Raw genomic sequence first — 68,673 nt, forward strand, 5'->3', positions numbered from 1 at the left:
CCTCCCTTGGCCAGGCCCGGGACAGCGCGGAGTGACTCCGGCGCGGGGAGCGGATCCCCCCCGCCCAGGTAAGGGAGCGAGGAGCGCCGGCCCGCCCTGGTCTCCTGCCCTTCGATCCGAATCGTCCCGCTTCGCCCCGGCCCAGGCGCAGCCGAGGGGCGTCGAGCGGGCCCGGGGCGGCTGATTTACCCGCGCCCAGGCGCAGCGAGGCGGGCTCGGAAGCGCCCCGGCTCCGTGTCCCGGCTCGGGGGGCCGGGGGACGCGGCGATCCGGGGGCGGGGAGCGGCCCGACGGCCCGTGTGCACGGGGCGGTTCTCGCAGCTCCAGATGTTTGTCATTAGCTCCGCGCTCGGCCGGGACCCGCCGCTGCTTCGCTCTCGTTTGCCGCTGGCGGGGGGGGGCTTTTCTGTCCCGCCCCTCCCCGGGGCTTCACGGCTGGAGAGGCTGCGCTGGGGGGTGGGGGGCCCAGTTGGGGGGGCTGAGATCGAGGGGGGGGCGCGGCTGTCCCAAGAGAAGAGCCTGGCTTTGAGCGCCCTGGGCCTGCAGTTTAATTCCTGCCCCTCCCCCCAGTCCGGTTCTCAGATCACCCCCCCACCGCCCCCCCCCCATCCCTGGGGAGCAGAGTCACTTCGCTGGGCCCAGCCCGGCCCCCCCACAAGAGTCGCTTTGGGGCTAGCCCGGCTGCCCGGGGACGGGCGTCTGGGTGGCTGCTCCGCTCCCAGCTGGGCGCCAGGTGAGGGTGCCCAGGGGTCGGTGGGGGGTGTGGGGGGGTGTTTCCACCTCCTGTGGGGCCCCGGGCACGTCGCCCGGCTCTGGGCGGAGGCTGGATCCGCCGGGCGGGGGAGCGAAAGGGCTGCAGGGAACACGGGGCGGGCGGCTGGGGACGTGCATCTGGCCCAGGCCCCGGGACTGGGTCCCCAGCTGTGCCAGCGCCTGGCTGCGCGGGCCGGGGCCCATCCCTTCGCCTCTCCCGGGGCCACCGGCGGGCGAGGGTCCCTCACCGGTGAGACCTCAGGGGCTGTTTCTTAGTGTGGATCTGGGCAGCGCCTGACCTGGGCCGGGGTCTCTAGGTTTTATCAAGGAATGCCTCGCTTCCACTCCGGTCGCTGGAGGCCAGCTGCCAACCTAGACTCGCCCTCCCTGGTGGAGACCCCGGCGGGGGCAGCTATAACGCTGGGGTGCTTTAGGACGTGGGTGGCCGTAGCAGACTGGGCCCTGGTGCGCCGGGTGCTGCAGACACAGGGCGGGGCAGCCCGAGAACTCCCAGGCTTCCCCTCCCAGCTCTGCGCATACAAAAGTGGTGGCAGAATCGGGGCCCTAAATCACAAGAGCCTGGCTCCTGCATCGCCAGGAGCAGGAATGCAGCTGCCTCTGGGGTGGAGCGCAGCTGCCATTTGGGACGGGAAGTGAAGGAGACTCCCTGCGGGGGGGGGGGGGGGGGGCCAATTCAGGGGGTGGAATTTAAGGGGGAGGGACCAGTACTAAGTGCCGGAGGTGAAGGTCTGGATCGGGTAGCGTTTTGGTGGGTGACCCGGGGCCGGAGACGGGCCGTGCCGCCCACCCTGGCAGGATGGCTGGGCGCGGCCGCAGGCTGTGGGGGAGGTAACGGTTCTGGGAGCAGCTGAGGCTTGTGATGTCAGAAGGGAAGGATCCGAGCCGGATTAGCCGATTAGGGCTGATTAGCAATTAACTCCTACGGGGCCATGCCTGGGGGGCACGCGGTGAAGAGCTGCCTGGGGAGATGCCTCCTGCAACCGCTGGCTCCATTCTACTAACGCCCCCAGCTGGCCTCCGGGCCACCCCCCTCCCCCCCCCCCCCCCGTGTGCTCCCCCAGCCAAGATCAGCCCCCCCCATAGCGCCAGGCGCTGCGGGGCTCTGTAGCGAGAGGAAGCCCCGGCCCTGGAGAGCTCACAGTCTAAATAGACCTGGGAGAAACTGAGGCACGGAGCGGGGGAAGGGACTCACCCAGGGATCAGAGACCGGCAGGGAACCCAGGTGTCCGGGTTCCCCATCCACTGCTACAGCCACTAGGCCAGGCTGCCTCGAGGTCTCTCCCACCTGCACCTTGGCCTTCCCAGCTGGCGCTTTCAGGGGCTGCAGAGGCTCCTTGCTGGGGAGCCCAGGGGCTGCGGGCTGGGCTCCAATCCCCCCCGCCCTACCCCCCCGGTGGGACAAGCGGGCAGGAGCCCCCCCACCCCTCCCGAGACATTCTTGACTCTATCTCAAAAACAGCGCAAGAGGAAGGAATTTCTGTGCCCAGCCCAGCTGCAGCCCCCCCATCCCCGGCGGCGGGGGGGCCACGGGCAGCTGGGCCCGGAGCCCATCATGCTGGGAGACGAACTGGAGCTGGTTGAAAGGGCCCAGCGGGAAGGGGGGGCTTAGTCTGGGGGGGGGGGCAGCTGGACTTGTCCCATGGGAAGGGAGGAGGTTGGAGATTGAGTGGCACCAACCTGGGGGGGCTTAGGGATGAAGGCAGGGAGGAGAGATGGGGGGCAGAGGGTTTGGGGGGTCCTGGCCTGTGGAGTCAACGGGGGGGGGGCTGACCCACATCACAGCTCGAGGAGCCCCCCCCAGCCTGATTCCACCCCCAGTCCCTGTCCTGGGTCGTGGGGGGCTGCATGGCCCAGGCCTCTTTGGATTGGGGGTGTGGCTGCCACATCTGTGGCCAGGGAGGCTGGGGCTGCTCTGGGCAGAGGGGTGAGCTTCTTCCTGGGGGCTGCAGGAAGTGTGGGAGCCCGCCCAGTATCCTCGGTATCATCTCTGCCCCCCCACCCTCAGACCAGCCCCCCAGTATCTCCCATCTCCCACCCCTCGGACCAGCCCCCTGGTGTCCCGTCTGCTCCCCTCCTCCTGGACCAGCCGCTGTTCCTTGCTGCCCCAGATTGGGCCCAGCTGAGCCGCTCCTGTCTCCAGGCCCCTGCATTAGCAGCTGTTCCTTCCTGACCCCCTGTGGCTGCTGAAGCCCTGAAGCCTGCGACTGTTTGTTCCCCTTTGCAACCTCTTTGCTGCCGCCAGTCTCGGCCTTAGGGCCAGGAATGGGGTGGGGGAGCAGCGGGGTTGGGCTAGGTCCTGCCTTCTGGCGTGGGGTGGAGTCTGTCCCATGTGGGGGGGGGGGAGGATGGAGAGGGCCCCCCCCAACGCCCCCCATTCCAGAGTCTCCCCCACAACCTACAAGCCCCTTTAACCCCCTGCATCTCCAAGTCTGTAGAGCCCCAGTTCTGCTGGCCAGAAGGGGAGGATTCACACACAGCCCACCCCCATTTTGGGGGGCACCTCTCCCACGGTGGGGCCCTCCCCTTGGTCCCTCCTGTATGGGGAGCTCCAGAGGCTGAATGGCTCCGTTGTGCGAGTGGGGCATGGGCGGCGGGGGAAGGTCGGACAATCGCTGCTTTCATGCCAGGCCCAGACGGAAGTCAAAGGAAGTCCCTAAGGGGTGCGGGTGGGGCTTGTTGTGGGCGGGGGGAGTCCAGCTGGGATTGGGGGGGCTCAGTTTATTTCCTTTGCTCCTAGAGATTGTCCCAGGACAGGGGGAGGAGACCCCAAAATCTGTGGGGCTACCGCACGGACCCTCTGGGGGTCCTGCCCCCCCGCCAGGCCCTCAGCTGCCCTTTGACCCCTTCCCTGCTGGGGCGGCCCTTTTAGAAGGGGGAACGGGACATGGGGCCTTTCCCCTCGAGGGGCGCTGGCTGTGCCCTGTCCCCAGGCGGGGGGCGGGCTGGCTGGCTGGCTCAGTGGGGCAGGGAACGGGCCCTGGGGCCTGGATTGGGGTGGCCTGGGTGCCTCGCCCTGCGGGGTGTGTTTCGGGGTGTCCCGTCTGTGTCTGTGCCCCAGGGCAGGCTCTGAAGGTGGTGTGCGCGGCCCAGAGGCTGGGGGGCTGGGCACCCTGGAGGGGTCCCTGATCACAACGTCACCATGGGTGGGACCGTCCCAGCCAGACCCCGGGGCTGCCCAGGAATGGGCGCCTTGAGCCGCGGGTGTGTCTGCCCCCTTCCCACTGGGAGCTCCTGCTGTGGGGCGCCCCTCAGCTGTGGCCCCTGCGCTCTTTTTGGGCACTTTCTGCCCTGGCTACGGGGGGGGTCAGAGCCGGCCAGGGGGGCGCAGGCCATGGGGGCTGCTTGGGATCCAGGCCTGGACGCAGGCGTCTGAGCGAACCCAGCCCGTCTCAGTCAGGAGCACTCACGGGTTTCCAAATCACTGCCCTCCTCCTCCCCCCGCTTCTGAGGCAGTGCCCAGCCGACCTGCTCCACCCCTGGCACCAGCCCAGCCCGGGCGCCAGCACCCTCCGTCCCAGCCCTCCTAGAGGCCTCCCTTTCTCTCCCCGCCTCCGCCCAGCGCAGAAACGCAGCCGGGGTCCCGGTATAACCAGCCGTCACGCCCCACCCCAGAGTTGGCTGCATCTCAGCCCCCAGGGAGAGGACCCCGTGTAACCAGCCCCCCCCCGCCCCACCCCAGTTGTCTCTCCTAGCAGCAGGGCCAGGATCCCCTGCGCACAGCTCTGGGCATGAGCGGCCAGGGCTGAAATCCGACCCGTGTGAGCCCAGCCCGGCTAATTGGTTCCATGTGCGGCCTGGGGCCTCGGGCCTTGCGGCTGGGAGTGGATCTGCCTTAAAGGGGCCACGCTGCTCCGACTGAGGTCTGCGGAGGGGGGGAGATGGATGGGGGGGCAGCGTGTCCCCTCTGTGATCCTCACCCCTGAGCCGCAGCTGGGCACCAAGGTCCTGTACAGACTGGTCCATATGGGGCACCACCCTGAGCTCACCGAGGGGGTGATCTCTCCCTCACGGGGCCCACAACCGCTCCCCCACCCCCCAGCTGGTGGTGCATGCAGCAAGGTTGGGGGAGGACGGTCCCTGGATGACTCTGCCCCTGGGGGGGGGATCTGGGGGGAGTGGCCCATGGGGGCGGATCAGGGCAGAGAATCCAAACTCCGGCTCTGGCTTTGGGTTCACTGGATGCCAGGAGAGATCCTGCCCCAGCCCCCTGCCCCGCCCCACCCCATCCCGGTCCTGCTCCCACCCCAGCCTCTGCCAGGGGAGCAGCTCAGCGCTGCCAGGCCAGGCCGTGTGGGGAGGGGAGGAGAGTCTAGCGGTTAGATCTGGGTGGGGCGGAGAGCTGGGTTTTATTCCTGGCCGCTGTTTCCCTGAACGAGTGCCTTCCCCTCACCCTCATGCCTCAGTTTCCCCACTGGACATGGGGGCTGGGTGGTACCTGGAGGTTCCTGGCTAGGCAGAGGCATGTCAGCACCACGTGGGGGGGGGGATCCCAGCTGCGACGGCTGAGCTCCCCCCAGCAGCGCAGCCCCTGCCCCTCGGGATGCCTCGTCTCCCCCGGGGCAGCTCCTCTCCTGGGCCCAGCCCCTGACGGACTCCAGCGAGCCGGGGCAGGAGCCGCATGGGTGGAAGCGAAGGAGAACTGGGGGGGGGAGCCTGGGGGACGGGGTCAGGGAGCGGCTCTTCCAGCCGGAAACTTGCCAGCCCTTCGCTGGCTCCTTTCCCTGGCCCTATCCTGCTCGCTCGGCAGCCTGGTCTGTCTGGCCGCCTCCTTCCGTTTGTCCTGCCGCTCACTCCCGGTGGGCCTCTGGGCTGCCCTGCTGCCCCCCCCCCCCCCCCCCACTTTCTCTAGCCGCCCGTTCCCTTCCCTCTTCCAGATGTCCCCCAGGGCAGAGCCTGGCACGACGGGGCCCCGCTCTAGGCGCTGAATCTGATGGAGGGGGCCGCGGGGGGGGGATTTAACAATCGATGTTTTCCCCGAGTTCCCAGGCCCCCGCCCCTAGCCGGGTCTCCCCTGGGTGAGCCTGGGCCGAGCAGAACCCGGCCGCGGGGGGAGACGGGCAGCTGAGCTGGTTTTTCCTAAATGTTTGCCCTGCGCAGGCTGGGGAGGAACGGGGGTGGGGGGGCACTCCTGGGTTCTGTCCCCAGCTCTGGGAGGGGAGGGGGGTCTAGTGGGTAGAGCAGGGGGCTGGGAGCCAGGACTCCTGGGTTCTCCTCCATCCTTGGCCCGGCCAGGCGGTGGCAGATGCTGACCCTCGCTGCCTTTTGCTCCCCAGGGCCGCGGGCCGTGCAGGTGGCGCAGACGGGGGCGGGCGACGTGGCGGGGAGCAGCATGGTGCTGGGCGCAGGCAGAACGACCGGGCGGCGCTGCTGAGTGGGGTGAGAACGGGCCGCTGGCCGGGGGGAGGATGTCGAGGGGGTGTGAAGGGCAGAGCATCTCCCGGAGGGGAGGGGCCGGGGGAACCATGGGGGGATACGGACCCTCAGAGGAGGGGAGGGCGGGGGCTGGGCACCCAGCGGAGCCACCCAAAGCAGCCAGGTCTGGTTCGTTTCACCCCGTGGGGCTCCTCCGAGGACCCCAATACCCCCCGTGGTATTTGCTAAGGGCCAGATGGGGGGTGGGGGGAGGAAGGGACACCTCGCCCTGGGCAGGGGATTGGGCGAGCCTGGCGGGTGGGCTCCTGGCGGGAGGGCTGCCCCGGGGGGAAGGGTCCTGCCTGGGGGGGGAGGGAGCCTCCTTCCCCCCACTGCTGGCGGTCCCGGCACCGGCCCCGCTTCCCGGAGCAAGGCCCACGGCTACCTGCACACCTGGCCCCAGGGCCCTGCTCTGCACCCGGGGGGGGGACCTTCCCCCCACCTGGCCCCTTGGCTGAGCTGCTGGGGGGGACACGGGGGGGGCCGGGATCCTGGGAATCCCCCCCTGCCCCCACCCCAGAGCCGGCGCCCCCTAGAGGAAGGGCCTTGCGTTGCTTTTGCCTGGTTACCCTGGTACCCGCAGCCGGGGGGGCAGGGACGGGGGGACCGAGCCGGGCCCAGGCAGCAGGAAATTCTCACGTCGCAGCCTGCAAAACTGTTTATTTTTAGAGCAAGTCGCTGCCATATATGGAAAGGGCCAGGGCTGCGCGTGGCGGGGGCCCCCCCGCCCATCCCCCACTGCCCTTCCCCCCCAGGGCCCATCCCCCGCCACTGCGCTCCCCCCTCTGCCCATCCCCCACGCAGCCCATCTCACACTGCCCTTCACCCAGCCCCTGCCCTCCCACCGCCCCATCCCCCCACTTCCTTCCCTTCTCCACAGCCCCCTCCTCCCCCACTACCTCCTCCCTGCGCCCCCACCTCAGGCGCCCCCCTCCTGCCAGCTGGGCTATTAGAACCCCCCCGACCCCCCCAGGTTGTTTCTTTTGGTGACCAAACTTCTCCCTGGAAGGGAGGGCCCCGATCCGCAGTTTGGGCTGGGAAAGCGCTTTGTGCTGCGCTGAGGGGCTGGGGGAGCCCAGGGCAGGGCCGGCCGGGGGCTGTGGGTCGGGGTTGAGGGGCAGCCCCTGTCCACACGGGAAGGGAGCCCGGAGCCGGGGATCCCAGCTCTCGACAGCCTGGCCCTGGCTGGCCAGGATGGACGTGGCCCACGCTGGCTTCGCGGCTGCTCTGCCCCCCCCCCCGCCCCTCCCCCGGGGAGCTGGCCCCAGGCTGAGAACTGGGGGGTCTCCCTGCTTGGACCCGGGGTGGAGCCGCTCCGGCCCTGCCTGGCCGCGTGGGGCGCTGAGATGGGCCCCAGGACGGTCTGGCTGGGTCCGCCCCCCTCCCACGCGATTCAGAAACCTGCCGCCCTCCGTGCCCCGCCTGCCTGGCGGGCGAGACCCCGGCCCCGAATGCCGCTTCCTGGGTTTGTGCCTCAAAAGCAGAAGCCCCCCCCTCCTCCCCCCGGCCTCCCGCGGCTTCTGTTTTTGAACCGTTTGCTTTATTTTCCATCTCACGCTTTAGCCAGGGGAGCTGACGGGAAACCAGCCCCCCCGCTGCCCCCCAGCACCTCCCTTCCTGCCTCAGCCGCTTTATGGCCCCCCGCTGGGGCCTCCGGCACTGGGGCAGGCTGGGGCTGGGGGGGAGGATTGTGGGGGTCTCTCTGCTCCTGTGGGGGAGTAGTAGGGGAAGGGGATTGTGGGACGAGGATGGCCAGACCCTGCCTTGCCCTGGGGTAGGGGGTCTGGGCTGCCCCCATCAGAGCAGCTGGACAACAAAACGTCGATGCCGGCCCGATTCCCGCCTGTCCCCAGGGGTCTTATTGCTGCACTAACGGCTGGGCGGCAGGGATGGCCCCTTGGTCCTGTATGGGGCAGCACCCAGCACAGTGGGCTCCTGGCTCCCCAGCACTGCCGTAATTCACCTAATAAACAATGTACAGCACCTAGCACGGTGAGGTCCTGGTTGCTACTGTAATTCTCCCGCTAAATAATGTAAAACACCCAGCACAATGGGGGCTTGGTCCATGACTGGGGCGCCTGAGCAGCACCGTAATTCACCTAATAAATAATGTACAGCGCCTAGCACGGTGGGTTCCTGGGCGCTACTGTAATTCGCCCACTAAATGCTGTGCAGCACCCAGCACAGTGGGCTCCCAGGCGCAATCATCACGATACCAAGATAAGGCCAGCGGCACCGGGGTTTCTGGAGGCTGCGGCAGGACCCAGGACCTGGAAACGGCCCAGGCGGGGAGAGCGTCACTGACCGAGCCAGGTCAGACCAGCCGGGAAGGCTGGGTGCACCAGGGGGACCGGGGGAGGGATCATTAGCGGGTGTGGGGGGGTCAGAACAGGAGGGGCCAAGGACTCGGAGTCAAGGCCAGACTTTTGAAAGCACCCAGCGAACAGGCTAGAGGCCCAGCGGTTCCCAGCCCAGCCCGTGTAGCCGGCCCAGCGGTGCCCAGCGCTAGGTGGGTACAAACTCTCCTTTCTACACCGGGCGCTGCGCTGGTGCCGGCCTGACCTCACCCTTTGAGCTGTTGTCCTTCCACCACCGCCCGCCCGCCCTGGCCCCTCCCTGCCCGTGTGGCCCGATCTCAGCCTGCCGCAGCGCGGACCCAGCATCCTGGGTGATTTTGTTCTTTGCCAGTTGACTGCCGGGGGGGTTTGCCATGGGGAAGTACCCGCCTGCCCTAGATTAGACGGCCCCCCTCCCGCCCGGCTGTCCCCACACAGAGTACCAGGCACAGCTTTTGGACAAACATTTGCCCCGAAGCCAGACATCGCGGGGGGGTGTGTGTGTGTGTGTGTGGGGGGGGGGGGGGGGGGGTTGGCGCTGAAAGGCCAATCGACCCCGCACGGCGGGGTGGGAAACAGGCGGTGGAAAAATCAATGGGCGCCAGCCAAGCCACCACGTGCGTAAGTGGGTCGGGCTTTGCCGTGGGCAGGGGGGCCGAGGCAGACGTGCCATCTCTGGGAGGGGAGCGGGGTCTAGTGGGGAGAGCAGGGCCAGGACTCCTGGGTTCTCTCCTAGCTCTGGGTGGGGAGTGGGGTTTAGTTGTTGGAGATTGGGGAGAGGGGGCTGGGAGCCAGGACTCCTGGGTTCTGTTCCCAGCCCTGGGAGGGGAGTGGGGTCTAGTGGTTAGAGCTGGGGGGGGCGGCCGGGGGGGAAGGGGCGTTGGAAGCCAGGACTCCTGGGGTCTGTTCCCAGCCCTGGGAGGGAAGTGGGGATTTAGCGGTTTGAGTCAGGGCTCCTGGGCCAGACAGACAGACAGCCCCCTGTTCGGGGGGAGCGTGGGGCTAGATGGGCCCCCTTGGCCTTTCTCCTCCCCCGGCCACGCTCCCAGCCGCGTCGCTGCCTTTCCTTGCAGGCCGTGGGGCCGAGCCGCCCCTCGTTCTAAGAGCTCCCTGGGATTCTGGTGACCGGCTGAGGCTCAGACGAGGGCCGGGATGGCGCAGGTCCTGCACATGGAGCCCGGTTTCCCAGGTGGGTGCTTCTGCACAGGCCGCTGCTGGTGCAAAGACATCTGGCACCACTTTGCAGGGGTCAGGTCTGAACCCAGGAGTCCGGGCCAAATTCTGCCCTCCGTCTGGTGGCAGTAGAAGACAAGAAGTCTCACTGCCTGTCCAGTGCAGTATTGCAGTGGGGTGTAAATCACCTGCTGTGTGCTCCACCCCAGAGGCGGCTGCATCTCAGTGCTGGGCAAGTGATCTCTGTCTAAACTGGGGCTGTGCCCCGCCCCAGACATGGCTGCATTCTGTCCATGAGATAAGGAAGCCGCCTCTGCACCTTTAGATGGTAAATTAGTTTTCTAAGGACCTTTGGGTTCCTCCAGGGTGCATGGTGCTGGATAAACCTAGATTCCGTCAGCCTAACTGTATTAGTGCTGGATGGGGCCCATGAATAACAGATGCCCCCCATAGGACTCCTGGGTTCTGTCCCTGGTTCTGGGCGGGGAGTGGGGTTAGCATAGGGGGGCTGGGAGTGAGGACTCCTGGGTTCTGTCCCTGGTTCTGGGCGGGGAGTGGGAACTAGTGGTTAGAGCGGGGGGGGGGCTGGAAGCCAGGACTCCGGGGCTTTCCCCCCACCTCTGGGAGGGGAGTAGGGTCTAGTGCTTAGAGCTGGGGGGGTGGGAGCCAGGCCTCTTGGGGTCTGTTCACTGCATGAACCTAGTGGGAACTCATGTCGTGTCTCGTGCCTCAGTTTCTCTCTCTGCAAGTGGGGATGAACAGGGGCGGAGGGGGGTCAGCTATCATGTTTGCAGTGCCAAGCGTCTCTGGGTCCCCCACTGACCCCTCCCCCCCGGCTCCCAGGCAAACCCACCCCGACGTCCCCGGCCGTCTTCGGGGCCCCGGAGCCGCAGCCGCCCTACTCGGTGGAGACACCGTACGGCTACCGCCTCGACCTGGACTTCCTGAAGTACGTGGACGACATCGAGAAAGGCAACACCATCAAGCGCTTCCCGGTGCACCGCCGGCCCCGCTACAGCTCGCTGCCCCGGGGCACCAGCTCCTGGTGGAACTCCACCGAGTCGCTCTGCTCCAACGCCAGCCTGGACAGCCGCCACTCCTCCTACTCCTACTGCGGCCCCGGCTTCTACCCCCGGGACGGGACGGGCGCCTTCAACGCCCGCGTGGAGAAAACCCTGCTGGATGCCCGCAAGAAGCTGGAGGACCAGGCGGGCGCTGGCGACCGGCCGGGGGGCCTGGGAAGCCTGCACAGCAGCGTCTCGGGCTCCGCCAGCTCCCTGGTGGGCGGCCAGCCCTCGGCCAGACTGCCCCCTTCGCTGAACGGCTCGCAGGCGGGGGCCACCCCGCTGGGCTCCGGCCTGTCCACGCCCGTGTCCCCCACCCCGGGGCACCTGCAGCACGTGCGGGAGCAGATGGCCGTGGCCCTGAAGAAGCTGCGCCAGCTGGAGGAGCAGGTGAAGATGATCCCGGTGCTGCAGGTGAAGATCTCCGTGCTGCAGGAGGAGAAGCGCCAGCTCAGCGTCCAGCTGAAAAGCCACAAGTTCCTGGGGCACCCGGGCGGGTTTGGGAAGGGCAAAGCCAGGGGGGAGCTGTACATCGACATCCCGGAGGAGGAGGGGGCCGCCTCCCCGCTGAGGGGGGGCCAGAGGCCGGATTCGGGCTGCGGCGGGGAGGGCTCAGCCCTTCGGAGCCCCCGCCGGCGGCAGAGAGGAAGGCGGTGAGGTCGGTGGGGGTGGGGACGTCGGCAGGCTGGGGGGCGGCGAGGAGGAGCGTGGGGGTGGGGGTGAGAGAGCAGGAGCTGGCCCCGGAGGGGCAGCGCCAGGCCGGGTCCGCCCGGATCGCCGCGCTGGAGGAGCAGCTGCAGAAAGCCCTCCGGGAGCTGCAGGTCGCCCACCAGAAGCTGGCGCAGCAGGGCGCGGCCGCGGGCGGGCCGCCGGGCGAGGAGGAGGGGCGCCCCTGGAGGCAGCAGGACGTGCCCCTCAAGGCGGACACGGTCAAGGTGATCCAGCTGCAGCGGGAGCCGGAGATCGCGGCCAGCACGGCCACGGGGGTGGCCCACCGGCCCCAGCGGGCGCACAGCCTGGAGAGCAAGGAGCCCTACGCCAGCCTCCGGGCCCTGACGCTGGGGGAGCCCGAGAGCCCGGGGACGCCACCCCAGGCCGTGGTGGTGGAGACGGCCTTCCCCGTCCACGCCGCCGCGCCCCACGCCGCCCCCTTCCACGCCGTCAAGAAGATCAGCATCGTGGCGGCCGAGCCCCGCGGGGAGGAGACGGGCCCGGGCGGCAGAGCTTCACCAGGTAGGGCCCCAAGTTCGGGGGGAGACACCCTGGGGCCATCCTCCCTCGTCGGAGCTAATTGAAGGGGAAAGGCCCCGTGCCCCATTCCCTGCCCCCTAAGCCAGCCTATCCCTCTGCCCATCCAGCCCCCCCAGAGGGGAAAGGCCCCATGTCCCATTCCCCACTCCCATGAGTCAGCCAGTCCCCCCGCTTACCCAGCCCCCCCAGAGGGGAAAAGACCCCCATTTCCCACCACCCTGTCCCGATTCCATGGGGGCATAGCCCTAAACCTCTGGGGGGTACCGGGCATCCTCCACTCCGCCCCCCTCGTCCCAGCCCGGCCAGGCCAGAGAGCACGGCCGCCCAGCAGTAGGGGAGGGTCCCCGCGCCCCTCGGCTTTGGTGCGGCTGCCTGTCGGTCCCGGGATGGGGGCAGTGCTGAGTGCCTCGCTCTCCAGTTCCCCCGCCCCAGCCACCCCTGGCCCCAGGAACCTGCTAAATCCGTCCCGGGCCTGTCCCCTCCTGACAGAATGGCCCAGAACCCAGCCCTCGTCCGTCCGTCCGTCCGTCCGTCCCTCTCTAGCGGCTCCATGAGGAAGCTGCTCTTCTGGGCTGAGCTAAACCCAGCTGATCCCGGGACAGGAGCGTCCGCACACAGCCTGGCGCCAGGCGACCGAACTCGGGTGAAAGCCCCCACACGGCATGTCTGCAGGGCAGGAGCAGCCGGGGCCTCACCTGGTGTCTGCTCACGCGGGGGACAAGCAGGCCGCTGGGAGGTTTAACACTAGCCGACTCCGGGCGTCGGGGATTTAATGTTCTCTCGCCCTAACCCTGCCCCCGGGCGCTTAGGACCCGCACGTGGGCTCAGGGCGAGAACACGGCTTGTTTTCTACAGCGCCAAACACGCCCTCACTTCAGCGGTTCGCCGATTAGAAACCGGCCATCGCGGCTCATCGGAGCGGGCAGGCGTCACCGCAAGGGATGCGCCCCTGCGCGGTCGTTAGCGCTTGATTTCAGGCCATTTCGTTGGGAGAGTCCGGCCCGGGGCGGGGGGGGGGAGGAGGCGCCATTTGTGCTTGAACCCGCGGTCACCTTTTGAGTCACGCTGTCTGCGGGCCGGAGCAATGCCGAGCTGCCCCCGCCGGGAAACGCACATCCAGACAGTGCTGTGAGGCCAGCACGAGTGCAGCGGTGAACGTCTGAACCCATTCCCAGGAGAAAACGAAACCTCGAAATAAACCCGGCCTCAGCCAAGCCTCGCGGCGCAGCCCCCCGGGGTCACCTGCTGGGGTCTCCTGCGGAACCCAGGCCCTGGCACCGCCCGCATTCAGGGCGGGTCGAAGTGGTGCTGAGCTCGCCAGGAACCAGCCCCGCCTGAGTTCCCATGTCCAGCCTCGTTCCTGCTGGAACCCGAGCGGGATCCGGAGCCCCCCTGCAGTTAGATCAGGCCGACAGCTCCGGCCATAACCCCGCTGGCTGTTCCCCCACGTCTCGTCTTGGGGGGGTTGTTTGAAGAGGATGATTGAGGCCAGCTGTTTAGAGCTGGCGAGAGAGACTTTAAACAGCCTGCGGGGAGGAGGGGGGCTGGGAACCCAAGAGTGTTGTGTGGTCTGGTTTTTTTCAGACCTCTCCCGGAGGCCGGATGGAAAACTTGGCTCGTCCCCCGCGCCCTTTGCCTGTGAATCTGGGGCAACCCTGGTCTCGTTTCTCTGGGGCCCGGCTCTCCCCCCGTCCTTGGGAAGGGGGGGGGACTCCCTTAGCTCCCTCCCCTCCCCGCCAGCGTGCTCAGACCCAGGTGTCACTTAGAGCAGCCTTGGGGTGGCTCTAACTCACTCTGGCCGAGTAGCGAATACCCACAGTGCAGCGTGCGCTCCAGCCCCCCAGGGAGCAGTGGTCTCCGAAGGGCACATCCACCCCAGGGGGGCCCAAGTGTCATGAGAATTGGCCCCTCTGTGTTGAGTGAGAGATCTCCAGTCTCACCGGGGGAGGGGGGGGGGAACTGACGTGGGGGGCAGCTGGCCTAACCCTCAGAGCTGGAAGGGGAGATGGGGGTGGTTGGGGGGCAGGGTCTGGCAGGGACTCAGGGGCCAGGCTTGTGCAGGACTCCTGGTCCCCTCCCGGCTCCTCTGGGGGCTGTGGGAGGGGCCCTGGGCTGCCCGCACTGGAGCTGAGGCCGGTGTGTGAGATTCCATTAGTGGCCTCGTTAATCATCGTTGCCGGGAGCCTGCCACGGAGAAAGCTCCCCTGCCACCACCCCCCGCCACGGAGAAAGCTCTGTTAGCCCCACATGGGGGGGTGGGGGGGATGGGCTTCTGGGGGGGGCACTGGGCCCGCAGATGCAAGGGCTGCTGGGAAAGGGGGCATCTCTGGTCCCATCTCCCAACCAGCCCCCCCCAAACCTCTAAGATAGAGCCCTTCCCCCCACTCCACCATCCCCCCGCCCGCTGGACACCAGCCAGGGAGCTGGGCCAGGCCTACCTGGTCTCCCAGCACCTCCCCGCTCTGCTTGGCATGGGTCTGAGTCGCTAACGCTGCCCCCTTTCGCACCCCCCCAGAGCTCCCCGGAGCCCCCCAGAAGCCAGAAGCCCCAGCGGTCCTGGACCCCGGCCCGGCTCAGCCGGCTGCACCGTGTCTGAGCGAGGCGGAGGACCCAGGTAAGGGGCGCGGCAACCCAGGGGCTTTAGGAGCAGAAGGCCCCCGGGGCGGCCTCTGATCATGGCCTCTCTGCTCGTCTCCCCTCAGCCTCCGCTCCGGGGGGCATCAGACCCAGCGTGAAGAAGCCAGAGGCGGCCCCGGAGCCGGCGGGCGAGAAACGCCTCCAGTTTGTGGGTGTCAACGGCGGGTAAGGGGCACCGCGCAGGAAGCGCGCCGCTTGGCCGCTGGCAGGGGGGGGCGGTCCTGTCCCTCCAGCCCCACTGAGCATGGGAGGGGTGGGTCAATCGAGGTCTAGGGGGTTAGGCAGGAGGAGCTGCGGGGCCAGGACACCTGAGGTCTATCCCCAGCTCTGGGCAGGGAGTGGGGGCTAGTGGTTGGCGGTGGGGGGGGGGGGAATCCTGGGTTCTGGGAGGCGAGCGGGGCTGGTGCTGCCCTGCTCGGACAGAGCTCGCTGCCCACCCCAGGTACGAGTCGACGTCCTCGGGGGACTCCAGCACGGCCGAGAACTCCTCGGACACCGAGAGCACGGAGAGCGAGTACCACGAGGCCAGCGAGGGGCCCCCTGTGGGGCAGACCGCGACCCCCGGCCCTCCAGCGCCGGCCTCCCCCCGAGTCCCTGCCGAGGGCGACAAGGCGACAGCCGCGGAGCCCCCCCGCACGGCACAAGGCAGCGGCGCTGGGTAACTGTCGCGGGCTCTGTGCCCTGGGGCGAGGGGAGTGGGGTGCAGTGGTTAGAGCGGCGAGCCAGGACGCCTGGGTTCTCTCCCAGTGCGGGGGGCGAGAGGGGGGGGATGTTACTCCAGGTATTTGTCTGGACTCGAGCTGGGCTAATGTCGCCGGCACCTGGCTGGGCTCTGCTACGACTAACCCGGGCCCAGCCCGCAGCCCACGCCAGGATCGTGGCCTGAGCCGCCGGCCCTTGGCTTCCGTCTGTGCCACGCTGGGACCAGCCTCCCCTGCAGCATTGCTGCCCCCCCTCCCCCCCCAAGAGTCCTCGCCTCCCCACCGAGGGAGCTCCGCCCTGCATTAGGACGCCCCCCCCTCCTCCCCGCAGCAGGGAAGAGCCCACTAGCCCCGTCCCCCCATGTCGCTGCAGGCCGGGCCTCAGCCCGGAGCTGTCGGAGGCCTGTGAAATCCTGCGGACGTACCTGGAGAGCCCAGCCGCGCCCATGGACGAGCAGACGGTAGGGAGCGAACGGGGCAGCTGGGGGTGGGACAGCCCCCACCGCACCGCGCTCAGGACCTAGACCGACCCCCTGCTCACGGGGCAGCAAGATACCCTGTTGCAGGCTGTGGGTGCTGTCCGGACTCCTGGGTTCTCGCGGCTTCCTACGGACACGGGACAGGGGTACAAATGGGTTATAGGGCAGGCGCGCCTCGGCCCCGCACTCCTGGACCCGTGCGCCAGGCACTGTACAGCAGTAGAACCAGGCAAGGGATTTCATCCGCACGCAACCCCTCCCCCCCCAGCACCCTTCCAGCACCCTTCCAGCCAGGCTTCCTGGGAGGTGCAGGCCAGTGCCCTACCCATTAGGCAATGCTGCCTCCTCTAACGCTGCCCTTTTCTTGGCTAGCTGCAGGGAGTCAGACAGAGCTACAGCCAGGCACCCAGCGGCGTCCGCTCCCCATCGGGCCGGGGGTTGTCAGCCCAGCCAGAGGGGCCGGGGTCCGCAGAGGGGTTTAAACAACCAGGAACCGTCCCTGGCAAGAACCTGATGCTGCCCCAGAGTGAAATGAGGCACCAGGATCATTTCAGCTGAGAAATTGGGGGGGGATTTAAACCGAGCACAAGCGGGGTGGAGGGCTGCACAGACCCTGGCTGTGACGGGGGGGGGAGGGGGCAGTGGGTCAAGTAGGAGCCGCTAAGAAGCCCTGGGTTCTAGCCCAGCTCCAGGAGGAGAGTGGGGCCTAGTGGTCAGAGCTGGCGGAGGGGTGGGGGGGGGGGGTTGCGCGTGTCACTTCCTTCCCCGCGTGCAACAGCCCCTCTCCCCGTCTCGCCCCAGACGGCTGCCTACCGCCGGGTCCTGCAGGACTGGCTGCAGCTGTCCTGCCACAGGGAGGCGGCCCCTGAGGCGGTGGCGGGGCGCCTGGCCGCGTACCGCGCCCTCTCGCCCCGGCTGCTGGGGTTCGTCGTCAACGTGGCGGACGGGAACGGGAACACGGCGCTGCACTACGCCGTCTCACACGCCAACTTCCCCGTGGTCAAGCGCCTGCTGGAGAGCGGTGAGGGGCGCGGCAGGGAGCTCCCACCCTGGGCAGTGGGGGGGGGAGGGGTAGTGGTGGCTGGGGGGAGCCCGGACGCCTACGTTCTGTTCCAGTCCTGGGAGGTGGGGGGGCTAGTGGTTAGAGCAGGAGGCGTGGCTGGGAGGAGTCCGGACTCTTGGGTTCTGTTCCAGTCCTGGGGAGCAGGGGGCTAGTGGTTAGAGTGGGGGAGGGTGATTGGGGGGGGGGCACCGGGACTCCTGTGTTCTGTTCCAGCGCCGGGAGGGGAGTGTGGGCTGGTGGTTAGCGCAGGGGGGGGGAAGGGAGGGCTGGGCTCCCCTCCACTGACTCAGTTTCCCTCCCTAGGACTGTGTAACGTGGACAAGCAGAACAAGGCGGGCTACACGGCCATCATGTTGACGGCGCTGGCCGCCAGCCGCTCCGAGGAGGACATGGCCACCATCAGACAGCTGCTGCAGCTGGGCGACGTCAACGCCAAAGCCAGCCAGGTGTGGGCGGGGGGGGGAGGGGACAAGGACACAGTGGGGGAGGGGGCTGGCCGGGGGGGGGTCAGGGTGCTGGGTTTTGGGTCCTCCCCACCCATCCTGTCCCCTATGGACTCTTCCCCCCCATATATCGCTCCCCTCCTGCTGAATTCCTCCCAGCCCCAGAGCCCCACCCTGCCAATCACCCCCATGGATCAATCCTGCCCCCCCCCCCCCACAGCTCCCTTTCTCGCTGCCCAAAGGGGGTAGCAGGCATCGTCACCGAGATTCTCCCCAGCCCCTAACACCGCCCCACTCCCCCAGCTGCGCCTGACCCTGGGCTCCCCGCAGGCGGGGCAGACTGCGCTGATGCTGGCCGTGAGCCATGGGCGCCAGGACATGGTGCGGGCCCTGCTGGCCAGCGCGGCCGACGTCAACCTGCAGGACACGGACGGCTCCACGGCCCTGATGTGCGCCTGCGAGCACGGCCACGCCGAGATCGTCCGCCTGCTGCTGGCCGCGCCCGCCTGCCACGTGGGCCTGGCCGACCATGTGAGTGCCACGGCCCCCCCAGCTGGACAGAGTACCCCCGGGCCGGGTCGTGTTGGGGGGGGGGGGGGGGTGCAGATATTGTGGGGAGGGGGGGGGGCTATGCAAATGAGTCAATGCCCTGATTTACATATTTGACTCTGCCTCAGCCCATTGCGTGCCCAAGGCAGGCCCCTCGTGATGGGAGTTGGGGGGGTGAGATGCTTTGGGGGCAGCGCCTGTGCCCCCCTCCCCCAGGCAGCGAGAGGGGGCCGGGGGCTGACCCATGGTTCCCCAGAGGGTGCCACGCACAGGGGAATCGAGAGGCTGGGACAGGTCGCACCCAACGGGGAGTCTCCAGCCGGAGGGGTGCCCCCACCCTGGGCGATTCAGCTCCCCGCCTGTCCCTCCCGCTGCCTCCTTGTGTGCAGCCGGGGGCCCCCCCCGCTGCCCCCTGATGCCCTCCCCTCCGGCAGGACGGCAGCACGGCCCTGTCCATCGCGCTGGAGGCCGGGCAGAACGACATCGCCGTCATGCTCTACGCCCACATGAACTTCGCCCAGTCGCCTTCCCCGGTGAGTGACACCCCCCCCCCCACGCGCACCCCCCGCCCTGCCGGCTCACCCAGCCCCCTGTGGCTCTTGTGGGGGGAACCAGGGGACGGGACTGCCAGCACCGGGGAGCTCTGGCCCCGGAGCTTCTGGAGGGGACACAGGGCCGGGGCAGCCAGCAAGCCAGGTGGAGCAGGGGGGGCCTGGCAGTCCCTCGGCACTGGTGGGAGGGGGTGGGATGGTGAGCCTGCAGGGACCGGTGTGCTCTGACGGGTGGGGGGCAGGCGGCGCCCAGGGTGTCTGCTGTGGGGCTGTGCCGGCAGCCCTAGGCGTCTCGCACACTGACACAGCTGCAGAGGTGGGGCCCCCTCCCCAGGCTGGGCCGTTAACCCCGGGTCTCAGCGAGGCTCACGCTGAGCGGAAGAGCTGGGCCAGGACTCAGCAAGCCTGGGTCCGAAGTCTGGGTCGGCTGTGTGTGTCGCTGCGTGCCTCAGTTTCCCCCATCTGCAAAATGGGGGCAGCGTGAGAGCGGCCGGGGCTGAGGCCGGGGCGACGCTGAAGCTGAAACGTTCCTTCCAGGGGACCCCAAAGCAGCCGAAAGCCGAGCCCGCGGCAGACGTCCTGCCCACCGAGGAGTAGTGGAGGAGGGACCTGTCCTGTTCCCGCCCCCGGCCGCCCCGGCAGCAGGAAGCAGCATTTCTGCCCAGACAGCCTTGGAGACGCTGATCCAGATGTGGGGGAAGAATGGGGGGGGGGGCGAGGGGGGGCGCTTCACCTTCCACCCCAAGCACTGAAACTTACGAAGGCCCGGCCCGCCTGCGGTTGGAGCCGGGACCGGTGCCTCTGCCCCAGCTTGACCGGGGCGATGGGGGGTGGTGTCTGCCGCTTGCTGGGGGGAGTTGGGCTGGAAGTCAAGGGGCCGGGGGCTGCAAGGCGAAGGCAGCCAGAAGCCAAGCTCCGCGGCTGACATCTGGCCACTGTGTTTTCCACGTCGCCGCTGAGGTAGGTCCCACGGCCCCTCAGCCCCGGGGAGGGACTCGCAGGCCACTAGGCTCCTGTCCAGCAGCAGCTGCAGGATTCCCGTCCAGGGGCCAGTCCTACATGCCCCGGGCGATCACACCAGCCGGGAGCGCCCCGCACCTGTCCCCCGCCAGGCTAGGGTGTGCATCCCCCTTGGGCTGGCGCTGGGGGCAGAGGGGGGACTCTTTGGTGCATGGTGGGGTACGCTGGCCCTCTTCAGATGATAGAGACAGAGCCCCCCCCCTCCAGTGCATGTGACCATGGGCAAGTCCCATCGCTCTGTGCCTCAGTTTCCCCCTCTGGATTTTCCCCTCTTAAAATAAGCCCTTTCTACTCCGCGTTATTTCGCTGGCAGAAGCCGCTGGGGCCCTGTTTCCAGAAGCGCTTTTCAAGGGAGCAGGGTTTTGGTTTGTTTGTGTTTTTTAAAACTTCCTAAAAATTCCAGCCCCGTAAATTACCCCCATGACGCATCTGCCCGTAACGAGCTGGGCGGCAGCGTGGCACTTACTCTACCTGGCCAGTAGGGGACAGCACCTCCCCCCATCCAGAGCTCCATAGCGCTTTTAATTGCCATTACAAAGGTTTTTAAGTGCCAAACTTCTCCCCAGAGGTTCATTTCTCGCTGGCCACAAAGTCCGAGCAGGGACGAAGCAGCCCCAGGCCTAGTTTTATATAAAACCTCTATATTAATAGACACCCAGAACAGAGCGCCCGCTAGAAATCATTTGACTCGCACGGTGGCTAGGCCCTGGGCAGACGCTGGCCCGAGCCGGGATGGGTGTAGCCGCACGAATCCCGCTGGGTTTAGTTTGCACATGTACACGCTGCCTCGGTAGGCCCCAGTCGGGATTGTTAAACTGGCTTTTTTTGTGTGTGTGCTTTCCGTCTTTTGGGGCTGGGTTCTGAGCGGATCGCAGGCGGTACAAAGCAAGGGGGGGGGGGTGTTTCCGTTTGCTGCCGGCCCCCCCCAGCGTGTGTAGCAAATGTTTTATAATCTCCCCACCCACCCACTGCGGGGAGGGGGGGTTACTCAGTGCTCAGTTTATAGCTGGGGGGGGGGGGTTGTTTAGGCGCACATACACCGTGCTGTACGCCCAGAAGTCAGTATTACTGCACGTAAACCCAGTTATAACCCTGTACAAAATAAAGCTATTGGGAAAAAAGTCTGCTCTGCTTCTGAGCTGGTCCCAGCTCTGCTGCTGCCCTGACCTAGGGTGGGTCACTTCTGCCGCCATGCCTCAGTTTCCCCTCCCACCCTTTGTCTGACATTTAACTACTCGCCTGCCTCCTTTGGGGTTAGGCCTGCGTCTCGTGCCGTTGTCGCTCCAGAGGTGCTGGGTTCAAAGGGTGAGGGTGCCCCCAGCTCAGGCACTGGGACCTCCCTGGGCCAGCGACGAGGCAGGCGGGCTGGGGAGACCAGGAATAAATGGCTGGGGGGGGGGGGGGTGGCCTGGCTCACCTGCAAACCCCGCAGGCCGCAGCACCCTGCATGCCCCTGGCGCCTGGGGGGGGGCCAGCCCCAGGCCGGGCGCAGAGAAACGAACCGTGCAAAGCCAACGGGGGGGGGTCTTTATTGCTGCAGACAAAGGAGCGAAGCACCCCCAGGAGTTGGGGAGGGGGCGCGGGGGTGTCTCCCGCCCGGTACTGGGAAATCCCACCCATCCCCCCAGCTGGATTAGAGCTGGGGGAGGCGGGGGAGGGGGGGGGCTCCTGTTTAGATGGGGGCAGCAGAAGGCGTGTTGCACGGGGCAGCCCAGCTCCGTTTCTGCTGCTTCAGTGGGTGTGGGGGGGTGATCCCTGAGCCACCCGGCTCCGCCTCCGAGCAGCGTCGCAACAAACCCCCCCCCCCCCCCCGCGAGCTCCTGCCGCCCCCGCCCTGTCCCGCCGCTGCCCCCTGCAGCCGGGGGGGGGGGGGCCCGCTGGCCGGACCCCTCCCACACACACACCCACCCCCTGGCTGGCCAAACCAGCGCCGCGCGTTAATCCGGCCTGAGCCGCTAAACCGGTTTGCACCATCCGTTTAGTTCCCCCCCCCCCCCCCCCCACGCCTGCACCCGCGGGGCGGCTCAGGCGGGCACCGCAGCGCCTTGGGCGTAGCGGCAGGAGCCCCCCCCGGCCAAAGCCGGCAGCGGCTGAGCGGGCGGGCTGGGCGGCCAGGAGCAACGCGGGTGCCAGGCCGCAGGTGCTGCAGCGCCGAGCACGGCGGAGCTGGGGCAGGGGCTGCAAACCCGCGCGCGCCCGGCTGGTGGCGCCTCGGCCCGGCCCGACGCAGCAGGAGAAAACGCGGTGGCCGGGGACGGTGCAAGACCCCGGAGCAGCCGCTGCCGCCGCGAGCCCAGCTTCAGCCCTGCCCCGGGCCCAGAGCCGCCGTGGGCGTGGGGTGCTGACAGCGTGTGTGTGTGTGTGTGTGTGTGTAACTGAGGCACAGCGTGGCCCAGCAATTGCCTTACCTTCATACTGTGCTAAGCACTGGACACTCCCTGCCCAGAGCGGGGGCTAGAACCCAGGCATCCTGTCCTGCTCTAACCATTAGACCCCCCCTGCCAGAGGTGCTGGCCTTGGTGGAAAGCGGGGGCCACCCTGGGCTCTCACGGGGGGGCCCCTCATGCCATTAATGCACAATCCTAGATGAGCTGGCGCCGCGGGGCTGGCCCAGCGCTGGGCCCCGATGTAACGGTGGGTTCGTACAGCCCCACAACGCATGGGGCTTAGGTGCCCAGCCCTGTAGTGTGTGACAGCGGGGGGGGGGTTGGGGCTGCAGGACTCCTGGGTTCTATTCCCAGGCCTGGAAGGGGCTGAGGTGTCACCCGCTCAGCAACTCTTGCACTGCTCCTTGGCTTCCTCAAAGCCCCAGCTCCTGGAGCCACGTTATTATGTGTGTGTGACTGCCCCCCCCCCCCCACACACACACACGCCTGTGCTAGTCTGGGCAGACAAGCCGCCGTGTGAGGTATAATTTTACAACCCTGGCTCCCCACTGTAACCACTAGCCCCCACTCCCCCAGTTGGGGATAGAACCCAGGAGTCCTGGCTCCCCCAGCTCTTCCCTTGGCTGTCTGTGCTCATGAGGCAGTGACAGCTGGGACAAAGCCCTAAGCCCCTTCAGAGGCGAGCAAGCTGGGAGGCCAGCTCCAGCGTCTCCGGCAGAGAGCTCATCTCACGCACCCTGGCTCGTTGGCAATGGTGGCTGGAGAATGGCCTTGTCCCCTGCGCCATGGCGTAGGCTGGCTGGGAGCAATGCCCAGGCTGGCCCAGCACCCAGTGGTACCAAGGTCAAGCCCTATTTATACACCTCCCTCTCTGGCAGCAGGCACCCGACTCTGCCTGGCTTGGAGCCACGTGGTGGTAAAGTTGCAGGCTGTCACTCTAACTGTAAGGAGCTTTTCCTGGTGCAGCTGGCGGGGGGGCGTCTATAGGAAACGTATCCCAGCCGCACATACAGTGGGGTGAATGATGCCCCTCTGCTGGAGGGAGCAGCCTGGTTTGTCTCTCTCTGGTTTTGGATTCTGGCAGCTCCAAAATAAAATCATGTTACGCTGCAGCCTTCCAGCCAGAGCATCGATGTTGTCAGCTAACTGCTTTCCCTGGCGGCCGTGAGCTTTACCCCCGCCCTGTGCAAGTCAGCTCCTCCCATGTTCTGCAGCTGTTTACACAACAGCAGCGCAGTGGCCCAAATTGTCTCCCCACCCAGGCTGGCAAACCTACATCCAATGGCAGCTCTCCCCCCTTAACACCAATTACGACAGTGATTCCGCAGAGGGGCCATGTTCAGTTCCCAGCTCTGGCCCTGACCTGCAGCGTGACCTTGGGCAAGTTAATTTCCCTCCCTGTGCCTCAGTTTCCCCCTCGGTAAACTGGGGCTCATGATGCTGGCCTCCCATGGCGAGCGCTTTGGGAGGGAGGCGAGTTCTGCATTGGGGGAAATTTCTCTGCGCGTGCCCCTCTGCTAGTGTCTGAGACACCCCCCCAGGCAAAGGCACATACCAGGGGCCTGGTGGACATGGCCAGACAAAGAGACAAGGTGCCGGACGGACATTGGCAGCCAAGGGGGGCTGTACAGCCCCGGGAAGGGTTTTCAAACAGCTGAAGGCCACAGGAGGCGGCCCTGTGCGCACGTTCTTCCTCGACGCTGGCCCCTGGATTCCGGGTAAGCAGGACACGCACCAGTCCAAACAGAACCCGCCCGTGCAGGACGAGCCTGCCGTCCTGTACCACCAAACCAGTGAGGCAGGCCCCGCTTCCCTGCAGAGCGCGACTTTCTCCCCTTCGAAGAAGGAGCCGCTCGCCGAGAGAGGGCAGGGGGCTCCTCTTGGAAAACACGGCTCCTGTGCAAAGCACCTTCTCCTCCCGGCCCCACTAAGGCCTCAGCGCCCCGCCCTGCGAGGGAGCAGGCCCGGGCGTGGACGCCGGCTCTGCGGGGCAGTTTGTGCCTTGACGAGGTTTGTTCGGTGCCGAGGCAGTGGAAAGCGCCTTCAGGGAACAGCTGGTTAAGTGGCCCTCGCGGTGTCTGGAGAGGCGACGGGGCAGCCCCACGCGTGCTTGTCGAGCGCGTGGCCAGGAAGTGCCTCTGGTTCTGTGCCGTGGGAACACCCCCTTCCCCCCCCACCCCCAGCTAAGACGGCAGGAACATGCTCAGCTAGACCCGGCTCTGACATTTTGCCAGACCCTGCCACCACCGTGGGGACACGGGTTCATAACTCTGCAGGGTAACAGAAACCAGGGGCAGGCCCCCTTAGGAGGGGCTGGTGCTTTAAAGCCCCTCCGGGAGCTGGTTTAGGTAACAGCATTTATAACGGCGGAGGCTTGTCTACACCAGGGCAGCGAACAGCACTGGGGGGCGCAGAGCTGAACTGCGGTTAGCAACAGGGAAAGCTTGTGAAAAATTTCAGACAGAACTGGGACAGGGGCAGGACCGAGGGCTTTTTTCATGAAGCAGGCTCCTGGGCCAAATTGCCCATGTCTCTCAGCGACCTTGCTCGCCCCTTTTCTCCAGTAGCCAGCAGGCCAGGAATTGGGACCAGCCCCTTCTCGTACAGCTTTCAGCCCGGCCCAAGACTTCAGTGCTGGAGGAGTTTACAAGGCAGAGGGCAGAGCTGCTGGGGGGAGAAGCAGATTTACACAATTGCCCTCTTGCATTTTGATTCTGGTTTTAGGGGCACAGAGAAAAGAAGGAACCTGATGAAACATTTATAAGCCCAGCAATTGAGCGAGGCAGGCGGCAGGGGAAAGAATATGTGTAGAAACAGGAACTCCTGCCCCACGGCTAGAAGGTAAAAAAACCAAACCAACCCCCCAAAACCCCAGCAGAAAGGAAACAGAAACAGAGGCAAGGGAGGTAGGTTTAGCTCCTGGAAGCAGAGTTGGGACAAATTTCACCTGAGCAGTTTTCAAGCAGGGTTTTTCCCAACAGTTTTATAAGAGACAAGCCCCCCAGTTCCCTTGAAGTTAGGTGTTTAATTCCCTTAGATTCCTTTAGAACAGCCCAGGCTCTCATGCAATTTCTCCTCCTCTTCTGCCCGACTGGGAGACTTAGCTGGAGCCCAATGGAAGAAGTTACCCAGCGTGGCAGGTGCATATTCAGAGCATGAAACAAAGCAGCTGCAAGGCCAGAAAGAGCCCAGCCAGCACCGGTTCTTCGTGAGCAACACGAGCAGGGCCAGGGCCTGTGGAGCTAAGATCAGGGCAAACACAATCAACCCGGAGAGAAATTCTCATTCACTCAACCTGCTTCGGAACGGCCCGTGAGCCGCTAAAATAGGCTACGTGTAAAAAGTCATTGGAGAAAGCAAGGGGCTTAAAGGTTGCACTGACAGGGCAGGGAGCTTGGCTTCTGTCAGGAGGAGGTTGCTGGTGGAGAACGGGACGAGAGAAGTAGCTGAAGCACGTCTGCTCCATGCCCCAGCCTCTGTTCTCTAGGCCTGATTCAAAGCCCCGGAGACGGATGGCCTTTGGATCAGGTCTTCTGCAAAACAAGACTGCCCTCCATTGCTTTGCCATTAAAAAAAAAAAAGACAAAACCCTCTGATTGGTAAAGCCAAGACAGACGTGTGTAATTATCATCTCGATCCACAAAAGGAGACTTTTCCGTAACGGTTCCCCAGGACCCTGAGTCCAGAACTCTTAGGGGCAGAAGGCCTCTGTCTTTGACAGAAAGACACCAGTTCCCATTTGATTTAAAGCCCAATATTCAAAATTGGTTTAGATAAGGGATAGGACACAAAATACGGGCGGCTGGTATGGGCTGCAGTCACTTTTTTATAAAAGGCAACAGTTTAAACCTCCTAGAGAAAACCATCACCAGAGGGTGGGTGGGTTTTTCCCCCTTTCCTTTAAGAGTCGCTTTGTTGAAATACGTTGGGGGCTTTGCAAGCACATCCCCCCCCCCCCCCGTGCTTTATTCTGAAGTCACATGCGAGACTTTGAGTGACACATTCAAAATCTCGAGGAAGAACTAAGTTCAGTTTTGGTTACAATGGATCCCGCAGCTGGACAAAAACCACTGCCTATTCTGATCGATCTCTGGCTGTCATCAATACGATGCCCCACCTCCTGAAGCCATCCTGGCTTAAATCAGCAGCAATAATCATGCTCCAGGTATATAGCGAGTGTAATGATTAATCCCATTGCAACCCAGTGAGAGACCATCAAAGCCCCTCGGTGAAGGGTAAACAGCTGGGGAATATTACACAATCAGTGGCTGCATGATGTCTTCTTTGTGTTTTAATATATAAATAGGCACGTGTAATGATTATTTTGGCTGCAACTGACACACAGATCAATACATGTTGCCCACTTGATGATTTAAGGATCAGCACAAAGGCCAGGCCCGATGGGGAGAGAACCTGGAAACGTCCGGGATAAGGAACAGGTCAGATTTTTTTTTTTTTAAATCCATTCGGGAAAGCCCAGCTGTGACTGTCAGCACCTGCTTAAGGGGCTGCTGCAGGGGAAGCTTTCCTGAACAGGGAGACAGTAGAACTAGGGGAAACCCTGCTCCCCTCATTAGAAAGGGAACTTTGACTAATTAAGATTCTCTATTCATGAGGAAGAGAAGGAGACGGCGAAGTTTATTCCAATCGTTTCCATTCCAAAATTTAATTGATCCCATTAGACTAGAAATTTTAAACACGTCGATTAAATAAAAAAAGAAATCTGACACTTCGCCCAATGGCATGGCCACACACGTACAGCGGTCAGGGGCACACTCCGTAGTGCAAATATCTCTTTAGACATTAAAAGCTTAAATATGGGAGGAGACACCCCGCCGCCCCCAAAAACGGAATGGACAAAGGATGGAATTAACTCAGCAACCATGAATCAGGAAAATAAATAAATCGTATTTTACATACAGGAAACAGCTCCAACCAAAACAAGACAACACACAAAAAAGGCAGGTTTTTTGTGCAAAGGAAATATATAACATCTACGCTGTACACGGCTATTATTTACACCCTTCAAAACAAGAAAGAAATTGAATCTTTCACAGCTTCAGGCAAAAGAGGGGGAGTTCTTGGTGGGGGGCTGTAGCTTGTTTCCTCTGTCAAAGGGAGGGCTAAGCCAAGGCTGTAAAGTTGCCTCTGTTATCTTGAACCTTTAGATCTGGTCACAGGACGCTGGCTCCCCCCAACATCCTCATTAAAACCCGCCTGGAGCCAGCAGTTTTTTTTTTTTTTTTTTTAAAAATCTACTGAGGACAGACTGAGTTGAGTTCGAATCAGAGCAGAAAGGCCAATGTAAGCCCTGGTTCCTGCACAAAGATTGGAGAGTGAAATCACTCAAGTGTGGGCAATCGGCCGCCAGTCCATATAGGCAAATAGGGAATAGATTTCAAAACTCAGGTACCGAGGTGGGAAGCAAGCTCTGGGCGCTCACAAAGGCCTTAAAAAAATAGGCACAGACTTTTCGTTTGGGGGTATTTTTGGTAGGGTGCAGAATCGAGTGAACTACCAAATCCTTATGCACAAAACATTTTGAAAAGGACACACGCAGAGAAGGTGGGCTATAAAAGCATTCGAACAAAGCGGAAGGGAGAGAGGAATTTGGGGAGGGGAGAAGGCAGCTGACCCAGAGATGTTATCGAGCCACAAAGTGCTAAGGCATGTGGCACCTGTAAACAGTTATAAAAAGTCCGAACACAGTATAATGGCTTCAGTTTCCTACTGTCCTGGCCAGCACAAACCTGCCAGATGTCCAAGGATCTACAGGACGAAGCATCCCCTCAGAGCTAATGCAACAAAACCTTTTGGAACTTGACTTGGATTTCTTCCTGGCTCTCCCCGTGCTCTACCCAGACCCATATCGCCAAAGGGAGGGAGGGGAAAAATGAAAAAAAAAAAAAAAAAAAAAAAAAAAAAAAAAAGTCATAAAAAACTTTACAAAAACATACAAACCCCTGAAAAGAAACTAAAAAAGTGCAAGGCGGGCGGGGGAGGGGAAAATGACGTTTGGACATGAGACAGCAATTGGCAAAGGGAGACCACAACTGATCCGCCTCCTTGGAACCACCCCGCTTTGTTCAGCATAAGCCTGGCCAGTTTCCCTGACCCAGAGAAGCACGTGGCTTGGACCGTTTTGGGGGCGGGGGATCCTGAAGAGTCTTTTCCTGCTTGGGAAAGGGAGATGGCACCCAGGTGTGTCAGGGCAGGTGGGGCAGGGTTCCTGATCTAAGCAAACAGCCATTCCCCAGAAGGGGTGCACGCACAGACAGACAGACAGACAGACACTAAACAGGGATGTGATGGCAGCACCGATTTGGTTTGGTTTTTTAAGTCCCTGTTATGGATCATCCTTCCTGCTCGTTTGTCCTTTAGTGAAATTGACCCAACCGTGGCCCCAGCCGAAGATCTGGAGCCTCCAGCCTCGTATCCAGAGACGTCGTGTTTCCTTCCAACCCCATTTCTTTTCTCCTTCACACGCAAGAAAAATTCTCCACGCTTCCCCAGAGAAAACGGAAGAAAAGCAGCAGGCACGTCGTCAGGGGGACTGACTGCATCATGTACAAAAAGTATTAAATATATAAAACATAAAAACCAGGAGTCAAACCACCTGCGCTTCCTCCCCCGAGATCCAAGCGAACAGTGTGTGTGGGGGAGGGGGTAAGAAGCGCAAGGCTCGTCAAGTTACTCAGGAAGTGATGCGGCCCGGTGGGTTGGACGGTCATGAAAGAATCAAGTCGGGCAGGAGAAAGACATGGGGCGTCCCGCTCTCCTGTGAGACGAGCAGCGAAGTCCAGCAAGAGGCACCTCGTCCCCAGGGCCACGGTTCACGCGATGTCGTCGTCTTCCAAGCTGACGATCTGTCTCTGTTAAGGAAGCAGATTTCAGATGTTACCAAAGGAGTTCTCGCTCTCACGGGATATGGCAGAGACCTAGCTACGCCTCAGAATCCCAACAAATCGGCAGCTGCTTCAGACTTTATGGTTTGTCACTGTTTTGGGACATCCTGGATAGCTGGGATGGATCGGCCATTGGGAAACAGCACGCAGAAACGTCTGCTTGAGAAATTGCTTGTGCTAAAGGAGAACCCCTCTTCGCTGTTGGCAGTATAGGGGCTAGGACACAGCCAAGCTATTCCGATTCCATCAGGTAGAGGGCAGGGGTGTCCCCAGGAAGTCCGAGCGGGTGTGAGATTTCCTCCCAGCAAGGCCTGGCTCAGAGGGTCAGTGACTGCCAAAGCACAAGGAGCACGAGCAGCGAACGCAGGAGCAGAGCTGGTGAAAGCCTGTGACAAAGAGGATTCAGTGACCCCGCAGTGCTTCTCGAAGAGGAGCCCATTTTACGGATTTATTTTTTAAAACCAGAGAAGCGGCCAGCTTCCACACGCCCACACGAGATGTGTCGGCTTCAGATTTGCAACAGCCTTTTGTTTAAAAAAATCCCCGTCAGTTAAAAAGGCTCAAAACCAAAACAAACCCTTTAATTTTCTAAAAACTCTGCTCAGCCGCTCCTGGCTGCCTGCCCAGCCCGCATGCAGCCCACACCTGTGGCTCTGGGAAGACGCATAGCGGAGCAGACTGGGGACAGTGGCTCCTCACCACCTGCATCTCAGGGAGGGGCTGACGGCCTCCTGACGGGCGTCCGAGGAGGAACCGTGTTTGGAACGCAGGAGCGGGAGCCGAGCCAACTTACCGAGGGGTACGTGTACCCGTCCTGCCGCCGACAGATGTGAATCTCGTCCTCCGTCGTTTTCTGGTAGACCGGGTTGTCGAAGTTGATGCTGTTAGTGTTCTTGAGACGCCAGTTCTTCCACACCAGGAAAGCACCGAAGGCAATTAAGCTAATGAGCACTGGGGGGGGGACGACAGGGGGCAGGAGGAGAGAGGAAAGGGCAACGTTATTGTAGCTGCATTCTAACACACAACCCAGGCAGTCCTATTTCATCCCCACCTGCAGGAGGCGGGGGCGCGGCCCGTATCCATTCAGTACGGAAGCCGGATCTCTCACCACCAGAATGTGAAATTCCCATGGGCCCCAGAGCCCTGCTAACTGGTCCTGACCCAGCGGAGCATTTACGCACACAGGGGGTTGCACTGAGGTCAGAGAGAAACAGCGAGGCTGGGAAAAATCAGAAGTAACTGAGCTCTCTCTCTCAGGTACTTAGATGGTCCCCAGGTGCCTCGGAATCGGCTTCATTTATCCCCACAGCAGCGCTGTTATTCCCCATTGTGCCAATGGGGCAATAGAGGCAGCCCCCCCCACCGTGGTGCCCCCCCATGGTGCTCGCTAACGCCTTCCTTCCCGAGTCCAGCAGATGACCTCTACAGCCACCAACGGAAACCGCCCCCGCAGCGAAGGCAAGGAACAGCCGGGATCCAGGGCCCTGGCGATTTGGGAGGATGCTCAGGGAACTTACCCAGCGGCAAGACAACGGAGAGGGCGGCGTGGCTGCTGGGCTTCTCCGTGTTGGCATTGGCAGCAATGTCGTTGCGGGCTGGGGGGAAGACGCCAGTTAGCACGCGGCCGAGGGGCGGGAGCCAAGTTCCCGGGACAGACGGGATGGGACAGGACGGCTTTATTGGACAAGCATGTCTACCCCAGGTGCAGCACAGAAACCCCGCCAGCACAGGGGTCGAGCGCTCCAACAGAGCGACTGGCTGAATCGCAGCTTTAACTTTTGCAGCTGAACGCATGTGATTGCACTGGCCTCCTTTTACAGTGGGGAAACTGAGGCACAGAAAACAATTTGCCCAAGGTCACCTGGTAAGTTGGTGGCAGGATTAGAACCCAGGAGTCCCAACTCTCAGTGTCGCCCCCCACCCCGTCTAGTCATTAGACTACACTCCTCTCCCTGCATCGAAAACAGAAGCCAGGCATCCTGACACCAACGCCACCCTGCTTTAACCATTAGACCGTGCAGCCCTCCCAGGGCTGCAAACATAACCCAGAACGCCTGTCTCCCAGTCCTGCGTGCTCTAACCACTAGATTCCACTCCTCTCCCAGAGAGCCCAGGAGTCTAGATTCCTAGTCCCCTATGCTCAGCAACTAGACAGCATTTCTGGCTCTGACCGAGGGAGGCTGTTTGCCCCTCGGGTTGGTCTGGGGCGTGATGAAGAGAAAGGAGCTCTCACCCTGCTGGGACAGGGTGACCATCTCCGGCGTGGTGAGGTCAGGGCCACGCCCGGCCCGTGTGTTCAGCACCCAAACGGTGGCAGGCAGCGCCCGTGTCGTCTGCTTCATGGTGCCGGTTGTGGTGAGCAGCCGTGCCAGAGGCGTGGTCTGGACGGCAGGTCTCCCAGGCGTGGTGCTGGGGGCAGCGGGGACTTCAGGATGTGGAGGAGGGGCTGCGGGGAGAAGAGAGAATTAAATACTCAGCGGCCAGGAGGGGACAGACGTTCCTGTGCCCGTTTTACAGGTGGCTTAGGGAGGTGAAGTGAAGTGACTTTCCCTGGGTGTCAGTGACTGCCCCAAGAACAGAACCCAGGAGTCCCAGCTCCAACCACCAGGGAACACTTCCCCTCCCTGCACAACAGGACTGGGCCTTCCTCAGAAAGCTCAGTACAGACGCAGCAGGGAAACTCCAACGAGCCGGCTGGGTTGGCCGATTTCACGGGCGTACCTTCGGAGCAGCTCCTCATGTCAGCGCTGAGGTGCAGGGCGTCGGGGCAGGCGCAGGTGTACTTGGGCGAGTGGCGGGTGATCTGCGGGGCTGGAAGGCACAAGTACTCACAGCCACCGTTGGGGAGGTCTTTCTCACACCAGTTTTCACCTGGGAGAGCAGGAAGAGCAGAGGCATGAACACAGAAAGGGACGGGGCGGGACCACGGAAACTGAAGCAGGCCCCAGGGAAGGAGGGACGAGACCCAAGCGCAGGGGCAGAGTCGCACGTCCTGCGCACCCTGGCTGGATGGGAGGACGGGGAGGGAGCAGCGACAGGCTCGTTCCATACCTGCCGGCTGCTTCAGGGTGTGATACAGGACGATATCTTCCGGGGAAAACAAGTTATCAGCCACCACAGTGACGTTGGTGCCAGTCAGGCGGTTGGCGCTGAAGACGGCTTGGTTCAGGATATCCGTCCAGAACACTTTATCCTAAAGCGGGAGCAGAGATGGAGCATCAAAAGGCGCCCGCCGGTCAGCCCCGGATTCATTCCAGCACCCACCCACCGAAAAGAGCTGCCAGAGGCGAGAGCAAATATTGAGAGACAGACCGAGACCGAGGCCTGGCACCTGCACCCAGAACACGTTGCATCACTGAACTGGGCAGGGTGCGAAGTACAGCCAGCCCCAGACCTTGCAGGACCTGACACGCACACGGGACACGCAGTCCCCCCAGCTCTCAAGTCCAAGCTAAAGCATTGTCAAGGCGTTAGTCCAACAGGCCTCTGTAAAGCCAGGCCTCTGTAAAGGCGTCAAGTTGGGCAGTGTCAAACAAAGAGAGCCCCCCCTCCCCCCCCAAGTCACCAGCTGCTTCTGAAAGTGCAGCCGCCGGCCCCGCGATTTCGCGGCCCTGGTTTTGCGAGGCGGAGCCCAGCCAGCCGGAGCAGCTTCGAAGCAGGACTCACCTCGAAGAAGGTGACGGCGAAGGGGTGAGCCAGGCGCTCCTTATCCTCCAGGATGGTTTTCCTGCTGCCCCCGTTGACGCTGATGCTGAAGATGGAGTGCAGCTTGGAGTCCACCCAGTAGAGGCGCTGGTTTACCAGATCTGAAAAAGCCCCGGGGAAAGTGAAGGCGCCGGAGGCGACAGGCGACCAGAGGTCGGTCGCACGGGGAGATGGCGTGCTCATCTCCGAGACCTTCCTGACCTCCCAGAGCAGCTCGATCCTGCTGTGCCATGACTGGCTTCAGTGTCTACCAAGCTGGGGATAATCCAGCCGTGCGACGGGAACATTTTATGCTCCGTTCCATACTGACGCTCACCCAAAGCTACGGACACGAGATCTTCAGTCTACAAGAGCCACCGGTACCTGCGCCTGAAACCTCCGCGTTCCCAAGAGGTCCAAGGAACCCAAGTTAAACAGGACCGTTTCTTGAACGGAGCCTTCAGAATAGCTACACTGAGGGGCCTAAACAAGTGGCAGAAGTGCCCAAGAAACTCATTCCCTTCGGCCGTAATGTTTGGATCCCAGACTTGAGAATCTCGGCCATAAATTCCCCTCCGGTTGTTACGGACGCCGCCCAAGGGCCACACCCGGGAAAGAGCTTTCGGCAGCTTAGTTCTACTCTCAGCCGGCTGGCGGCTCTTCGACTCTCAGAACCGCAGGCCGGAAAGGGGCCTCGAGGGCTCACCTCGTCACAGCGCCAGTGAAACCAGATCCTTCAAATCCACGCGGAAACGAATCATGAACCCAAAGTGGATCCTCCTACCCAGACTCTCCTCAAGGGAAAGTTGTGCGGGCGCCCTTCCGGCACAGGACAGTGGGACAAAGACAGACAGACTCCCGCCTCTCACCGCATACCTAGAGTGATTCCGTTCGGCCACTCGATGCCTTCTTTCACCAAAGGAAAGCTGTCCACTCCATTCAGGCCACTCTTCGCGATCTTGGCGGTGGTCCCCCAGTCCGTCCAGTACATGAAGCTAACAGGAGGGACAGGGAAAACACAAGGAGCATTTAGAAAGCAGCAGTCGCCTTATCCAGCACCCTAGGAAGGAGAAAGCTCCAGCGCTGGGAAGAGACTTCACGTGAAGAAACGAGCTGATCTCGGTTTTAATTCTCCTCCCAGGACATCAGACGGCCCAGGGCAAGCTCACAGGTTGGCCCCGGGCCTGGCTGCCGCTTCCCCTCCTCCCTCTGAGCACCACGGCGACATGGCTTTAGATCCCCATACCCGTGACTGGGGTCCAGCACGATGGCACGTGGCTTGGCGCCGGGCTCCTGGATCAGCGTCTTCCTCTTGGCGCCCTCCTTGCTGGCCACGGAGACGGTGCCCAGCTCGGCATCCGTCCAGTAGATGTTCCCATGGACCCAGTCGACCGCGATGCCGTCCGGGGTTCGGAGGCCGGTGCTGATCACGGTGGTGTGGTGGGTGGAGTTGTCAGCCTGGTCGAGCGGGGTGCTACGGGGGAGGAGAGAGACGGGTGAGGGCTCTGGCCAAGCGGCACCAAGGGCATCGTAGCAGCAGGGCCCCAACAAAGTCGAAGGACTGGTGCGGGTTTTCCCCCAGCAGAGGGTCAAGCGCCAACTTCGGTGCGGGTGAAAGGATGCCAGAGTAGCTGGCCTGAAAACTAGCGTCCTCTGTCTGTGCACAGGACAGGGACAGACGAGGTAGGGGCAGTGCCAGCGTCTCCCCACCCTCGTCCCCAGCACACGCTGCCTCGGCCTCAGAGGGACCCAGGCTAGGAAGGAGGCCTCCAGGGCGTCCCTGCCGAGGTCACCGGGACGCCCTGCTGGAGCTGCCTTTACCTGTAGATTTTCTTCTGAGACAGATCAGACCAGTAGATTTTGCGCTCGGCAATTTCCAGGTCCAAAGCCACCACGTGTTTCAGATGGGAGATGAGGCTGCCGTAGTCGCTGCGGTCCAGCGTCATCCTCCTCACTTCGTTGTGGTTGGTGAAGAAGAGGTACGCGACGGTGCCTGGTGAGAAGGGAGAGAGGGACCGTGAGACAGGGCCAGCAGGCTGGCATCGATCCGGGCGCGACGGGCCAGGTTCCCGCCATCAACAGGAGGCAGGACCAGCAAGGCAGAGCTGGAATTTTACAGCGAGAGGGATGGTCTAATACCGAGACACCTGCTGTAACGGTGACAACACAAGCGCGGCCACGGCCATCTTCCCCCGGGGACGGGTTCTGCCTGGCAGTGCCAAGCACCGGAAGATAGCAAGTGCGGCTTCTCATTAATGAGTCACCAGTTTTCATAAGCAAACATCCTGCTCTTTGATTTGGCGTGAGTCACCCGACCCTAACAAAGCAAAGCGCAGCTGGGAAAGTCTCTGAACAGCAGGGGCTGTGAGACAGACCTGGGATGGGCAACATGCAGCTGGAAGGTGCTGCACTGCAACAGAAAGAGACGCACCAGTTTCCAAGAGGAGCTTTCTAGCACTGCAGCTTTTCTTTTTTTTTCAAGTCCCGACTGGGCAACAGATACAGAAGCGCAGCTCAGAAGAGGGTCACCAAAGACCAGGAGTGTCCACATACCGATTGCTTTGCAGGTTTTGGTAGCAGGGTCAATCTGGTATCCTTCGTTACAGTCACACTTGTAGCTTCCCTCCAGGTTCACGCAGATCTGGCTACAAGCATCAGGATTCAGACACTCGTCGATATCTGCAAAGGGAGAGGAAGCGGTTAAATTCCTTCGCAACAGACGCGAGGCCCAGGGCAGCTCAGCAGAGATTTTAAACAGGAAGATAAAGATGTGGGCGTGTGTTAAGACCTCGCACATGGCTGAGAGCCACACGCGGTCGCAGAGCCACGATCCTCGAGAAGCGTGTCAGTCCGAGGTGTTAAAATGGGACCTGGCAGTTCGAACGGGGAGTGGGTTCTAGAAAGGAAGCGACGTTCACCCCTGTAATTAAAAACCAGCCTGCCCCAATTGCAGGGCCGGAGTCTTGGCACGGCAGCCAGCGCAAGAGAAGGTCCTCGGAGCCATCAGTGGGGCGTGACGGCCGTGCTAGACCGAGCAAAGCCATCCGCACAGCAACAAGAGACTGGCAGCTCCCAAGGGGCGGCACAGCCGTTCACACCCAGCAGACCTGCCTTTGCATCAGCCGGACGGAGCAGGAGCTCCACTTCAAATGGTGTTTGCAGGCCGTGGGGCTGTGGGGCGCGTTCCCCGGCCTCCAAGCGTGCTGCTTGCAAGCAGACGTTCCTGCTCAACGTCACAGGAATCGCCTCCCCAGAGAGAATTAAAACGACTTCTCCGAGCCGGACATCGCAGCCGGCAGGAGACGTCCAAGCCGCACGCTGCAACGTTGGGGCGGGAGGGCGCTGGAGGGCTGGAAAACCTACCTGTACATTTCTTCTGGTCAACCAGCTGGAAGCCCTCGGGACAGAGACACTCGTAGCCAATCTTGAGATCTTTGCATATGTGGGAGCAGCCGCCTCTGTTGGCCAGGCATTCGTTCGTATCTGGAAGGAGACCAGCGAGGGCATGAGCCAAAGGGCTTTGCTCTGCCCATTGAAGTCACAGCACCGTCACCTAACCCGCCCGTCCCTCCAAACCCAGCCCCACACCGTTCTCACACAGCCAGTCCCGAGCAGAGGTTTGTTAGAATGACACAGACTGCCCCTTCTCGAAACCCACCAACCCCACAGCGTAGCCGAGCAGAGAGTCTGCGGGATCCACGAGTCCAACAGCAAAGCAGAGCGAGCCAATCGCAGGAAACTTGCCGCCCTGGTTCAACAAAGCCTGATGTCCTCCCCCAGGCAGCTGGTTGCGGCCCCAACGCTCTCAAGGCAGCACGTGGTACAGAAAGGCCCCGCATCCCACGCACACCTGCTGCAGGACAACCCCAGCTCTTACCGCACTCCTTGAGGGGCTCGTCAGACCAGTCCCTGCAGTCTCTCTGCCGGTTGCACACGTGGTCCATAGCGATGCACTCCCCCGAGCGGCACTTGAACTTGTCAGGACCTTCACAAGCCGTCACTGCACGACAGAAAGGAAGAAAAAGTTCTCCTCGAGTTTCACGCTGGGTTGTTCTTGCGAGCCATCAGGAGCGCTTCCCCCTTGCGGGACGGCGACTCTGTCCCCGCTCAGACCCTCCAACAGCTCCGGAGAGGCTTCCTAGCACAGCTCATCTCCCACGCTGCAGGGAAAGGCCATGGCTGGGGAAGTCACTTTGGAGGCCACTTGGTGAGGATGACACTTCATCCGCCAGTGGAGTTCAGTCTTCCCTCTTCCCAGAGCCCAGCTCAGCATGGCAGCTAATCCCACCACCCGCCTCCGAGAACCTCGGATCTCTTCCGCCTTGGAAGACCTGGGATCGGAGGAGTGTCAGCCAAAACCCAGGTCCTTCCACTGGAGAGACACCTGCCAGGTTTAAGAGGGACTCTCCCAATTTCTCTCTAGCCCTGTCCCCTTAGAATCTAGGCCCCACTTCTGGCTATGGAAGAGATTGCTCCTCCAGAGATTAGGGTCAGAACCGGAGCAGGTTAGCTTAAAACAGCCTCCGTCTAGCTTCAGGAGCCACGGCTGGGCTGGTCGCAGCCCCGGTCCCGCTCATCGCTAGGCCACGCCCGCGTACCGTTCTCGCAGCCCATCTCGTCACTCAGGTCTCTGCAGTCGAACTCCTTATCGCACTGGCGGCTGCCATGGATGCAGGCCCCGTCGTTGCACTGGAACTCATCCGGGCGGCACGTGGGTTTCACTACAGGGGACAGAGAGGAAGGCAGAGACTGAGACACAGCCACGAAGACGGGCTCCCCAGATAGGCTGGCCCCGTCTTTCTGCTGCCCAGGGAAATCGAACATTGCTTTCTACCCTGCTCGTTCCTGATGTGTTTTATTTCAATCCTCGCCCCAAAAAAGCACACGGCCTGTCTGCGCGGTGGGCTAGAGTCTGGAGCATGTGCAATCACACCTCTCGTTTGTAAGAGGACGGGGACTTTGCTAGCTGGTGTCAGCCCTTCCCCGTGCGGCTGGGAACCAGCAGCTGACAGAAGAGGTCTCTGCTGCCTGCCCCGGCCACCCAGCCCCATGTGTTGGCCAAAATCTTGTTTTTGAAAAATACATGAAAGATCAGAGCCACAAACACCCCCCCCCCCACCCCCACCCCCGCTCACCAAAAGGCATTTCAGCCTGACACACGGTAACTTTAATCAAAAGCTAAAACCTCAGCTGACTCGTATTGTTTTACCCTTTGAAATGTTCACTTACTTTCTATACGTCTATTTGTTTTAAGACCATTTTACCTGCTAATTTTACTCACTTTCAATACATTTGTAAGTATAAAAAGCCACACTGGGCAATGTAATATCGCTACCTTCAGTTGGAAAAGACACTGTCAAAAATGAAATAATGTTTGCTTTAAAAATAATATGTAAGTTCTTCAGCTAGGAGTTGGTCCTGAGTGATTGGAGTGTGAATGGCTGAGCAATTGAGGTGGGTGTAGACAGGAAGAGTGATTGAACAATTGGTCTGAGTGAGGGATATCAAACAAACAGACATGAAGAAAACACCAGCCTCAACTAAAACACCTGAGGAAAGAAGAAAGGAGCGAAGAGAAGAACTTTTACCATTCAGATGGCCGAAGAGGAGCCATCCTGGTAACTTTGGAGCCAGCCCATTTCAAAAGGACAAAATCTGATCAGGCTTGCAAGAATGTGGGTGATTAAGAATCACACCAAAAATGCAGCTGGACAGTGCAAAACCCAAAGACTGACATGGGGTCCTTTCCCTATACAATGGGACAAGAAGATGAAGGCTGGAGGTTCGGGTCTACAACATCACCACAACAGCCAGGAGTACCGGTGTGCGTCGGCAGGACCTTGCTCCTCATCCTCAGGCTATGGTCACCTGGTCAGTGACTATCACGAGCACCAAGAGGCTGGTAACTCTGACATCTGTGAGACCCTGTGTGTGTGTGTCTGTGTGTGTGTGTGAGTGTGCATGAAAGTGCCAATGGAAACGTGTGTCTGTAATTGTAGTACTGATACAACGTTAATCCTGTTTGCCTAGTGTTACATTATTAATACTATTTCACTAAGTAAAGCACAATATTGATGTTGTTACAGGGTTGATGCTATTGACCAGATTTCTGTGTTCACAATAAACGTGGCTTGCTGCCGTATCCCCTGAAAAGCTCCTGTGACATTTGTTACTTGGGTGTAACACGCAGGGAGCCGAACGTACCACAGTTGTCCTCGTCCGACCTATCCTGGCAATCGAAGCCGCCGTCACAGCGCCACTGGGCGTGGATGCACTCCCCGCTGCCGCAGTGGAACTCCTGCGGCGTGCACGGGCTGGCGGCCTTGAGCCCCGAGAGCCCCCCGCAGTTCTGGGGCCACTCGTCAGAGCCGTCCGGGCAGTCGGGGTCAGCGTCGCAGGCCCACAGCTTGGGGATGCAGACCGAGTTGTTGCACTGGAACATTTTGGGGTTGCAGGTCGGGGCGGGGCAGTCGGCCTCGTCGCTCCCGTCCTCGCAGTCGTGCTCCTCGTCGCAGACGAAGTCCAAGGAGACGCACTGCCCGCTGCGGCACTGGAACTGGTCGTCCGCGCAGCTCTTGGGGGCTGGACAGGGAGAGGGGCAAGTCAAGGGATGCAATCGGAGGCCCAAGAACCGTGGGGGAGGGAGAGACGGGGGCCCCCTGTGGAGCCTTTCAGCCACAGCACTGGACGCTCTTTATCCCTCTTGGGTACGTCTGCACCGCAGAGCCCCGCTCGAGCCAGCCACGAAGCCCCGGCAGCAACAGGCCAGCCTAGAGGACGTACCAGGGTCCTGGGCGGGCTCGATTCCTGCTCTGAGTCGAGCTAGCTACATCCCGTGCAGCAGGCCCGCCTCCGATGGCAGCCTGGACCCCAGCCGACCTGACGCGAGTTGCCCGAGATCACAGCAAAGCAGCGACAGAGCTGGGATCAGACCAGGAGTCCCGGCCCCTGCTCACACCGTTAGGCCACGCTCTTCTCCCAGAGCGGCAGCCAGAAGTCTGCACTCGCGACTCCCAGAGATCAAACCAGTCCCTCCCAGAAACGGCACTCAGGAGTCCCAAGGCCCTGCGTGAAGCTCTCACCACTAGGCCATGCTCCCGGCATTTCAAGCCAGGGGCTCAGGATGTACCGTTAATCTTTGGGCCCAGAGGGGCTGCCGGAGCCAGGAGCCCCCTCCTCCCCCAAAGCGAACAGCAGAGCGACTTACGGCAATCCTGCTCGTCCGAGCCGTTTTCGCAGTCGGCCTGGCCGTCGCACCTCCAGGACTCGGGGAGGCACCGGTTGACACGGCCCCCGCAGCTGAACTCCCCCGGTTTGCATTTCACCGACTCTGGAAAAGACGACGAGCAGGAAATGGCCTGAGTCACGCGGCATGCAAGGAGCACGAGCCCCTGCCAGCCACGCCGCCGCATGACCCGGGCTGTACGCTCAGCCGGCTCCATCTCAGAGCCGTTGGCCCCATCTGGCAGCCGTCCCCGACCCTCTGATGTTTAGAAACTTTCTCCTCGGCCCCAGCCTGCCTCGATTCCTGGCTCGTTGATCCCCATTTGTTCTCGGGCCAACTTTGGCCTTTAGCTGGAACAGCTCTTCCGCCGCCCCCGGGGTTCACCCACCCCGCTGCGTTTCTAAGACCGCAATTACACCCCCAGGCTGCATGCTGCGAGGCAAAGCCAGCCAGCCTCTCCCCAGCTGCTCTCGGGAGCTTGGCCCTCCGTTCCCCCGCGCCCCCCTAGCGCCCCTTCTCTGCCCCTGCCGCAGCGGGAATTCGGCCAGTCCCAGGCGACGGCCTGCCCACACGCTGAGCGGCTACTCACTGCAGGTCTCCAGCAATTCATCCGAGCCGTCCTTGCACTCCGGGCTGCCGTCACAAACCCACTTGTACGCGATGCACTTGCCATCCTGGCACTGGAACTCGTTCTTGCCGCATTTCTCCACCTCTGCAAGGGTTAGCCACGCCGTTAGCCACGGACGGGAGAGTGAAACGGGCTCCCAGGGGACGCAGCCGCCCAGCAACTCAGCTAAGCAGAGCACTAGAAAATACTCTAGAAGGAGCATCTCTGCCAATGCAGCTATGGACTAGACCCATCAGGAGAAACGCCAGCTAAACCACTAATCCAGTGAAGCGACCCTGATTCACGCCAGCGGAGAAGCTAGCCCAAAACCAATCCGTTGGGGAAAGCGGGGCGAAGCCAGGCATCCCACAATCCTTGGATGCAAATTGTTATCGCAGACAGGAGCTGATCCCAGTTTTCCACTGGGATCTGGCCCCCTGCTTGAGTGCATCCAAATTTTAAAGATCTTCACGGCAGAGGCACAGAGTGAATTCACGGTCCTTCAGTGGGGCCAAGACGTCGGCCAGTGTCTTTGGAAAGGTGTTCTGTAAAACCCCGGGTCCCTGCACACTGCTATAGAAATCAGCCCGGTCTCGTGTGGGACCGGGAAGGTCTTTTAGCCCAAGGCACTAATTCCTGGTCTCCCTTCGCCGGCTGAGGATTAAAGAATTGCTCCCCCAGCCTGGATCCCTTTCAACACCACAAGCAGAAACCTGGGGGAGTGTTGCTGGAGAGAAAAGGAAATTAACTCTCCTCTCTCATCCAGAGGAAGCCGTTGTGAAATCCGTGCTAAGAAATACAGCCACCGGACCAGGACCCCCAGCGGACAACCCTTCTCCCACATCTGCCGCCTGCTTTACGAAACACTCGCAGAATTCTTTGCTAAATAAGTCTCTGGGGGTGGGTGGGTGTGTGTGTGTGGGGGGGAGTTGGAGGGGTGACAACAGCATTCGTTTAAGGGTCTGATCCAAACCGAGGGGGGGGGGCAGAAACTCACTGCATGAAATAAAAGAAACCCCTGGGGCGGGAGTGACTTCAGAGTGACAGGAGAGGGTGCCCCCGGCTTCTTTAAATATTCGCAACCTAGCAGAGAAACACGCCAGAAGGAGCAGGGAGTTTTTGGTATAAAACAGCTGCCGTGTCTGTGCTAGTCGCTGTGAAGCGTTTGCTCAGTGTGCACCCGGAACCTAACAGGTCCAAGCTCTGCGCAGCGGCCCGTGGAGAGCACAGGGCCCGTGGGATTTCACGGGTTTTAGGAGACAGAAGGCACCTGGCCACTGTGGGGCAGAAGCTGGACTCGGGGCCGGGTGGAGGGAGGAAGGCCGGAGCAGAGCACAGCGAAGGCTGGGGACCTGGTCACGGCTATACAGGGCAGCGTCAGAAATCCCAGGACTGGTCCAAACCCACTGAGCTCAGCGGAGGCTTTGTCAGCTCCAGATCCGGCTGCTATTAGCCAATGTGCGCGAGCAGCTGTAAATACAACGGCTCAGCACCACCAACACTGGCCATTTTTATGGCGAGTCCTGTGACATCCGACAGCCTTTGTGGAGCCCCAGCTTCGGGGGGAGGGCAGGTGATTTACACCCCACTCCCCTCCCCCCAAAAATCAGTTATTTAAAGAGAGAAACTGCCTTGCACTCTGGTTGCCGGGTGAAACCTCACCCAAGTAAACCGTGCCTGAGGTCCCCGTCTGGCGCCCAGCCCCACAATATCCGAGTGCCTGACAAGTTTTCATGTCTTTATCCTCACAACCCCTGTGAGACACGGCAGGGCTTCATCCCCATCATGCAGACGGGAACGGAGGCTCAGAGACTAAGTGACTGAGCCAAGGTCACACGGAGTCGGTGGCAGAGCAGGGACCTGACCCCAGAGCGCACATCTCCTAGGCTAATACTCTAACCACTGGTCCACCCTTCCCATCACAGACGGAAAGAATCCATGTGTAAGGTCCACTGATTTTATAGGACCCAACTCAGGATTTTTTCCCCCACGTTTGGGGTCGGCCAGAACTACATTGAAGAGAGGAGGGTTAGCTGGATTGGAAACTCTTCAGACCCGGCAGGTTCCCACACCCCATGGACCAACCCAGGGGCAGCCCACACCCTACGAAACACACACACCCCGCACTCCACGTCAGGCAGGCGTTGACTCACGGTGCGCTGGTTCTCTCTCCCTCTGCTGCAAGCCGCTGAGTTTCAGCTGACTCACCCGACATCCTCTCACACCCCCCTTTAAACCCGGGGAGTGTCCCGGGATATTCGTCACTGTCATCCCAACACGCAGCGAGGAGGAGCCAGGATCACACCACCCGCTCCTGGGGCTCAGCCCAGCCACTAATCTTCAGAGATAAGCCCTCACGAAGGGCAGGGCGGGGCGGGCCTGGGTACTTTTCCGGCCCAGCTCCACCACTGCTCCTTGCCGCGGTGTTTGCATAAAGCGACAGCCGGCAAACAATATCTTTTACCCTCCCCTCACACCCGGATGTGTTACTCGGCCAAGTCTCATCCCTAGTTTAAAGCCGGCAATCAGATGTCCTGGATTAACAAATCCTCCCCCCAGCTGAATTTTGCAGCTGTTGGGTCATTTCTAGTATATACCTTGTTACAGGTGCAAGCCAACAAAACCAGTTATGAGGGATAATGGCACACTGGACCCTTTCTAGAACAGAGTCTGTCCATTCATACAGCCAGCCCTGATCACGGAGCCCCTCCCAGGGTCTGGAATTGTCACGCAACTTGCAAACAACGAAATGGACATAAGCAGAGCCGTGGTTTTCACTTATTTCATCTGAAGTCAGAACAAGGGCGATCAGGCATAAAGTCACCCTGAGAGACCAGCGGTTGGCTGGCTCTGTAATGTTCCTCCTGTGAACCAGAAGACACAAAAATGGGAACTGTTTTTCCCACAGAAAAGCAACACCCAGGCCTGCCTCTCTTCTTAGGGGGAGAAGCACCAGGCAAGGGAGGACTTCCCTTCCGTTTCACCGGGAACGGGGGCTTTGTTGTATCTGAGATCATGCGAGGGAAATTCCACCCACAGATTCACAACCTTGTCTCTTTTGAGGGGGTCTGCAAAAACCACAGGCACCACCAAGGCCTGGGCTACCCTAAAAACTTAGCTCAGTTTAACTAAGTCAGTCGGGGTGGGATAAAAATCCCCTAAGTCCCCGGGTGGACAACGCTAGGTCGACAGAAGAATTCTTCCGTCGATTTAGCTACTGCTTCTCTGGGAGGTGGGTTACCTACGCCGAGGAGAGACTCTCCCAACAGCATCAGGAGCATCTGCTCCACACAAGGATTTGGAGGGCGGACAAGCCCTAAAACGGGGCCGTTGCTACACAGAGGTCAGCTGAGGTGCAGCAGGAGCCAAGAACGCAAACGGTCTCTATGTCCTGGGAAACCAGGTCCCAGCAACGTGGCAGTCACCTAATGTGCGCCAAAGGCTTGGAAATCAACCTCTATTGTGGCACACACTAAACGCCAGCAGCTATGCCAAATACTGAACTGCAGCCTCAGGAGGGACCAGAGCAGCTGACAGCCTGTCCCGCGGTCAGAGGGAGCTGCTAGCAGATCTGCTGCTTACAAAGTGGGTTTGGTCAGACCCATCAAAACTGCGCTTAATTGTCATCCTTGCCTTCACTTCGTTTTGGAGTCAGCGCAGCCTCCCTCTGCGCCCAGGCCCTGCATGGGAACACACACCCGCTTGACCGTGGGGCTGCTACGCGGCAGAGTGAAGCCCACATTTCTGTCTTTTCAGGATCAGGGCTCGAGTTATCCCACTCGTTTGATGGGAAGCCGTTCGGGTTTCATAGCCGAGTGGAGCCTCACTTGCACAGGTAAACATTTTCAGCCCCCCGCACGCCTTCAGTGCAAGAACCGTCCTGCTCTGCCGCAGCCAGCGAAGACGCCAAGATTAATGCTGGAAACCAGCAGCGTCTAAGCCAAGCTACTGAAAAGGATTGCCAGGCAGAGTTTGCAACAGCGCCGTTCCATTGCCAGTAAAGGCAGCCCACTGCCCTTTAACTCATTGGCGCGAGCCCAGCAGAAGACGGAGGCTGCTCAAAAGAACACTTTAATCTCTGCGCTCAGGTTCACTCTTTTTGCTCCCCGGTGAGCCATGATCCATCCTGATTTCAAAAGAGGGTCCTTTAAGAGACGTTGGTCTCTTCTGAAGGCTATTTGCACAGCGAGGCGTGCACTCAGATAAGCCAGCAGCGGTGATGGTGATTCAAAAAGTCAATTTAAAAAACACTAAAACTAAACACGGCTTCACACCATTTTATTGCTGCTCCAACAAAAAACCGGAAAGCATTTATTAGACGTTTCAATTGCGGCAGCCCCAGAAAAGGACACCAGTCAGATGACAGCAGTGCCTGAGGGGGAAAACTCGTAACTGCTTTTCTGAAGACAGCGTCAGGGCATGTGTCGCCCCCATGTTCAACTGCCCAAGGCAGCGGGTAGTTTACAGATAATTTTGGGGGGCTTTAAATGGAAGAGACGCTGCCACATTGGCCGGCAGATGCCCAGCCGAGAAACCCTTGGAAAGGTACATTAAAAAGGATACGCAACTACAAAAAGCTTCCTTTTCAAATACAGACATCCCCAATCAGCTTCCCTAAAACGCACGTTCAAAGGAGTATTGTTTGTTGCTAGCACGGTAGAGGAAAACACACGCTGGCCCGGTTCTAGAATTCCTCCACACACTCGCTGTGCAAACAGCAGATGCGTGCGGGGGACAATAAGCTTGGCAACAGGTGAAATGCTTCTCACTGCAGATACAGCTTTGGTCTCCATATTTGCTACAGTTAGAGATCTACGGCTGGTTTGGTTTTTTGTAGCTAACAGAACTCTCATGTGACAGCCGATTCCTAACCCACTTCCAGAGCACTTCAGGCTTTGCTGCAGAATCTGTTAGCAAGTCCCACAAGTGCCGTTTACAAAAGCCTGTAGCTACTCTTGCCATTTCAGCTTTCACATGCCGCAAGCCGGGGCTAAACACAACACCCCAGCCCCCGCAGAGTGGGTAAGAATGCCTGGAATGCAATCAAATTCCTCGAATTGCTGGCAATCCCGACTGCAAAGCCCCGTCCCCTGGCACAGGAGAATGGAGCATCCCTTCCCCGTAGCAACAGCATCAGCCACTGGACAGCGGCGGGAAGGCTGACCGAGTAATGCCCCCGTGCCGGGGTCTGTGCTCCAGCCAACAGCCGGGGGCATTTTGCTGTGTGTGGGTGGTGCCAGGGCACGAGCAATTGAAAGTCAGCATGTGGGAAGCTGGTGAGGCTGTCCAGAGACGCAGGGAGCAGATCCAGAGGGCCTGGAATATTTTCTTGGCATCTCACTTCAGAAGACCAAGGGCACTAAGCAATTAACGCAGATGGCAGGAGTCCATGGGGGAGGAAAAGAGGGGGAGGGAAATCAGTGCAGTTGAGGAATAACTCAAGCCTCCAGAGCCTTAACTGTACAGTACAGGCTTAGGACCAGACTTACCAAAGCCTCCCGAGTTACGTGCCTAACTCTTGTTGATAGTCAATGGGAGTTAGGCACCTACCAGAATTTACAAGAGAACCTAACGGCATCTCCACGTGCCTAAATACCTTGGTCCACCTGGCCCTTACTCTAACTTTGATGCCCTCAGAGCTTGGTTCAGGAGGCACCTGTGGAAGCAGCCACGATCCGTCCTGCAGCCTTTTGGGGGAAGCGCTCTCGGCACGGCCCAGGCAGGGCCACCCAGGGAGAGCCAGGTTTGTACGGAGAGCCTCTCCTGCTGACTGAACCCCCCCATGTTCAGTGCCACTCACAGGGGTCGGCTGAAAGGAAGGATTCGTTTCTCAGGACACTCCCGCGCCACGGTGAAATCGGAGGTAGGGGGAGTTTGACAGGAAAATGACAGCCTCTCGCTTCAGTTAAAGGAATGCTGTAGCGAGGGAAGACACAGGCATCACCTACGGTAGTATAACCTCCCTCTGCTTTACTTCCTGTCCACTCCCATTTAGCCGCACGGCACGGGGGGGGGACAGCTGAAAGCTTCAGCTAACCCGGTGCTCGGTTAAACAGAAGTGCTAGCTCGAGCCAGGCTGCGGGGCTCTGTGACTGGAGACACTGCCGGGCTTCCAGCTAGCACAGTGGCTGCACTTCGCCAGCGGCCAGCACAGCGTGAACAGATACAGCGCTGCACTGCTGTTAGCCACATGGCTGTGAGTTGCTGTCCCAGTGACCCAGATCCAGAGTTTGCACCGTGCAGGGGAGAATTCAGGTACATGGGAATGCAACGTCACGCTATAGCAACATCTGCGGTTGCTGAACTGACAGGTAGATATTTGCATGCAGAGACGTAACTATCAGCTACAAACTCATGCACAACTGAGTTGCTATGCTTTCTCGGGCAAAGCACAGTCAACATTAGCCGGCTGCAGAGAGCAGCACCTGAGGAGAGCACTGTATAGAAACACCCCAAGAGCTCACTGCCGCACGGGCATTTTTAACAGGTGGAGAGAGCGATCCTGAACCAAAATCTGACACACAAGACGCAGGACAGGAGCATTTACAGCTATAGCAAATGCTTCCAAAGCCCTGCCATGCACCGGACAGTGCTAGAAACAAATCACACAGTTCTGCCGGCCACCAGTCTGTCTTCCAGACCAGACGTGTCGGGTTTAAAGGGGCGTTACAAGTAATCTAGCAAAGTAAAATCTGGCACGGCTGCATATTGCGGATGCAAGCCGTTCTACTGATTACGTAGCTTCAGACATGCCCTAATAAATACTGAGATGATCAGTTCATCTTTCGTAGCCTCTCATGCAGGGCTTCTCTCCTTTCCAATGCTAGCATTCGTTCTTTGAAATGTGGGGGGGGAGAGGGAGATCATACAGAGACATGGCAGGGAAGCACAGCCCAAGTCCAACACTCGCTAGGGGCACCACTAAACAACCAACAGGAATTTGGGCTGTAGAAAAAGCCCTTCAGCCCAGGTGCCCCACGCTCCTGCACCGCTGTAGGATGACGCACGAGGCAGAGCAATGCCAGATCCTTGCTCCCGAAGCACCCACCACACCGTAGACAGCGCAGGAAGACGCCTGGGTGTCAGGGACAGGGCAGGACGGTTCACACGGCGTCCCAGGCTCGCCCAGATGGACCTCCCTGGTTTAGACCAGCCCTTGGCAGCGCCAAGAGCGACAGGGCTTTGACCCTGGGGCCGTCGCCTTTGGGCCTTGGCCCCGAAGCTCCCGTACGTATGGAAACGTGCAGGCGGCTCAAGACAGCTCAGGGCAGCAGGCCCTGGCCTGAGCCGCAACCGGGGCCACCGCTCACCTCGCCGGGCCAGGCCTTGCCACCGAAGGCAACTTTGTGAGCAGCTGCACCAGGAGCCCCATGCCCTGCTCCCCCTCACTGGAGGGCGGGGGGTGACTTAGGGGGCCAGGGCTGGAGCACCCACACCATGGGGCTCTTATGGGGGGGCTGCCTTGGGCTTATGGGGGCGCAGGGGGACAGCACAGACATGGGGGGTCCTGTGGGGAGGGGGTTTGATGCAGACATTGAGGGAGGGAGGTTCTTTTATGGAGACCAGGGCGAGGCTCCGCCCACACCAGCTCTCATTGGCCAGATAGGGAGGGCCTCACGGGTGGCCAGTTGCCATCACAGCCAATGGGCGAGGGGAGAGCCCAGCGCGCGCCAGAACAGGCAGGGATAGACCGAGGGAGGGGCTGCCCCACCCCCCCCACGGTGCCACCGCCCACCCCAGTCACCCCTGCTCAGTGCCCCCCGCTCTGTGAAACTGTTACCCCCTATGCTGGATCCCCAGACAGCCCCACCCCAACAGCCCCCAGGCCCCCCCAGCATACACCCCCTCAGACTCCCATCCCTACCATTCACCCTCTCCCAATCCCCACCCAAAATAGCTCCACCAGGCAGCCCCCCTCCCACTCAGGTCCCCACCAGACATCCCCCCCATCCGATCCACACCCAGAACAGCCCCACTGTCCGTGTGTCCCCCCCATCATTCCTTCTCCCCAAGCCGGCTGTGCCCCATTCCCTGCTCCTCCCAGCCAGCCGCCTCTGAGAAGCCCCAGCCTCTAAATGAAGTTTTAAGCCCCCCACTAAACAGACTCCCCCCCCATGAGAGATGCCATGGTCAGCACCACCGACCCAGGGACACCCCCCCCTTCCAGTTCATCAGCTGTTAATTAATGTGGCCACCACAGGGCCCAGCCGCAGCTGGCTGGGTGGGAAAAGCCCAGTTTCCCTTCCACACCAGACCAGTAAAGTCACGGGCCAAGGGATCCTACAGCCCCTTCCTCCGAGCCAGGGCCCAGAGCCTGGCACCGAACTCCCACTGGCGGCAGTTTAGGCTCACAAGTGCCTAAACCCCCTTTTAAATCAACAGGCCCCTTCACCCAATTCTGGGCAGCAGAATTGGGCCCCTTAAAACAAAAGTTGGTCGGTAACTGCTTAGCTGGGGGGGGGGGGGGGGGAGAAGCAACTGAGCCCTTCTTCAGAGGATCCCCCCACCAGGTCCAGGGTTTGAATCTGCTCTCAGGTGTCAATCCGGAGTCAGGCCCGCCAAGAGGAGGGGAGAATCCGGTGTGAATCAGGCAGCTGGCTGTGCAGGGGGCAGGTGGAGAGAGTCGGGCCCTAGGGGACTTTAATCCAGCTGGACCCCCCCACACACACACACCGGGGGCGGGGGGATATTACCATCTCCCTTAGAGAGAACCCCCCCCCCAGGCAGGGAGAGAAGTGAGGTGCCCCCCCCCGCAGGAGAATGACAGATACACACCAGGGAGGACGCGGTTTGACAGCCCCCCCCCAATCTGAGACGCTGAAGGGGGGGTGGAAAAGCTCTGCCGGCTGAAAAAAGCGGGGTCCCCCCCCACTCGCTGCTGGGAAGCGGGGGGGGGGAGGGAATTCGTGTCACTACCTGACCCCCGCCGCAGTGGGGGGGGGGCACCAAAGGGCCAAGCGTTTTTGGAGCCACCCGGTCACCCCTTTTCCTCCAGTCGCCCCCCACCTCCACTCGCCGCCCCCAGGCACTGCCGGCGGGGCCAGAAGTTGGGGGGCTGGTGGAGCCCCCCCAGAGCTGCAGGGGAACGGGGCAGAGGAGCTCTTCGGTCATTTAAATGGGGGGGCAGGGGTTAAATCGGGGGGGGGGGGGCGGCTCTTACCGGCGGCTGCAGCGATCCGGATCAAGCCCAGCGCCAGGAGAGATGCTGCGAGCCCGGCCCGTCTCATGCTGCCGGTCCCGGGGCGCGGCGCGGCTCTCCGGGGAGTCTCGGCCGGTGCTAGGCGCTGCAGGCACACCGGGCGCACGCGGGGCTGGGAGTCGCCGGCTGCCTCCGCCGCAGCCTTTCAACGAGCGCCGGGCCCGGGGCGGGGTTTCGGGTGGGGTGATCCGTTTTCAAACCGCCCCGCGGCCGCATCATCCCCGGCGCAGGGCGGAGCGCGGAACGCACGATGTGACCTGGCAGCCCGGCCCCGCCCCGGGCCGGCCCCTCCGCACCGCCCCCAGCCCGGCCCGGAGAGCTGCAGCGCCGAGCAAGGCGGCCCTGGCCCTGGCCCTGGCCTTGGCCGGAGGCGCTGGTGTAAATGCTGGAGAGCGAGCTCCGCAGCGCATCTGTCCAACCCCTGCCCCCGGCTGCAGCAGCTTGTTCAGGGGCCGGACCAGCTCCTGCCAACCGCCCCCCGCCCAGCAAACGCCCACCCCGGCCCCTCTCCTGCGAGGGAAGGGCAGGAATTCCGGGCCGGTGCAGGACCCCCGGGGGGCTGCATGCGGGACCCGCAGTGTGTGCCCAGGGCGGGCGGTGCGTCTTTTGGGGGGAGGCTGGCGTGTGCTAGGAGCGCGGGAAGCAAAGCTGCGTCATGCTCCTGCCTCTGCTGAAATCAAGACCCCCCCGGCTGGAAGTCCAGGGCCCTGGCCCGCTGTCTTTGGGCCCGCTCTGCTAGCGGGAGGCAGCGGGCCCCGCTACCTTCCTAATGGAACAAGGGGCCCGATTGTCTGGCCGCTTCCCGCCCTGGCCATCCGGAGTAATTCCAGCAACATCAGCAGCGTCAGGCGGCCGTCAAAGCTGGTGGAAAAGGCCCAGTGATGCTGTGGGAGCAGAGTCATCCCCTCCCCCCCCCGCTTTTCAGAGCCATTCCCAACCCCCGTGGGGAAGCAGAGCTCTGGAACTTTTTCTGGGGGTGCAGGAAGACGTGGTTGCAGTCCCGACCTGCTTCAATCCCCTCAGTGCTCCCCCTTGTACCGGGGCTTGAAGATATCCTCTGGCTCATGGTCTGCCACAGCCCGTAAACGTTCAAGGAGTTTAATTTTTTAGCGAAAGGGGAACGGGGGGGGGGGGAAATTGAAGGCAGAGAGGAAGGAAAGAGGGGGGAGGCTAAAAACTTCCTTGTAAAACCATGCCCTTTAACCCTGGCCTCTACACCCAGCTAGAAAACTGAAACCAAGAGGAAACGTATGAAGCAAAAGCCCTTGTGTCTACATGATACAAGGTGGCGTCAGTTCCTTTTACAAGGGCACGCCTACTCCATCCACAGTGGGTGAACTCCGGCAGCTCCGGGCAGGAGAGCGAGGGCTAAAGGATGAAATGGAAGAAGCCAAGCACTTTATCACGCGCCTTGCAGTGAAGGCAGGCTGAGGGGGAGATGCCTTCGGAAACGTTGAAAGCCGAGACCGCAGGCGGGCCAAACGCAGGCAGGAAAGCTGGCTTTATGTCCAATAAATAAGAAGCCCTCGCTCTTACTTAGAACTTGCTGAGAACGCTTGCTGAGAACGCTGCGGCCTGTGGACTCAGCAGCGGTTCCTCCCAGCAGCCACGACTTCCAAGCGGCTGTAGCTTTAAAATGGACTTTCCTTGCTCAAGGCCTGATCCTGAGAAGCCCTGAGCTCCTGCCAGCAGCTTCCCCACAAATCCTTAGCTGCAGGCACCGGGGGGGGGGGGGGGGCCAGCCCACCTCCCGTGCGTCACTTACACCCTCCCGCTCACAGGTCAGGGGGGCGGCAGCAGCAGGCCAGCCTTCTGCCTGGCTGCACTTGAATCCTGCGAGCGTAGGGGAGGCAGGGAGGGCGCCCCGCTCTGGTTCAGCCTGTTCCCATGCAGCTCTAATGAACATACTGCACATTCTGCCCCCTCTCCCAGGCCCTCACTGAAGACCTGGGGGGGCTGACGATTGGGTTTCCAACCTTGGTTGTGGCCACGCTCTCCTCTGTGTCACTGGCCCAGCCGCCCAGCGGATCGATTGACTGATTCTTGTTTATCTCACGCCGGCCGTTCCCGCCTGGAGTGGGGGAGGACGCAGGAGAACATGCACCCGTGGCACAGTCAGCCCTTTGCCCCTCCACCGTACGTTTCATGGTGAACTTTGCCTTCGATAGGCCGTTCCCCACCCGTCAAAGGGGAGAATCGTTCTCACCTGCCTCCCTGGGGGGGCTCCAAGGCAGGAGCGCTAATGTCTGCGCGAAGCCGTAGAGCCCTTTGCTATTTTGCGCTGCCTTTACTGAGATGGGAGAGCCGCCGGCTTGGCCAACCCACTAAGGAGTGAGCCAGGCACTTCCAGAGCTAAAAGCACGAGTCAAAGGGCTCCAGCTGCGTCTGCCACAGCCCCATCTCCTCTGTGGCCGGGGCACAGCCGGGGACCTGGAAGACACGTTCCCGTGTGGGGTACAGAGACAGAAGAGTCCTCATCTAGAACACAGTGTCCCACCACTAGTCCAGAAACTCACCTTCCAGCCCACCTCCCGGCATCACTCCCCTCCTTTGCCCCACGTCTCGTCCAACATTGAGCAGGAGAATTGAGCCAGGCGCAGGCCGGGGAAGTGCGAACCAGGAGCTGATCTGAGCAGGGAGGACAGCTGGTGGTGGAGAAGAGAAAAATAACTCCAAGGCTGCGGGGGCAGCTGAGGCCTGGTTGCAAGGTGGGAGCTGGGGCAGGAGGTTGAAGAGTGAGATAAAAGTAACTTGAAATGGGTCTTACTTGTCTTTACTTCCTCACTGTGCGCTGCTAGAGACTGAAGAGCCCAGAGGAATTTTTGCAAGCATCTGAACTATTAACCCAGCTGTCCTAGCCAACGTCTAACTTAGTGAATTATGGTCTCACCCCTCTAGCTCCTCCGCACTGCAAACGAATTTGGAGGAACCCTTGACTCCCTGTCCCAAACTCTCATGTCCCTGCGGGTTAAGAAACAGCAGCATTTCCCTGAGGTGCAAAGGGCACCCCTGCCTGGAGTTGGTGCATTAAGCAGTTTGTTAAATCTGTAACGTGCTTTGGGAGCCCCCAGGATAAGAGGCTATAGAAACGTGCGATATTTGCTGTTAACGTAGGGAAGCGGGGTGCAGACTGGCGCGGAGGTGTAGCACTCACGCAGTAGGAAGAAGTATAAAAATATTTCAGTGTCCTTTGCGTTCTCTCTCTCTCTCTCTGAAAGTAATTTACTAGTGTATTTGGTGGCTGAGATTTCCTGATGTGCTATTACTCTGTCTTCTCTCTCGATTCCTCTTTGCTTGGTGAGTGGCACGTCTACACGTGATTTTACTCCTGGGGCACGATTTCTTTAGACGGCTGCAGTTTTGCTTTGACTCTTTATTTTTCTTACATTTGGTCCAGATTTTCCCCCCTTCCCTTTCTCCAAGTGTCGGTTTCGTGCAGTCCTTTTTATTTCTTAGTCCCCGTCACTTTCTCTGCCTCTCTGTTTGCTAGAGGCCAATGCAGCCCGCAACCAGCTGGCTGGCATGGGTCTATCCTGCACCGTAGCTGCTCGCTGGATTCTGTTAATGCTTTTAAAAGGACCTTGTCTCCTTCGCAGCATTCCGAAGTCCATCACCATGGGAACACCCCGGCAGGAGCCAGCAGCGGTTTGCAGGGAGCTGATAACTAGGGCTGGGCGAAATCATGACACCAACCTTTTATATGGGAAAACATGGAGCTGCAGTGACACCAAAACCTTTCCAAATGTGCATCAGTGTCGCTGAATTGTTTGTTCTGGGGGGAAAAAAGCTGTAAAAATTCAGACAGTTTCTGCCCTGGCGAGCCTGGTTATTTTCACAGCGAAACGTTCTGACTTTTCATTTCAAAATGTCCTTCATGGATGTCAGGTTTTTAGTCGAAAACCATTTTAAAATGCTCAAAATCAAAACATTTTCATTGTCCAAAACAAGATGGCTTTGGACCCAAAACGATTTCTCTTTTGACTTCTCCCAATTGCCAACGAACCGAAAAAATCCATTTTCTGCTCAGTTCTAATGAAATTATTTTGGCTGCCAGCTGAGTGACGTGAGGGCCCCGGAGCTGAGAACCACTCCGGCCATGGACGTTGTAGAGGAACTGAAGTAATACAAGAGGGGGTTAAAAAAAGTGCTTAGGAAGCTGGCTTAGACTCAGAAGCCTGGATTCAAGTCCCTCCTCCGCTACCAGATTTCCTGCGGGGTATTGAGCACATTGCTTAATCTCTCTGGGCCTCAGCTCCACCAGCGTAACTGCATCCATGCGCGGGGCAACGCAGGTGTAACAATTAGGAACCTTCTTTTTGTTCTGTGTTTGTACCACACCGAGTACGAGGGGCTAGGTACGCCCATAATACAATAAAATAAATACAATTGTAATAGATGAGTCAGAAGAAAAGTCCGACCCCTGGCTGCAATGGTTGCACTGGTACCAACCACAGATTCTCCATTGCCCGGCACCTTGGCTAGTCCTATAGGCCTCAGTTCAGCAAAGCACTGGCTGAACGGGCTCGAGTGTTTTGCTGAAGGACGTCCCCCAGTGCACAGCGAGCGGCGAACGCCCTTCTGTTCCATCAGCCCCTGTGAAGATTCAGCGGGGGGCATCGGGTGTGACTAAACCAAATCCGCCTGCGTGTTGGCATACTGACGTCCGGCGCCTGGTTCCGAGCTGCACCAGCCCTTGTAGTGATACCATATTTTTATTGCTAGGGTTTCCCCTTTGCACAAGCCGTTAGCCAATACTTGGTGCCTTGCCAGGATTGTTTCCACTGGGAGGAAAAACTGATGCTACAAGTCCCGTATTGCTTTGGTGCGACCCTGTTTATTTACAAAGAATGCACATGAAGTCCTGAGCCCTCAGTCACAGTAGAAACAGAGAGAGCAGGCCGCTTCCTTGCTCGCTATTTCCAAGCCTGCCGCCAGCCAGCCCTGTGTCCCCAGGAGGTCTGTCCCTCTGCCCCGCCGCAGAGCCATGCTCACAACTGCTTTTCTCGCCGCCTGCTGGCTTTCTCTCTCTCTCGGGCACAATCTTCTGTCCCCTGCCTCCTGCATTTGCGATCAGGCTCCAGGGAAACCCCCTCAGACCACCCGGCTGAATTCAACTCAGGCTTCAGCACGAAGCCAGGTGCCTTGGGCGCTGGCTTCTGTTGTCTCCAGCTATCACTACACAAAGGGGTTTAATTGTTCCTCCCACTGAGCCCGAAGGAAGGGTATCTATCCCGCCCCATCTTGATGCCAGGTCTAGGACTGGGATGCAGCCATTTACCCCTTCCAGCGTTCTAGTGCTGACGCACGTGAGAATCGCCAGGCACGGACGTCAGATATTTCTCCCAAACTTGCTCTTCCAGGATACCACAGCCCTTTGCTATTGCAGCCCTTGTCCTCAGCAAAGTCTGCCACCTGACCAATACACCTGACCTCCAATAGTAGCTCAGAGAAACTGGGATCACACCATACGGGGCGCTGCCCTTGAAAGCAATCCATCACCCCATCGCAAGAGACTTGCTGAGGGAACATGACTGATCTTATCCACAGCGGAACAAACAACAGACAAGGAATAAAGATCCCCGCCGCAGGCTGTCATCGCGGATTGCGTCCCTTCTTGTCAGCCTTCCTCCAACAAGCGAGCAAACGCTGCAGCTTTCCAAAGCTGTGTGCAAAGGAGTCAGGCAGGATTGCCTGGCGGTGCCGTGTTCGCATGGCCACGGATAACTGGACACATGGCAGGGTCTGATGTGTAGGGGAAGCTTCAGTGGCTGCTCCGCAAACCATAGCCATCAAATCCAGCTAATGAAAGATGCACTACAATTCTCACCGCTAGGGTTTAAATCAAAGCCTAAACTAAAATAGACCGAGCGTTCTATTTGGTTCGACTTCTTGTGAAAGTGTTTTTTTGCCACCAGAAATTCCACTTGCTTTTTCTCCCTTGACCTGTTCCAGGGATATCATGAAAATACTTTATCTGGAAAGGAATTGAGCAGAATGTGGCAGACAGCAAAGTCACATAGCAAAATCCTGGAAGGAAAAGGCTGTTATTTGAAGGTGACGCCTTGGACCGGCCAGCCCCCTTTGAACATCAAATGGCAGCATCCGACACGCTTGCAATATTGCAACCAGCTCCACCTCTCCTGTCCCATGTACTGAATGAGAGTCAACTGGAATAACTGCATCACTCATCGGACCCAGGCGTTGCTCAGAGGAAAACAGACTTTTTCTTTTTTTTCCTATTCAGATCTGTCTCTCACACGTAGTAATAGCTCTTCTGGCAGGTTTTCAGATGATTGTTGTTTCCTGTCTGGTACATTAGCTCACGGAGGTGCCGACCGACCACTTAGAGTAAAAGACTCCGATTTAAACAGACATACAATTTTGTTATCCCCATACTTTGGCCTCATCTACTCTCAAAGGTTGGGTCAACATAACTCCAGCGCTCGATGTAAATTCTTCCCCCCGTACCCCATACACTGACCCGACTCCTGGTGTAGACGCCGCTAGGTTGACGGACACATTTCTCCGCTGAGCTGGCTACCGCCGCTTGGAGAGGCAGATTATCTACAGCAGCAGAAAAACCCCTTCTGTCGCCGGGTGGAGAAGCTACACAGGGGAGCTATAGCAGCCAGCCCCCATTCGTGTCCCATGAACCTAAAATCCGCTTATGGTCGAATAATCTGATAAATACGTTTTAGGATTTCAGCTACGAACAGCCCAGAAGCGTTGGCTTAGCCGTAGGGACCATGGGCTCCATCTGGTCACTCAGAGATCCGTTGTGCTAGGAAGGCACTGGTCCATAGTCACGAAAATCCCATCAGTAGATTTCAAAAGGCCCAGCTCCTCAAAGGTAGTTAGGTGCCTAACTCCCATTGGGCACCTAAATACCTTTGCCAAGCTGGGCCAAGCGCTTTCCCGAGGAAGGCAGCATCATTAGCTCCATTTTATACACAGGGAAACTGAGGCACAGAGCAGCAATGTAGAGCCAGCCTCCCACCCCAAGAGGTTCACCATCAGACATTGTGATTTGGGGAATCCACATGACAGACGTGACGTGGGTTATTCTTGACCAATATTAAGACACCCCCTGCCAGGATGTCATTGTGATTTTTTTTTTTTAGCTGCGTTACAGCAGACACCACATGGGCCGGTCACACAACAAGGCCTCGTTGCACAAGACGTTGTGCAAACAGTCCCTGTCCCAAACAGGGCCCAAGCATCATTTTTTCCGGCCCCGGTACAAACTTGTAACACGGGCCCCCTCCCACACACCAACCACAAGCCCTCAGCCCACAGATACAATCTCATGAGCCATGAAACATTTTTTCCTCATTATAATGGAGTTTGCAGCCTGGGCTGGGCCCCAGTAAGGTGTACCCTCCCCCTCCATGTGGGGGGGCCCTGGCCCCAAAGCGCTTGCTGTCCTGGTTAACGCCCCGGCACGACAGGTAGGAGAGAGAGACAGGCTGACGAAAGGTGCACGGTCGGGTTTTTTTAATGGATTCAGTGGGGCCGCGTTTCCCGGCGCGCACACAGAGAAATTAGGGCCAAACATCAAGCGCTCTCGCTGGGAGGCTGCGGCATAACCCAGCCTGAGCGCTGAGACTCCCGAACAAGAACACACAGCAACCAGAGGGAGAGAAAGCAGGCTGCTCCCGATGGCAGGGAGGCCCGCCGGGTCTACTCTGCAAAGCCAGGCCAAAGTGATCCGCTTTGCGTTGACCGAGCCGTGCACGGGGCTGCACTTAGATTCATCTGCCCCTGACACGAGCGCCCCGTTACGGCAACGCAGGAACTCCACCTCCCCGCGCGGCGTTGGGCCACGGCTGGCATACCATGGTTGGCACAGTACAAGTGTAGACGCCGCGTGACCCGTGTCGACCCTAACCGTCCTCCAGCGGCTGTCCCACAATGCCCGGCACTGACGGCTCTGCTGGCCACGGGTGTGAACTCCACTGCCCCGGGGGTCACAGAGCCCGGGCGCTAGCGGGGCCCAGGTCGTGCAGCAGGTCAGCTGAGCTCCCTCTCCAGCGAGGGTCGGCACCGGAGCTCAGAGGCTGGCACTGGCTGCTTGTTACACAGTGAATGTGCTGCAGGACTTGATCGCTGGGACTTAAGGGCCTAAACAATGGGACCAGTCCCCCCAAGGGGCAACAACAGCAACTGGGGGGAACCGATACCCGCCCGGAGGAAAAATCCTGGGCCAAGAGGTTGCGCTGAGGTGCCGGGGCCCCCGAGAGCGCCCAGTCGGTGCCGTAAGGCAGCTGGAGGACTTGCATTGCCAGAGTCGTCTCTACCCCCATGACAGGCAGGAGAAGGAAGGAGCGGACGGAAGAAAGGCCCAGGAGGCCCTGCAGGAGAAGGAGAGGGAGATGCCGGGGACGCTGCAGCTGCATCTCCACCCCTAGTTCTCCATCTCCATTGCTGCACCTGTCGCCAAAACAGAGTGAAATGGACAGGCCTGTTCTTCTCCCCGTGCGACGTTCTGGTCCGTTAATGGATTTCAGAGTTGCTGGTGTACGTGCGTCTCTTCGCGCATCGTTTCTGGGGCTGGCTGTGGTTCCCAATACAAATCTATTCTGGGGAACACAATATAGGGTTGCTGTTTCACAACGTGCGCCGCAGCATGCCTCGCGCTCCTGAAAACGCCCACGCCTTGTGCACAGGGCGACAGAACTCATGGGCTCGGTGACCGACAGCGTAATAATTATAGAGGTTCAGCAAGCACCACAAAATTAATAGGTGCATTCAGAGCGTTATCGTCATAAATATCACACTGCCGCTGCAGAAATCCACGGCACGCCCACACCTGGAATACCGCGTGCAGATCTGGTCGCCTCCATCTCAAAAAAAAGATATGGCCGAATTGGAAAAGGTGCAGAGAAGGGCAACAAAAATGATTAGGGGTCTGGAAAAGCTTCCATCTGAGGAGAGATTAATAAAACTGGGACTTTCCAGCTTAGAAAAGTGATGACTAAGGGGGGATACGATCGAGGTCTATAAAATCTTGACTGGTGTGGAGAAAGTAAACAAGCAAGTTTTATTTATCCCTGCACATAAAAAAGAACTAGGGGGTAACCCAATGAAATTAACAGGCAGCAGGTTTAAAACGAACAAAAGGAAGTATTTCTGCACACAACGCACCGTCTGTCTATCTGTGGAACTCCTCGCCAGAGGATGTTGTGAAGGCCAAGACTATAACGGGTTCAAAAAAGAATTTGATAAGTTCATGGACAGGTCCATCGATGGCTGTTAGCCAGGATGGGCAGGGATGCAACCACACGCTCTGGGTGTCCTTAGCCTCCATTTGCCAGAAGCTGGGAGTGGATGACAGGGGATGGATCACTCGATAACTGCTCTGTTCGGTTTATTCCGCCTGAAGCAGGACACTGGGCAGACAGGACACGGCTAGGTGGACCATTGGTCACTGACCCAGCGTGGTCGTTCTTATGTAAATGGACACTAAGCACCACACAATTCCTCAACCCCCCCCAAAGCTTCCACCGCGCCGCATCCCTGTGGCTGGCCATTGAAGGGCTCACTCACGGCCTCCCTCTGCCGTGTGACTCCACACTGAGCCCTTGTGCCTGGCTGTTCCCACGCGGCAGACAGCCGCTGCGCCTCCACCCCAGCGGCAACTTCTCCCCCTTTGCCTCCCAGAGAACATGCAGCACCCACCAGACAGCTAGAACTGCTGGGCTCTTCTTCTCACTGAGATCCGGTCTTGTGAGTAAACACCACCCGCGTCCCTTCCGTCTCCTCGAAGCACATGCAGCTGAGCCAGGAGGTGACTCTTCCCTTGGTGGTGTCCAGTGTCCGGTTTCATGAGCTGGGAGAACAAGGGGAAGGCTGCGTCCTCCAGGATTGCTACTGGCATTTCAACATCGCCGGGGTACTCTGCTGGGCAGGCAGGAATGCCCTGCTTGCAGCTTTCTGAAAGCTCTGTGTTCTTAAAGACGCGAGCAGCCTGCACCTTCCCCGACCCGCCCACATCGGGCGACACGAGTGCCGCGGCCCTAGTGATCCACCCCGCTTCCATAACCCTGGAAAAGGAGCCCTTTCTGCTGAGGTTCTCTGTGGCAAGGTGGCCGGGTGCCAAAACAGGGGTGTGCCCCTGCCATCTAACGCCCCACTGCGGCTCGAGAAACCCCTGCACCAAATCTGTCCACGATGCCCTGCCCACGGCCGAGAGTCACAGAACTGCGCGGCAAGAGCCAATTAACAGTCCAACACGCTCGCGTGATAACGGCCCCCACTGTGGATTTCCCAGCTCCAAAATGCTTTCCCACCGACCCGCCGCAAACGTAGACAGCGTCCAGCGTGTGATTGCCCCTGGCTCCTCCACGGTCAGGGCCGCCCGCGGGCTGCTGTCCCCACACTGGGCGAGCTCCGTGCACAGGTCCCGGAATGCAGCCTTGCGCACCCGAAAGCTCTGCAGCCCCCACGCCTTGTCCCAACCCTGCCCGAGGATGCGATCCCACCCGGGGGTGCTCGTTTCTTGGGCCCCCCCGTCTGCCACTGCTCCTGAGCATCAAGACAACCTCCAATGGGTTTTCGTCACGGCCCCCAGCAACCTGTCCCTCCACGCAGTCATCACGCTCCCCGCCGCTGCCGGACTTCTTGCGGCTCTGCAAACACTGGGGGAGGAGGGGGGGTCCCCGCGTCCCGGCTTGCAATGCTCGGGCCTATAGCGCAGAGCTGTGCAGGCGCCATGCTCCTGTCTGGGCTGGCGGACAGCGACAAGTCCTGCGCAGGTTTAGGGGCTTTGAAAAAAAAATGGGCACAAGTTCTGGGCGAGGGGTGGCATCCTGGGATGGATGGACTGGGCGTGAGGGGCCCAATTCCTGTCACCCTTGCGTGACTCCTTTCTGCCCCACCGTGCATCATCCGCATTGTGCACGGCACGCTGGCCCACTGAGATACCGCCCCAGGATGCACCCGGTGAGCACGCCCAGCGCCGGCGCAGGGAGCCGAGGACACACACACGAGCCCCATGCTGCCTGCAGCGGCTTTATGCCAACGTCACTTGCATTGACCAACGTCTGCAGTGTAGACATGGCCACGCTCGGATCCTATAGCTGTCGCTAGCCAGCCCGCGGGACCAGGAAACGCCGCCACACCCCCCGTCTCAGAACGACAGCTCGCAACTCCAACACAGGCCCCCACACACCTGCGCCACTGTCCGCTGCTCGTGGCGTTGCTGAGTCAACCACGCGGAGTCGCTTTCCCGCATCAACACGGTCAGCAGAGGCCTGGCTGCTAAGGGCTTGTCTACACCCAGGAGTGAGGCTGCTTCGGCTTAAATCAGTTTCCAACCCACCCATGCGGGCACTGTGCCATCAGCCTCAGGCTGGCTTTTTCCCCTTTCAGTTCCACTGCAGCAGCTTCCCACGGAGAGAAGGCACCAGCTAAACGTGTATATGGACCAGGCTAAGTGGAGCTGCACGTAGGCAGCAGCAGGGGGACCCTACCCCGGTGGCCGGCTCAGCCAATGCAACCAATAAAGCTCCCAAGAGCAGCAGAATTTCAGTCCGCGGCTGCGGGGATGAGTTTATTTCTCAGCACGGCCCAGCCAGGCGCGATCGGTCCCCTGCTGGCATCGCGTTCGTCTCTGAGGAGCAAGGCCTGAGTCTTCCAAGGGACGTGAGGTGCCCAAATACCTTCGAGGCTCCGGGCCCGGGCTCCGAGAGCACACGCGGCCAGCTGAGCCACTCCCCGGCGCAGAGCCGGCCGGCTGCCGGCTCCCGTGGGAAAGAGCGAAGCGTGTTTGGCGGTTGGCTGCAGTTACGTGGCTGTGACGCTCTCGGCCCGTCCACCTGCAGAGCTGGCCAGTCAGAGCTCTTAACTCACCGACTTCGCCTCTCTCCTGTCTCAGACCCTGGGACCAGCCCGGCTGCAGCACCACGGCCATCGGTGCAGCCGCCGTGGAGGCGCCAATCTAGCTGCACTCGTCTCCCTGGCGTGCCCCTGCGGAAAGAAGCAATTCGCCTCATTCCAGAGAGTCCTTCTCTGGCAGCTTCCTTGAGGACTTTGGGCCCGATCTTGCCTTCTTGTAAAGGGGGGTGACTCAGGAGTCGGTGGGGCGACCCCCGGTAAAGGAACGAGAGAGGAGACGCAAGCCCGCTGGGCTTCGGGGAGGCTGTGTGCAAAGCCCGCCTGGAAACGGTTCGCACCTCCGAGCAGGTGAGAACGCAAGCGGCACAGACGGCGTGTCAGCACCGGGACCTGTCGGTGCCTGAGAAGATCCTCGAGAGGGTTTATTGGCCCTGGGGAGGGGCTCAGAGCCCCCCCAGGCCAGGCCTTGCATCCGCACAGAACAAAGAACACGGGCCCACGAGATCCGGGTGAGCTCAGCCAGGAAGTAATTCAGGGCAGCCCCGCGGGCTGCAGAACTCAGACGAGATCATCACACCGGCCCCGCCGGGCCCGAGCTCCTACGGAATAACCGGGAGGGCCTTGCAGGCCGCTCGTTCTGTAACCACGGTGACCACGCCAAGGACGGACCGCTGGCAGGCGATGGTCCTCCGAGGCTCCCAGGATGCTCCGGGCAAGGCGCTGGATTGAAGCCGCCTCCCAGCAAGACCATCCGCGGCGTGATTGTTCACGAGCGCAGCCGGCTGCCAGGGAGGACGGCCTGCAGCCCGCCGGAGCACCCCCCTGCAGCCTGTGCGCACTGCGGTGCGGCGCGTCTGCGGCCCCGTGCCTCTGTTTCCCCCGGTGTTAAACAAGGAGTCGTAAGGCTGGCCTCACCGGGCTGGCTTGAGGCTACGTTCACTCATGCTCAGCCAGTGCCTTGAGCTCCTCCGGCGGACGTGAGTTCCCATAGACAGTAAAATGAATTCTTCCGCGTCTCACCTGCGCGTCAAACGACAGCGCGTGGTCCGGCGGGTTTCACTCGGCGCCGGCGGAAGCACGGCCAGCGGGCGCAGTGCTGGGGGGGGGGGTTGCACGCCCCTGGGACAGAGGAGCTGGCTGCAATGTGTCCCAGTTGTACAAAGCAGGGGCAGCGGGGGGCACAGCCTTGGGCAAACGCCCCAGACGGGACGTTAGCCCCTCCACTGGCGTCAGCGAGAGTCGCCCCCAAGAAGGGAAGGGAATTACCCCAGAATCACAGAGGCGTAGGGCTGGAAGGGAACCCAAGGGGTCAGCAAGTCCAGCCACCTGGCCCTGCCGGGTGTTAACTGGTGATCTGGTGGAGCGGCGAGTCGCCCCCCCTGCGAAATCAAACCCTCTCCTTGGCTGGGCTGCAGCAGGAGAGCACCCAGAGCCACCTGAGTGCGGCGAGTTTGCCTCACCCCTTGGCAACGTGCTGGCGGTAACAGAGCCGGCCGCTTCCAGCCCGCTCAGCCGGTCCCTTTCACTTTGCCTGGCGAAGACGCCACCCGCCCGCGTTCATCAGCGTGACGGATCGGGCCGTTTACAGGGAGCCAGCAGCGCCCCCGACGCCGGGTCCGGGAGACCTTGGCATCCCCAGCTGCACCGTGCGTCACGGCACAGAGCCCGGCCACAAATTTCATGGCCTCTCTCTTCAAGGCCGGGGGCTTCAGATTGTCGGCTTAACACACGTGTCCGTACGTGGGTGTATCTATAAGAGAACCCGAGTCAGTGACGTCCAGCCAGCTGCAGGCTATCTGGCCTCACGTACATAGCCCCCTCCCGTGAGTCCCCCTCTCTCTGCCCGTCCACAGATGCTACAAGCTGTGACAGGCCCCAGGGGCTAGAGGTTCTAGGTTCAATTTCTGCTGCACGGACCAGGAGCGTGGCCGGCTCTCACCCCCCCCCCCGCCCAGGAATGAGGCAAAGGCAGTTACGTAGAACTGGTCTTTACTGGTGCAGGTGGAAAGAAATCCTACTGGGCCCACGTTAAAGCTGTGAAGCGGGGTCTTCAGCGGGCAGCGAGCGCTGCGCTGAACATTTAGCAAAGGAAACAGTCTCTTGCCTCTTTCTGGACCCAGCATTCCTGGCGGCTGCTTCCCCTTGGCGTGAGACAAGCCAGGGGACGGGAACTCCCCCCGGCTCTTGCTGTGTCATCCCAAAAACCCTTCACAGCTGCAACAAGTCCTTCTAACAGCAGCACTGCCAGGCTCCTGCCCACAAAACTCACCAATTGGGCCTTATTAAAAAAAAAAATCCTGAGACCTTACCAAACCTACAGTTTAGGGACGTCCCCTGCGCTGTGCGGGTTCTGAGCCGGGATGGGTCCATTTTCAGGCTTGTCTGTGCAACTGTGGAGGGCAGAATTATTTTTTTTTAAACTAAAGCTGTGATTCTCACACCCAAAAACTCACCTGACTCCAGGAGCTGGCGTTTCGAGGGACTAGCAATGAAACATGAGAGCTAGCACCTCAGAGTGGCCGTGTATGATCCACTCCTGGCGACGCAGAGGCCAGGCAGCAGCGATCTTTTTGTCTGTTCCCCGCTCTTTATTCCTATTTTCTTCTATTAGAAGGTTGGAACTCAGGGACCTTTCCAGTCGCGGCCGTAACTGTTCCCAAAGCGCTCTCTGAAAAGGTTCACATGGGGCTGGGTTTTACTGGATTATGGTGCAGGTACCGTAGCTTTGTGCCATGGCCCCAGCAATCTGAGCCGAGTGATGATGTATGTTTTTTTTTTTAAATTAAAGCCGGGGTCTGTCTACACAGCAGCACTCAGGCGAACTAATCCAAATGAACTGAAGGTGTGGGTGTAAAGAGGAGTGAAACCTCGTTAAACTGGCATGTGGACCTTCATTCAGGGGTGGTCTACACTGACACGGAGTTCGTGGCAAGCTGGGGTGTGACCCTACCCAGCACGAGCCTGCCACACATTCAGTGTCTGCCTGGACGGACGCAGCTTCTGTGCGCTAACAGTTCCTAAGCGTGCGTAGAGCTGCTCCCGTTTCAAAGTGGGGCAGATCAAAGCACACCCAGGAACGGCTGGGTGCAGACGGACACTTCGCGCCTGGCTGGCAGGCCACGGCGGGATAGATTCACGCCCCAGCTTGCAGAGCCCCTGTAAACAAGCCCTCAGACAAAGTGGCCTTCATGCGGTTCCGCTTAATTCACTTCCAAAGTGAATTTAGGCCCCTCACTCCTGCTGAAATCAAGCCCATTGGTTTCCCAGGAGATTTGGCTACAAGGACCACACACACACACACACACACACACACACACACACACACACACACACACACACACACACACACACACACACACACACACACACACACCCCCCCCCCCCCAGCATTCCCCCATAGCCTCCTTTTGCCAGTCACTGCACGGACAAGTTGTCCAAAGTTCAATCTGGGGCTGGATCCTGCATCGTGAGCCTGGGCCGTGGAAGGAACTCGGCAGCGGGTGCACGCACCCAGCAGCTGCGCGGTGAAAAGACCCAAAACCACAGGAATCCAGCGTAGCGTCCAGCTAACGGGCCCCCTTATCAGAACGTCATCCGGTGCCCGCGCCCGACCCTGGCAGCTGGGTTGGGAGGCCAGAGACACGCAGTAACTGTGAGATCCAGAGTGGGCTGCCTCCGGCTGCCCTCCTGGTCTCTGCTGGACAAGCTCAGCATCGTGCCGGATCCCGGTAGCAGCTGATTCCCTCAAATTCAGGATATAAAAGGTGCATCGACAGTGGCAAAAACCCAGCAGCGTCAAGGGCCCTTCAAGGTGCCGTGGCTCTACCTGACGCCCACTCTGCGCTCCTGCAGTCACAGGCAATAATCTGACTCACTCCTGAGTCCGCGGCCTGCTCTGGAAGCGGCCCAGGGAGCCAAACCCTCCGATGATTTACCGCCTGCGAGCGAGGAGGGAGCCTGAGCCCTGCTTCTTCCGGAGCCGGTGCGTTGCTTTTTGCAGCAATTGTGTTTTTGGTGTGGGGTGATTCATTCACACGCACATCAAGCTGTCGACTCCCGGTCCCAGCCTCCAGTGCCTGCCTGGCACTTTTCCAAACCAGCCCCCTGGCGCTTGCTCTCTGCTGGGGAGCAGCTCCCCGTAAATCCCTGCCAAACTCCTCAGTGGCCACCTGCACATATCTCCCCCAGAACTCTTCTTTGCTGGGAGGCCTGCAGCCAACCTGACGAGGCGTGAGCCGAGAGCCCGGCCCGTCACGCTGCATCCACGGGGGTCTCAGTCTTATATTGGGACCGGAAGCTCTCTGGGGCAGGACTTGTCTTTTTGCTGTGTTAGTACAGCACCTAGCACAATGAGCTCCATGGCTGGGGCTCCCAGGTGCTGCCGTCATGCGCCAAACAAACAATAACAATGTCTACATGGGACAATTTCCCAGCACAGTTACGCTCAATCCCGCCAGCCAGCGGCCAGGTGGGGAGGCCTTCTGGCACGGCCCCGGCGGGACAGTGAGCCCGGATTTCCCAGTGCAGACCAAGCCCCGCGGGAGTGGACTGGATGGTCTCGCGTTTCTCCCAGCCCTGCAGTTAGCAAGACAAGTGCATCGTTGGCGCGGCCAGCTCGGCCTGGCAGGGGCGACTGTTTGCGTCCAGAGTACAGCTCCTATTTGCCACCAGAACAGCAAACGCAGGCTGGCTCTCCCTCGGCGTGTTTGCCTTGAAACGTCACATCACACGGCCCCCAGCGTCCTGTGGGGTAAAGCCCAGCCGGCCTGCCACAGGGACACCGCTTCGAGCTGCTGGCCAGCGCTCCCCTCCGCCGGCTGCGCACCCTCCGGCTCCCGTGCTGCTCGGGGGGTGCCGTGGTGCAGACACACGGGGGAGGCTTCTCCTCTGGTGGGCGTCACAGACGGACTGTCAGGGAGATTCAAGGCCAGGCTGGGGCAGCAGCGCTGCGAAGAGGCAGCTGCTGGCGGAAGCTTTCGGGCCGTCTAACGCACGAGGGAGGGCAGCTGAGCCAGCAGCCTGGGCAAGCAGACAGAGCATGGCTCTGTGCCCAGCCTGGCTGGGTGGCCGGCCTTGGGGAAGTCATTTCTCTTCTCCATGCCTCAGCTTCCCCATCTGTACAATGGGGTGACGACACTGCCCTCCCTTTGGGAAGTGCTTTGGGATCTGGTGACGCTACGAGCTAGGGAATATTGTCTGGATACTGGTCAGTTCCTCTGAGGCGAAAGAAATTAACTTGCTTCCAGGGGGCCACGGTCCCGTCTCCTGAGCCAAGCAAGCTACAGTTAAAACCTTCCTTATCCTGGGTCCTTCCTGACCCGTAGGGGCCCTGCTCTCCCCGCAGCCACCCTGCAAAGGGAACCGCTTTGGCGCTGGGCAGCCTGAGGGGAGAAGGGCTCCCCCCAGCACGGTGGGTTCAGATCTCGGCTCGACGTTTGCGGACGCGCTTTAAGGGGTTTTCTCCGGCCAGACCAGCATGCAAAGCAGAACCTGCGGAGAGCCGGGCTGCAGGGGCTGGACGCTGACCGGGAAGGAGGACAAGTCTGCAGTTCCTCCTTGGACGTGCCCGTGCTGCTGGACTTCCTCTTTTGCTGCCGGGGGCTTTTTCTAGTCACATTCCCTGCCTCAGTTTGCCTTCGCCACCTCTATCTGCTGAGAGAGACCCAGCTTTGTACGAGTCGTCACGAAGGCCTGCGCCCACCGGGGCCCTCCCGCCTTCCCTGTGCCCATGTCTCCAAAGGGATCAGAGCCCAGCCTCGGGCGTCGAATCCTCGTCTGACCCAGGCCACCGTGGGCCGTGCAGAAGAGGCTGCTGGGGCCGGGGAGCAGGTGATGAACGCGGCTTCGTTAAGCAACCACAAAGGCTGGTCGATACAGGGGGTCCCGTTTCAGCGGGTGCCGCTGCGGGACGCTCTGATTCCTTGTCTCCAGCAGCTGCACTTGATCTCCCCTTCGGCGCCGCAGCGTGTAGCCAACCAGTGGCCATGAGGAGAGGATGGTGGCCATGGGGATGAGGATGAAAACGGCTCAGCTCGGACCAGGAGAGACCAGACCAGACCAGAGCAGACCCCGGGAGTCCTGACACTTGCTTCTCCTCTCCAATGACGGGACAAACTTTCACCTCGGAATCCAGGAGTCCTGGTTTCCTTCGCTAACCCCTGGACACGCTGTCCCCTGCAGCTCACAACGGAACCCAGGCGTCCGGACCCCTATTTCCTACTCCAACCCCCGGACAACGCCACCTCCTAACAACAGCACCTTAACCATGACAGCCACATCCCGTCCCCGCTTCTCCTTCATTGCAAGATCCCCCTTCCTTCCTCTGCGGGGGGCCTTCCTAGACCCGCACACCCAGATCCTAACTTCCATTCCAAGGAGGGCGTGAGGAGGGGAGATGCTACGGCAGGAATTGAGTCTGCGCATCACGCAGGGGTCTGCACTGGCGCACTCTGACACACCGCTGGGTTGTCTGGGGCTGGCGCAGCTGGGGCTTACTGCTCCTGCTGGAGTGTTTTTCTTCCAGGGATTTTTCTCTCCCCGTCTCTTGGGCAGCCTGACGACCCTGAATTCCCTGGTCCGGAGGGATCCCATTTCCTGGGTCTTGGTGCATTTTTGTCTGGATAACTGAGCATGAACGGCACAGGTTATGTGAAACCAACGTGAGCCCAGCTTGAGTCTTCACGACTTTCGTGCTGCAAAGGGAACCTGGCTGTGGAGACAGAGGAAAGGCCCCTTCCTGGAATGGGCGTGGCTGCAGCAAGCAGGGGGGGAGAGTTTATTTCCTGCAGCCTCCTTTCTGCACCAGGCTCTTTTCAAACCCGTCTGTGCTCCCAGGAGCTCACGTCCCTCCCTCCGCCCACCCTCCAAATAAAACTTCCCGCTGAAAAGCCCAAATGGCAGCACTGTTTTGTTCTGGGGCACGTGCTGGGCCGGGCGGTCAGGAGGGGAGTAGAAGAAAGGACAGTGCAATGGTTAGAGTGATCCCTTAGCACCCGGGAGAGCTGGGTGTGGGTTCCTGCTCTGCTACAGCCTCCCTGGGGGACCTAGGGCAGGTCTTGGTCCAGCTTTTTAGAGCTACGGAGGCATTGCTCCGCGCGGGGGAAACCGAGTCAGAGCTTCAGAAGTGACGTAGGCCCAGAGCCTCGAGGCATTGAAGTGCCTAACTCCCATTGAAATCAGAGCTTTCCATAGGAGTTAGGCACCTCTATTTCAAAGGGAGTTAGGCACTTAAATACCTTTGGGGATCTGGGTCTGAGTTTCCCCGTCTGCACAGTGGGGAGAATGACCCTTCCTGTCTCTCATCTGTTTGACTCTCAGCTCTCTGGGGCCGGGCCCGCCTCACTGTGTGTGTCTGTGCCGCGCCTTGCCCACAGGGCCC

At 60.5% G+C, this 68,673-nt stretch overlaps 2 protein-coding genes across 3 annotated transcripts; one reads left to right on the forward strand and one right to left on the reverse strand.

The window, feature by feature from the left end:
* Nucleotides 1-6,042: 6,042 nt before the first annotated feature.
* On the forward strand, nucleotides 6,043-20,809 carry KANK2 (KN motif and ankyrin repeat domains 2). The gene is given in 13 exon segments (XM_067560545.1): nucleotides 6,043-6,150; nucleotides 9,596-9,711; nucleotides 10,539-11,372; nucleotides 11,375-11,992; nucleotides 14,526-14,624; nucleotides 14,713-14,812; nucleotides 15,090-15,305; nucleotides 15,722-15,809; nucleotides 16,629-16,848; nucleotides 17,194-17,336; nucleotides 17,664-17,864; nucleotides 18,317-18,415; nucleotides 18,971-20,809. Coding segments are annotated over 12 exon segments (2,715 nt in total). The 5' UTR covers nucleotides 6,043-6,150; nucleotides 9,596-9,674; the 3' UTR covers nucleotides 19,031-20,809.
* Nucleotides 20,810-26,162: 5,353 nt separating this feature from the next.
* On the reverse strand, nucleotides 26,163-49,671 carry LDLR (low density lipoprotein receptor). Of its 2 annotated transcripts, none has more exons than XM_067560547.1 (18): nucleotides 49,422-49,665; nucleotides 40,244-40,366; nucleotides 39,637-39,759; nucleotides 38,634-39,011; nucleotides 37,028-37,150; nucleotides 36,307-36,429; nucleotides 35,793-35,912; nucleotides 34,983-35,108; nucleotides 34,251-34,422; nucleotides 33,676-33,903; nucleotides 33,306-33,424; nucleotides 32,412-32,551; nucleotides 31,797-31,938; nucleotides 31,467-31,616; nucleotides 30,979-31,191; nucleotides 30,263-30,340; nucleotides 29,539-29,696; nucleotides 26,163-28,712 (listed from the first exon to the last, which is right to left on the reverse strand). In XM_067560547.1, the coding sequence occupies exons 1-18, from the start codon at nucleotides 49,486-49,488 to the stop codon at nucleotides 28,674-28,676; spliced, it is 2,622 nt and encodes an 873-aa protein (XP_067416648.1). In that variant the 5' UTR covers nucleotides 49,489-49,665; the 3' UTR covers nucleotides 26,163-28,673. The 2 variants fall into 2 exon arrangements, with proteins under 2 accessions (XP_067416648.1, XP_067416647.1); XM_067560546.1 differs by lacking the exon at nucleotides 26,163-28,712 and adding an exon at nucleotides 28,737-29,131 and having other exon boundaries at nucleotides 49,422-49,671.
* Between the last annotated feature and the right edge of the window lie 19,002 nt (nucleotides 49,672-68,673).

The sequence above is a fragment of the Emydura macquarii genome, unplaced genomic scaffold (assembly GCF_026122565.2).
Source record: "Emydura macquarii macquarii isolate MOO-44397 ecotype Brisbane River unplaced genomic scaffold, CSIRO-AGI_Emac_v2 contig_2292, whole genome shotgun sequence".
In the NCBI taxonomy this organism is placed as follows: Eukaryota; Metazoa; Chordata; order Testudines; family Chelidae; genus Emydura; species Emydura macquarii.

Coding starts and splice junctions, on each gene's coding strand:
- LDLR (XM_067560546.1), bottom strand. CDS start 49,488: ATGAGACGGGCCGGGCTCGCAGCATCTCTCCTGGCGCTGGGCTTGATC. Junction 36,430..37,027: donor CGAGATGGGCTGCGAGAACG/GTACGCGGGCGT, acceptor TCTGTCGTGCAG/TGACGGCTTGTGAAGGTCCT. Junction 31,617..31,796: donor CACCCTGAAGCAGCCGGCAG/GTATGGAACGAG, acceptor CTGCTCTCCCAG/GTGAAAACTGGTGTGAGAAA.